The sequence below is a fragment of the Topomyia yanbarensis genome, chromosome 2 (genome assembly GCF_030247195.1).
Source record: "Topomyia yanbarensis strain Yona2022 chromosome 2, ASM3024719v1, whole genome shotgun sequence".
Lineage (NCBI taxonomy): Eukaryota > Metazoa > Arthropoda > Insecta > Diptera > Culicidae > Topomyia > Topomyia yanbarensis.
Window position 1 is genome coordinate 280,374,842 of NC_080671.1, and position 72,089 is coordinate 280,446,930.

The 72,089-nt window shown below is 39.1% G+C and overlaps 3 protein-coding genes across 6 annotated transcripts in view; 1 reads left to right on the plus strand and 2 right to left on the minus strand.

Annotated features, from left to right (window-relative positions):
• The window catches only part of LOC131678578 (receptor-mediated endocytosis protein 6 homolog), a 329,363-nt gene extending 323,387 nt beyond the window's left edge, over nucleotides 1–5,976 (minus strand). The window contains exon 1 of one of the 3 annotated variants that reach the window (XM_058958805.1): nucleotides 5,085–5,976. In XM_058958805.1, the coding sequence (XP_058814788.1) occupies nucleotides 5,085–5,231 (147 nt within the window). In that variant the 5' untranslated portion in view covers nucleotides 5,232–5,976. The remainder of the gene's footprint in view (nucleotides 1–5,084) is intronic. The other 2 variants (XM_058958806.1, XM_058958804.1) reach the window with 2 other exon arrangements.
• A 3,674-nt stretch (nucleotides 5,977–9,650) lies between these two features.
• Nucleotides 9,651–13,193, minus strand: LOC131678573 (receptor-mediated endocytosis protein 6 homolog). 2 transcript variants are annotated; one of them, XM_058958794.1, is made up of 3 exons: nucleotides 12,767–13,193; nucleotides 12,581–12,713; nucleotides 9,651–12,502 (listed from the first exon to the last, which is right to left on the minus strand). In XM_058958794.1, exons 1-3 carry the CDS (start codon nucleotides 12,911–12,913, stop codon nucleotides 9,717–9,719), a joined length of 3,066 nt encoding a protein of 1,021 aa, XP_058814777.1. In that variant the 5' UTR covers nucleotides 12,914–13,193; the 3' UTR covers nucleotides 9,651–9,716. The 2 variants fall into 2 exon arrangements, with proteins under 2 accessions (XP_058814777.1, XP_058814776.1); XM_058958793.1 differs by having other exon boundaries at nucleotides 9,653–12,713.
• A 31,041-nt stretch (nucleotides 13,194–44,234) lies between these two features.
• Nucleotides 44,235–47,357, plus strand: LOC131680383 (uncharacterized). Its single transcript, XM_058961100.1, has one exon. The coding sequence runs from the start codon at nucleotides 44,235–44,237 to the stop codon at nucleotides 47,355–47,357; it is 3,123 nt and encodes a 1,040-aa protein (XP_058817083.1).
• Nucleotides 47,358–72,089: the final 24,732 nt, after the last annotated feature.

Sequence of the window (72,089 nt, forward strand, 5' to 3'; positions counted from 1 at the left end):
TATTTTTCAATATTTAGAGCCATAGTACTCAAGGGAGAGCAAGGTGTTGAAAGGAGAAAGTTTAGAAAAGCGTGGAAGGATCATATATGCAAGCTTAGAGCTCACCGGCGACTTAACCCTTTGTCTGCTACCGTAGTGGTCAAGGTCTTTTGGCATTAGAAATGCGAATCACCTGAGTCTACGGCATGTCCGAACAAGCGTAAAGTAACTTGTTACTTCATGCTGTCGGAACCGACAAAAAGTTAAGTCACGGTAAACTTCCACACTAAGCATTTGCGACGTTGAAACTCATTGAATGAGCCAGTTTTGTTTGTTCCCTCACCAATTGCCTGCCTGAGTGATTTTATTTTATCGACTATTGTGACTGTCTCAGCGTGTGTGACAATATGGTCACATGTGTTGCTGATTTGCACGGTGTCGGCAGCTTTCACCCAACGCTGCAACGATGAATCCCCATCACGGTAAGTTCTATTTTTACCATTTTTTTGTTAACCATTTTTGTTAACGACCTATTGAGTTAATTTGTCAACAGTTTTTTCGGCATTTAATTAGCAAGGGACTGGAAGGTGAAGTATATTTTTCAATATTTAGAGCCATAGTACTCAAGGGAGAGCAAGGTGTTGAAAGGAGAAAGTTTAGAAAAGCGTGGAAGGATCATATATGCAAGCTTAGAGCTCACCGGCGACTTAACCCTTTGTCTGCTACCGTAGTGGTCAAGGTCTTTTGGCATTAGAAATGCGAATCACCTGAGTCTACGGCATGTCCGAACAAGCGTAAAGTAACTTGTTACTTCATGCTGTCGGAACCGACAAAAAGTTAAGTCACGGTAAACTTCCACACTAAGCATTTGCGACGTTGAAACTCATTGAATGAGCCAGTTTTGTTTGTTCCCTCACCAATTGCCTGCCTGAGTGATTTTATTTTATCGACTATTGTGACTGTCTCAGCGTGTGTGACAATATGGTCACATGTGTTGCTGATTTGCACGGTGTCGGCAGCTTTCACCCAACGCTGCAACGATGAATCCCCATCACGGTAAGTTCTATTTTTACCATTTTTTTGTTAACCATTTTTGTTAACGACCTATTGAGTTAATTTGTCAACAGTTTTTTCGGCATTTAATTAGCAAGGGACTGGAAGGTGAAGTATATTTTTCAATATTTAGAGCCATAGTACTCAAGGGAGAGCAAGGTGTTGAAAGGAGAAAGTTTAGAAAAGCGTGGAAGGATCATATATGCAAGCTTAGAGCTCACCGGCGACTTAACCCTTTGTCTGCTACCGTAGTGGTCAAGGTCTTTTGGCATTAGAAATGCGAATCACCTGAGTCTACGGCATGTCCGAACAAGCGTAAAGTAACTTGTTACTTCATGCTGTCGGAACCGACAAAAAGTTAAGTCACGGTAAACTTCCACACTAAGCATTTGCGACGTTGAAACTCATTGAATGAGCCAGTTTTGTTTGTTCCCTCACCAATTGCCTGCCTGAGTGATTTTATTTTATCGACTATTGTGACTGTCTCAGCGTGTGTGACAATATGGTCACATGTGTTGCTGATTTGCACGGTGTCGGCAGCTTTCACCCAACGCTGCAACGATGAATCCCCATCACGGTAAGTTCTATTTTTACCATTTTTTTGTTAACCATTTTTGTTAACGACCTATTGAGTTAATTTGTCAACAGTTTTTTCGGCATTTAATTAGCAATAGTCGATAAAATAAAATCACTCAGGCAGGCAATTGGTGAGGGAACAAACAAAACTGGCTCATTCAATGAGTTTCAACGTCGCAAATGCTTAGTGTGGAAGTTTACCGTGACTTAACTTTTTGTCGGTTCCGACAGCATGAAGTAACAAGTTACTTTACGCTTGTTCGGACATGCCGTAGACTCAGGTGATTCGCATTTCTAATGCCAAAAGACCTTGACCACTACGGTAGCAGACAAAGGGTTAAGTCGCCGGTGAGCTCTAAGCTTGCATATATGATCCTTCCACGCTTTTCTAAACTTTCTCCTTTCAACACCTTGCTCTCCCTTGAGTACTATGGCTCTAAATATTGAAAAATATACTTCACCTTCCAGTCCCTTGCTAATTAAATGCCGAAAAAACTGTTGACAAATTAACTCAATAGGTCGTTAACAAAAATGGTTAACAAAAAAATGGTAAAAATAGAACTTACCGTGATGGGGATTCATCGTTGCAGCGTTGGGTGAAAGCTGCCGACACCGTGCAAATCAGCAACACATGTGACCATATTGTCACACACGCTGAGACAGTCACAATAGTCGATAAAATAAAATCACTCAGGCAGGCAATTGGTGAGGGAACAAACAAAACTGGCTCATTCAATGAGTTTCAACGTCGCAAATGCTTAGTGTGGAAGTTTACCGTGACTTAACTTTTTGTCGGTTCCGACAGCATGAAGTAACAAGTTACTTTACGCTTGTTCGGACATGCCGTAGACTCAGGTGATTCGCATTTCTAATGCCAAAAGACCTTGACCACTACGGTAGCAGACAAAGGGTTAAGTCGCCGGTGAGCTCTAAGCTTGCATATATGATCCTTCCACGCTTTTCTAAACTTTCTCCTTTCAACACCTTGCTCTCCCTTGAGTACTATGGCTCTAAATATTGAAAAATATACTTCACCTTCCAGTCCCTTGCTAATTAAATGCCGAAAAAACTGTTGACAAATTAACTCAATAGGTCGTTAACAAAAATGGTTAACAAAAAAATGGTAAAAATAGAACTTACCGTGATGGGGATTCATCGTTGCAGCGTTGGGTGAAAGCTGCCGACACCGTGCAAATCAGCAACACATGTGACCATATTGTCACACACGCTGAGACAGTCACAATAGTCGATAAAATAAAATCACTCAGGCAGGCAATTGGTGAGGGAACAAACAAAACTGGCTCATTCAATGAGTTTCAACGTCGCAAATGCTTAGTGTGGAAGTTTACCGTGACTTAACTTTTTGTCGGTTCCGACAGCATGAAGTAACAAGTTACTTTACGCTTGTTCGGACATGCCGTAGACTCAGGTGATTCGCATTTCTAATGCCAAAAGACCTTGACCACTACGGTAGCAGACAAAGGGTTAAGTCGCCGGTGAGCTCTAAGCTTGCATATATGATCCTTCCACGCTTTTCTAAACTTTCTCCTTTCAACACCTTGCTCTCCCTTGAGTACTATGGCTCTAAATATTGAAAAATATACTTCACCTTCCAGTCCCTTGCTAATTAAATGCCGAAAAAACTGTTGACAAATTAACTCAATAGGTCGTTAACAAAAATGGTTAACAAAAAAATGGTAAAAATAGAACTTACCGTGATGGGGATTCATCGTTGCAGCGTTGGGTGAAAGCTGCCGACACCGTGCAAATCAGCAACACATGTGACCATATTGTCACACACGCTGAGACAGTCACAATAGTCGATAAAATAAAATCACTCAGGCAGGCAATTGGTGAGGGAACAAACAAAACTGGCTCATTCAATGAGTTTCAACGTCGCAAATGCTTAGTGTGGAAGTTTACCGTGACTTAACTTTTTGTCGGTTCCGACAGCATGAAGTAACAAGTTACTTTACGCTTGTTCGGACATGCCGTAGACTCAGGTGATTCGCATTTCTAATGCCAAAAGACCTTGACCACTACGGTAGCAGACAAAGGGTTAAGTCGCCGGTGAGCTCTAAGCTTGCATATATGATCCTTCCACGCTTTTCTAAACTTTCTCCTTTCAACACCTTGCTCTCCCTTGAGTACTATGGCTCTAAATATTGAAAAATATACTTCACCTTCCAGTCCCTTGCTAATTAAATGCCGAAAAAACTGTTGACAAATTAACTCAATAGGTCGTTAACAAAAATGGTTAACAAAAAAATGGTAAAAATAGAACTTACCGTGATGGGGATTCATCGTTGCAGCGTTGGGTGAAAGCTGCCGACACCGTGCAAATCAGCAACACATGTGACCATATTGTCACACACGCTGAGACAGTCACAATAGTCGATAAAATAAAATCACTCAGGCAGGCAATTGGTGAGGGAACAAACAAAACTGGCTCATTCAATGAGTTTCAACGTCGCAAATGCTTAGTGTGGAAGTTTACCGTGACTTAACTTTTTGTCGGTTCCGACAGCATGAAGTAACAAGTTACTTTACGCTTGTTCGGACATGCCGTAGACTCAGGTGATTCGCATTTCTAATGCCAAAAGACCTTGACCACTACGGTAGCAGACAAAGGGTTAAGTCGCCGGTGAGCTCTAAGCTTGCATATATGATCCTTCCACGCTTTTCTAAACTTTCTCCTTTCAACACCTTGCTCTCCCTTGAGTACTATGGCTCTAAATATTGAAAAATATACTTCACCTTCCAGTCCCTTGCTAATTAAATGCCGAAAAAACTGTTGACAAATTAACTCAATAGGTCGTTAACAAAAATGGTTAACAAAAAAATGGTAAAAATAGAACTTACCGTGATGGGGATTCATCGTTGCAGCGTTGGGTGAAAGCTGCCGACACCGTGCAAATCAGCAACACATGTGACCATATTGTCACACACGCTGAGACAGTCACAATAGTCGATAAAATAAAATCACTCAGGCAGGCAATTGGTGAGGGAACAAACAAAACTGGCTCATTCAATGAGTTTCAACGTCGCAAATGCTTAGTGTGGAAGTTTACCGTGACTTAACTTTTTGTCGGTTCCGACAGCATGAAGTAACAAGTTACTTTACGCTTGTTCGGACATGCCGTAGACTCAGGTGATTCGCATTTCTAATGCCAAAAGACCTTGACCACTACGGTAGCAGACAAAGGGTTAAGTCGCCGGTGAGCTCTAAGCTTGCATATATGATCCTTCCACGCTTTTCTAAACTTTCTCCTTTCAACACCTTGCTCTCCCTTGAGTACTATGGCTCTAAATATTGAAAAATATACTTCACCTTCCAGTCCCTTGCTAATTAAATGCCGAAAAAACTGTTGACAAATTAACTCAATAGGTCGTTAACAAAAATGGTTAACAAAAAAATGGTAAAAATAAAATAATGTGAATTTCAAGAATATTTCACTGTCATTTGAAATACCAACCTGTAGAGTTTTGCACATATTTCGCTCATATGTTTCATGTAAGTTGAGAACGTTTGTTTGTTCATTAGCTATAAACATATATTCACGCCTCAAAGTTCTTGCTAAATTCACCACGGCCCAGAAACTTTCAACGCCTTTTGATTCCATTTCAAACTAAGTTATTGTTTGTAGCACTAAACACTGGATTCGATTCGCAGTGCTCACTTGACATTCTTCTATCGTGCACCAGGGTTACCATATTCACAGTTTTTTTTGTAATGCGGTTGCTTTTTTTAAATTTTTGATGACAGATTCTTGTTTACAGATGACAGGTTTCTGAAATTTTGACTAAAATTTCACAGTTTCACAGATTTTTGAATATTTTATTATTTTTCACCGATTTTTTTTAAATTTAACACAGATTTTTACAGATTTTTTTTCGGTTTTAGTCATCACATGGATGGTAAAAAGATTGGTTTTGACTAAAGAGACTAGAATAACAAAGAGACGCAATCTTATTTCAGTGAAAACAATTCGACTAGCAACCAAGCTACGGTTTACAAGCAATACTGCAAATGTGCAAGCCTCACAAAACTTGTTTGTTGTTCTTCTGTTTGTTGCTTTTAGCCAAAATAAAACTCTACTGCGACTTCTGGAATCTGAGTTTCTCGACCAGTTAAAACATGGTTTTATCTAGAATGGAATTTCGCAGCAGCAAAACCACATAGAATAATTGTGATTTTTTTATTGCAGGTGGATCCACAACAAAAAGAGGTAACGTGGTCTTGTACGTGTGTTCCTGTCTTGTGAGTTTGCAGAAATCAAAAGAGCTTTGCTTTGTTTTGCTGATTCAGAACAATAACGGAATGACTTTCATTTTAAAGGTTTGCATCATTTGATATTCGTAACCTAGGGGCAGATCACTTTAGAAATGTATAACAAATTTGCATCAAATTAGAAAAAATGCATTTAATTTCCATTTTTGCATTTGTTTAACAAACGTCCTACGCTGATTCACTTTGTTCGATGTTTTGTTGAATGTAGGGCTAGTTTTTTGTAGGGTTTTGACATCTTACACGCAAAGCAAAATACATTGCACGCGACGCAAAATACATTACGAATTTCTACAGATCACTTGTGATCCATTTTTAAAAATCAGCGAAATTAAATGCATTTATTTCCATCAAAATAGAAATTCATAATGTATTTTGCGTTGCGTGCAATGTTTTTGTGTTGCCTGCAATGTGGTTTGCGTTGCGTGTAAGACGTCAAAACCCTACAGAAAAACTAGCCCTACATTTAATAAAACGTCGAACAAAGTGGATCAGCGTAGGACGTTTGTTAAACAAACTTTTCTGCGAGGGAGTGCCAAGCTGATGCAAAAATGGAAATTAAATGCATTTTTTTTTCTAATTTGATGCAAATTTGTTATACATTCTTAGAGTGATCTGACCCTAGGATCTGCCCCTAGTTCGTAACCCTCATGCTGAATTTCATTCTCCCATCAAACCATGCCATTTTCTCGTTTGCGTTTCTAAACACGATAGTATTTTAACAAACTTGGTTTGAGGATGTAGCTGTTATCTTTAAAACATTTAGTAATTTAAATGGATTGGATAACAATACTTCCAAAAACACAATTGACTTATTTGACGTCTAGGATACCAACACAATTGTAAACCCAGCAACCCCGAAGCAAGACAGAAGAGTGAGTGTATAGGCGTATAAGTGGACTGCCTCATGCCAAGACGGGAGGGTCGTAGCGTAGTATGTTGGGACTTAGCTATCGATGCCTAATGGCGTGGCAGAGGAGTGAAAGGGTGAGCATCCAAGTCAGTCTCACACGGCATGTTAAGGGTGAGCACAAAAGTCAGCCTCACATGGTATGGTAGAGGCTAGCACAAAAGTCAGCCTAGCAAGGAATGAAAAAGATGAGCACACAAGTCAGCCTCGCATGGGGTGTCAGAAGTGGGGTCTAAGAAAAATGTCCCACATGGGATGCCAGGGGCAGTGACAGAGGTACAATAGAGTGGCACGATCGAGAGTGAATCAGGTGATAGGGTGAGCACCCAAGTCAGCCTCACATGGTATGGGTGGGGCGAGCACAAAAGTAAGCCTAGCAAGGAATGAGTAAGGTGAGCACACAAGTCAGCCTCGCAAGGAACGAAAAAGGTGAGCACAAAAGTCAGCCTCATGTGGGAGTGTTAGAGAGTGAATCAAAGTGCGATTGAGAGAGCACTCAAGTAAGCCTCATACAGGAAGTATGAACGCGTGAGTGAGAGTGAATGAGTACATTTAGTACAGCCATCCCCCCAGAAGTAATACCGAGAGGTAGTTCCTGGGAGGAATGATGGCGGAGCCCAATGGAGTTTAGTCGGTATTAATGGCAGCGTCACCATTCGAGCCCGACACGCCAAATTTGGATATTTAATGAGAGTTTTCTCTTCAATCTTCTGAAGGGATCTACACTTGGCGGTTCGTTTATCCCGAATTGAGTTCTACAAGATGACCACACGAATGAACTCATAATGAATGACGTTCATGTTTGACAGTACTTGGTGGTTTGATTACTTTATCAATTGCGTGAGTTTGAGTGGAACGGGTTCCCATCTGTTACATTCAAACTCACGTAACTCCCATGTAAACAAACCACCGAGAATTGTCAAAGGAAGTTCATCCGGCTCATTTTGTGGGGTTAAGTCGGTTGGTGTAAAACCTAACAACCTCTCAAGGCTGATTTTTACTGTTGATATTTTGTCTACTTAAAAGGCTAGAAAAATGCCATCCCTGTTTTATTTTTATATAAATGCACAATAATATCCATGAATAAAAAACTTATGGAATTCATTCCAACATTGTGATGAATTTGATAAGAATGGAAATCATTTTTTCTACTATGTTTTCTCCTCATAAATGTCAGCAATTTTCATAAATGGGCACCTATGGCGTTCATTCGGACATATTCATAAATTTCATAAAACTGTCTTATGAAAATAATAAGAGATGGATTTGCAAAATTTCCCTTCCAAATCATAAGACAGACTTATAAAATCCATTTAAAATCCGTATGTCTGAAAGTTATTAACGTTTTTATGGAAATTCAATGTAAATTTTGCTCGGTGATTAACAGTCGAAAATTTACACCGAGAAAAATCGCTATATTGAATCTATTGATTTCACACATGATTTTTTGCACTTTGTTACAGCACATAAAAATTATCTGTCATTCATAAATATCATGAGAAATCTATTGAAATTCATTCGCTTTACATCGCCTTCACAGTAGTATGCCACTTAGAAAATTGATTCATAGCAAATTTCACATCTTTTTTCTGTAAATGTTAAGCATTGGACATTTTCGGTCTTGAATGCATAAACATCACAGCAGTATAAAAGAGTCGGAAATGAAAAATGTACAAACTCTGCTATTTACAAATTTTGACCTCAACTAAACAGTTTTTTGTTACAAACAAGCCAAATTTTTCTGCGTGTACCAAGAATGTGGACCAAAGACTTTTACCAGAGAGACATGCGATATTTTGACAGACATGTACCGGAAACAAAACAAACATGCTTCGAAGCGAAAACAATAGGGACACCAGCGACAATCCTAATTTAGTGTTCTGTATCTACTCTTCATATTTACCGTCACAATTCAAAGACCATCGTGAGATTGCACAGCACTGCCGCCTAGGCCCACCAGACGAACTGATTTCTTTCGGTTACCGATGTATCGTACTCTATTTTCTCAAAACAATCCGTTTTATGTATGCTGTCGTAATTTTAATAATGTAGCTGACAAATATGATTTTAACATTACTAAGACTACCTTTAAACATAGAATTAATATTAATTAAGGAACTGTCTGTGCGAGTAACTCGCAGACCAGTAAATAAATGAAATTAAATTACGACCTTCTTTGATATCGCCTTCTTTTTAGCATAAGCTGGTTTCTGGACCTTCGATTGATTAATAATGATTTCAAATAAAATTACATATACATGAGAATTAGTTTTTTTTTAAATTCATTAACATGATCAGCGAGCGAAGACAAGCTGTGAAGAAAACCAAACAAATATTTGAGTAGCAACATAGTTCTAAATGCAAATGTCCTCAAAGTACTTCAGATTTCAATAGTATAACAAATTGCCGAAAAAAAGTACATTCCTGGAAATAATATTCCGGAAAATAGTACATTCAGGCTAACGGTTTTTCGGGAAATGGCATTCCGGGAAATGGTATTCCGACATACAATCAGACATTTACTTTTCTATAGATAGATGGATGGATAGGTATAGCTTTTTCTTTCAAATATGCATTCACACATTTTTGAAAAATGTGTTTAGTCTCCGATCATTTACCATGAGTTACACACATCATTCATAATTGGAGACATTCTATTATACAACAGTATTAAAAAGAAAAAAAATATTATAGGTTTATCAAAAGATTTTCGAAATGATTTCGCCAAAATAGTTTCGTTTCCTACCACGTTGACTAAAATCGCGTTTCGCCCACCCTTAGTCACGAAATAGGTTTTCAATTTTAAATTTGCAATTTGTCAAATAACCCTCCCCCCCCATCCTCCCTCCTTCAATGCGATACACAATTAATGAATTGCCACTTAAAAAAAACTGTGTTACCCGAATGATATTAAAAAAATTGCTTTCTATGATAACTTCGTAGACGCACTTCCCCTATTGAAATACTAACTGTACTCACCATCGAAGTGCCAGTACTTATTGGATTCGTCGGTTGGTCCATTATATTATTGGATGACATTAATTGCGTTTCTCTATTCAAATAATCATCAGTAAAACTGAATGAATTGGAGAAATTACCTACATCAATCATTCCATTGCGCCTAGAATCGAATTTCGCATTGCGTTGTTCCGAAGACAGTCTTCGATGTTCCACGGTTATTTCATCGTCGACGTTAGTAAGATGATCCGTGTTACTCTGGTGAGTTGAACTGTTGCTTGAATAGCTATTTATACTATTATTGGTTGGTGAAAAGTCGAATTCAGCCGAATTTTCAAATGGATTCCCGGTAGTTCTATTACAAGGTCTAATCCTACCCATTAAATCTTCCAATTTTCTATGATCAATGCATTTGGCAGTGTTGTCATTTCTATCTTTACCTGCATGGCATTTTTGATAGCCCGTTTTTTCGATACAATGCATTTGAATGTTATTCTCGTTGGTATCGCTACTACTCAATCGTGCTTTGCTCTCCGAACCACTGTTAGAGTTATAACTGTCTGTTGAATTTTGTCGAGCTGACGGCTGCAGACAACGTGCATTATGTATATTTTCACTATTTGATGAAATGTTGCTCGCCGTAACAAGCTGGTTAGATGAATTCTGGCTAGTTTCCACTTGATATTGCTGAAATAAGACAGCATCAGACGAAGTACAACGTATGCCCGAAGCTTTTGTTAAATATAGCAAATTGTTCGTTGGCACTTCGCGCTCTCGAACCACTGAATCGGATTCAGAACGTGCGGTATGGTTTTGAACATCTTCCGTATCCATTATTGCATCCGTGCTCCACGCTGATTCAGATTGGGTTTCTGAATCAATACTAGTAATACGTAATTGACCAAACGAGCTCGCTAACGGATTCAAATTATGATCACCTGGTATGAGAGTTGTATGGATTAGAGGAGTTGAGAAATGTCTTTCGCTTGCTTCTATAGCTTCAGAATCTGATGCAAGAACATCCGTGCTCCATGTATCCGAAATAATTGAAATTGTTTCATCACCTTCAATCAGTTTCTTAATTTCAAATTTGCAAAATTTATCTTCGATATCCGAACGAGTTTTATTTGATATTTTCGACATCTGTGGTATAGCGAATTGCTGAACCTCTCCTCCTTCTGTTATTTGCGATGATGGAGTATCTCGCCCAGAAATGTTTGGCGTTCCTCTTCCAGATACGTTGGCTGATATCATATCCGATAAATTGTCATTATCATTTTGATCCGCTTCTTCCAACTCTAATGAGCTAGCTACTGAATGATTGCTATGAGCTTCACTAACTGCCTCTAAATTATCGGACGTGTTGCCTGACGCATCGTCATGAGGTAGTGAAAAAGATTTACGTTTATCGATGGTTAATTTTCTTGAATTATTTTGGGTACTTTTTTGCTCAATATAAGGTTGGCTTATGTCTTTATCTGAAATTTCAATAGATATGTTGTTTAGTAACTCTTCTTCGGTTAATATCTTTCCATTTTCAGTTGAAGTCAATGGGATCATAAATACAGTTTCAAAATCATTTTGATTGTTATTTTGGAGCGGATGATTGCTTATAGTTCTAGTCCTCTGCATACGCTCTCTGAGCTTGCTTTTAGATTTTTCATCGGTTTTCGGAGAAATTGAATCAGTTGAAAAATTCACATTTCCTGAAATTGATTCTGTAAAATCAGGTAACTGTTCCAACATTAGCATAATTTTTCGTCTTTCTTCTGACTTTATTTCCAAAGTATCTAGTTCAAGTGCAGTTGCAAGAAGATCAGTAATAGATGCCAGCTCATTAATGGTTGCTAGCACTACTTTATTTGTGATGTGGTGATCTATCGTTGCTCTGTATTCACAACTTCCAGAGAATTCTCCTTGCAGAAGTTGATTCATTAAATTACTAATACAATTCCTATCAAACTTTCGTAAAAAGCCCTGCAGTTGATCTTCTACGGAGTGGTAATCATTCAACGCTAATGTTTGAAGAATATGTCCAATTAACATAAGGTTATAACGAGTATTATCAGATATTGCAGCATCGATTATTCCGTATATATTGGGATTCACCATCGCTGGGCAAATGAAATTCGTAAATATCATATCAGTAAGAATTATATTGACCTCTTTTTTTGATATTTTAGCTCGCGTTAGAAAATGGTATATGGATTGTAACATCCAGCGTATCGTTGATGGCAGCAGACACCAGTTTTCGCTTAACGATTTTAAAAATCGTGATACGTGTGAGAATAACCGATCTATCATTTTTTGTTTATGACTTTGCAAGTTATCTAAGTATTCGCTGGATGCTTCTTCTCCAAAAAAATTTACATTTTCTATTGTACTTTGTGCATAAATAATTTTTTGTGGATCTATTTCTAGCTTCCATTCGTCTTGCATAAGAACAGTCATGATTGGTTCAAACAAAACAGTTTTCAAAAATAATTTTGCTGCAAATGAAGTTTCGTGGTACCTTTGAAACAACCGAGTGAACGCAGATGACCCTGCACATAGCAGTCTTCGAGGATTGTCGCTTACAACGATTTGTGTTTCAATTAGTACTTGAAGTAACTTGATTATCATCTTTGCATCTCTTGAATGAATTGCGCTTCCATACAATCCGTTCACAATGAATCCTATGACAATATCTATCTGGCTTACTGGAGTATCCCGGGACTCCGCTAATGATATACAATGCGCTAAAATATGCGGTGAATCGTGTAAAAATACTATAAAATCAGTGATGTTCGACGTATCAAGGTATTTGATAGTGTTACTTTGACGAACATCTAAGAATTGTACGTTTTCCAACTTATTCGTTTGTTGGCATGATAATGACGGTCCAAATTCTGGATTCGCTGTGATGAGATTATTTATTATTTGTCGTCGATTCGCACAAATCCAAGCAATCTACAAAATAATGTGAATTTCAAGAATATTTCACTGTCATTTGAAATACCAACCTGTAGAGTTTTGCACATATTTCGCTCATATGTTTCATGTAAGTTAAGAACGTTTGTTTGTTCATTAGCTATAAACATATATTCACGCCTCAAAGTTCTTGCTAAATTCACCACGGCCCAGAAACTTTCAACGCCTTTTGATTCCATTTCAAACTAAGTTATTGTTTGTAGCACTAAACACTGGATTCGATTCGCAGTGCTCACTTGACATTCTTCTATCGTGCACCAGGGTTACCATATTCACAGTTTTTTTTTTGTAATGCGGTTGCTTTTTTTAAATTTTTGATGACAGATTCTTGTTTACAGATGACAGGTTTCTGGAATTTTGACTAAAATTTCACAGTTTCACAGGTTTTTGAAAATTTTGTTATTTTTCACCGATTTTTTTTAAATTTAACACAGATCACAGATTTTTTTTCAGTTTTAGTCATCGCATGGATGGTAAAAAGATTGGTTTTGACTAAAGAGACTAGAATAACAAAGAGACGCAATCTTATTTCAGTGAAAACAATTCGACTAGCAACCAAGCTACGGTTTACAAGCAATACTGCAAATGTGCAAGCCTCACAAAACATGTTTGTTGTTCTTCTGTTTGTTGCTTTTAGCCAAAATAAAACTCTACTGCGACTTCTGGAATCTGAGTTTCTCGACCAGCTAAAACATGGTTTTATCTAGAATGGAATTTCGCAGCAGCAAAACCACATTAGAACAAGAACAATTGTGATTTTTTTTTATTGCAGGTGGATCCACAACAAAAAGAGGTAACGTGGTCTTGTACGTGTGTTCCTGTCTTGTGAGTTTGCAGAAATCAAAAGAGCTTTGCTTTGTTTTGCTGAATCAGAACAATAATGGAATGACTTTCATTTTAAAGGTTTGCATCATTTGATATTCGTAACCTAGGGGCAGATCACTTTAGAAATGTATAACAAATTTGCATCAAATTAGAAAAAATGCATTTAATTTCCATTTTTGCATTTGTTTAACAAACTTCCTACGCCTAGGGGCAGATCACTTGTGATGCATTTTTAAAAATCAGCGAAATTAAATGCATTTATTTCCATCAAAATAGAAATTCATAATGTATTTTGCGTTGCGTGCAATGTTTTTGTGTTGCCTGCAATGTGGTTTGCGTTGCGTGTAAGACGTCAAAACCCTACAGAAAAACTAGCCCTACATTTAATAAAACGTCGAACAAAGTGGATCAGCGTAGGACGTTTGTTAAACAAACTTTTCTGCGAGGGAGTGCCAAGCTGATGCAAAAAATGGAAATTAAATGCATTTTTTCTAATTTGATGCAAATTTGTTATACATTCTTAGAGTGATCTGACCCTAGGATCTGCCCCTAGTTCGTAACCCTCATGCTGAATTTCATTCTCCCATCAAACCATGCCATTTTCTCGTTTGCGTTTCTAAACACGATAGTATTTTAACAAACTTGGTTTGAGGATGTAACTGTTATCTTTAAAACATTTAGTAATTTTAATGGATTGGATAACAATACTTCCAAAAACACAATTGACTTATTTGACGTCTAGGATACCAACACAATTTTAATGTGTATGGACAACATACATATAACGCGATGTTTTGAATTCGCCATCTGATTTAACCTCATTTGGCAAAAATTCCACCCAATTTAACCTCAATCTCGCACTAACACAACTGCACATGGACTAGTCAATGCCACACAATGCTAACCATTTACGATTGACAACTCTCTTGTTCGTTTGGAATGACATTGACAGTTAAATTGGAATTCCAAACGAAACTCTCTCTTTGTTATTCTAGTCTCTTTAGTTTTGACCAAAACAGATTTCAATATGGCATCCCTATCGTGCACTTTTCACTAATCCCACATTAACACGGCAGATGGCTAGCTAACGGGAGGCGAGATGCCCCACCTGCCAACACTAATCGCCTCAGCCTCCTGCCCTGTCAAAAAAATTAAAGTGTTGTGTACAGGACACGACCACGGTGACATTAAAAATTCCATATTGAGAGCTGTGATGAGGAAGCCCACGCCCGCCGATGAAAAAAATACACATTCTCCATGAAATATGAAATTTCATTTTCCATTTAAATTTTCAATAATGTACTAATGAACTTAAGTAAACAATCTTAAGGTTAAGTATTTCTTGATCGATTAGTGTTTGAATAAATGAAATTATTTGATAAATTACATTGTTATACAACGTTCGCACTACCAGTTAAAACGGGTGACATTTTTCTTGTTGCTAATTGTTATAACGTGTTATAACTCTGTAGTGTAAACATTGTATTATTAAATCAATTCTGCAGCGTTTTATGTTATATAGGTGTTTTATGTGGTAATAGGACTGACATAATTATATCTTCAGTACAGCGGTTTGTTTCATAATTTAAAACAGATTTATTTTAAAATTTAAATTAGTATACCCAACCGTTCTATTTGTTGTATACTTTAAAACGCAATTAGAACTGTATTTTAAATACATAGGGTAGGACAGATACTCTGACTGGTTAAACTGGGAAAACAATTTTAAGTCCAGTAACGCTTAAGACATGGCTTAAATTTGAATCGAAAAAGAACACCCGCTTAAACTGCTGCTGGGACGGTAAGTTCTGTTTTAAAATATTCCGTTGTGTGCAGTACGAAACAAAAGTGTTTGAAATTAGAAAACAAAAAGTTCTGCTGGGAATGTGATTGTTTCCGATGCAATTACACTCAGATTTTTCACGCAGGGGATACAGGCCGTGTAAATGAAAACCGCGTAAATTTAAAAAAAAACGCGTTAATGAAAACCGCGTAAATTTCAAAATCCGCGTAAAAAAACCTGAGTGTACTCTCCTATATAAAATACTAAGCTGCTGAACAGTGCAATAACTACAGAAGCACGTTGTCAGATGCCTTACTCATAAAAAACATATAACCGAAATATGAAACATGAAAACCAATAGGCTCTTTACCCTACGCAGCTACAAAGCGTCGTAAACATGGATTAACAAGTTACAACGCACACATAAAAATAAATATATTTTTTTCAAACGCAACACTCTTAAGCAGCACACACCGTATTGAATTAAATCCAAACCACCCCACCCACCCACTTTGCAAATCATTCTGTGACACCGTGCTGGTACCCGAAAAATCCGCACACGGCCACCGCTGCCGAAAATGCATAGCGTCTACCGCTTAGTGTAGTGCCCAGACGCTGCAGCCATGATCTCACCCGTTCGACATAAGAACAAAAACTGATTCAAACGGGTACGCGTCACCTCTATTTATAAACTAACCGTATATGGTTTAGTCACTTAGGTGCGAGTGTGTGCGAATGCCAACGTTGCCGAAAATCGATAGCGCTTATTGCATCGCCCGGAGACGATGTTGCTCGTATGGGATATTGGCAACAACTGATTTAAACGGACATGCGTCGCTTCTATTTATGACTTTTCGTGTTTGATTGAGCGACTAAGCTGCCCTCTCTTGACGGCTGTGTCTGAGAAATCTGCCTCGCGAATGGTAATTTTCCCGTTTTTCGTGAACTTTTTAATTTTACCAATTTTTAAAAGTCTACTTTAATTGGGGAGCTATTAAATTATTACCAATATTTAAGTTAGGTGTTTCTGAATCGGTTGGTGTATGAATGATTAAAATCCATCTAGTAATATCGGAGTTATAAGCGTGCAAACCTTACATAGTTTGGTTACATGGGAGATAGTTTAGATTTTAGAATCACACCTAGCCCCAGATAGTGGAGTAAGACATTTTTAATGTCAAAATAAGCGGACGAACATGGTCAGGCGATTTAAAAAGTTTGAAGTTTGACTCAACTCGCATGTGCTAATTGCCACTCGGAACAAATGCTATTTGCGAATGCGATTTAAAGGCAATTTTAATACTTCGACAAATTTTCTGGCGGCTGAAATGGACTTGGTTGTTTTTCGCGTTTTTCAAACATGGCGGTTCATGTTTGGTTTAAGCTTAAAATTGTTTTTTGAACAATTGGTGTGTTTTCACTTGTACTTTGTTTGTCTAGTGCACTTCATTTAGCCAACGAATGTGGGAAATTGTGGAATCGTGTGTATGTATAGTAGAACAAGATCTCTGACCTAAAGTCTTAATGAACGTCAGATTGTGATAAGTTTTGAAGTGCAATTCCAATTTCACCATTAATTCTTCCTATAATTTGGTGGTGATTACCTAGTATACTGGTGGGTATATGTGAGTAGATAATAAATCCGAAAATAAGCATTATTTTTAATTTTCATATTAGGCAATTGAGGACGATTAAATGGCGCGTTTTGTGGGCGATTTAAGGGCGGGTTGGGCGGCAAAAAAATGACGGCGGCAAATCGCCCAAATGTTGCATTTGAAATAGCCCCCTAATTGCCAGCAAATTGCTGGCAAATTGAAGGGCAATTAGCGCATCCGAGTTGGCAAATAGCCCCCCGTTAGCCAGCAACTTGCCTTTTTTGACTGGGTGGCAACCCTATACCATCATATGGAGTTCGACAGCGACCAAGATATACGGGGCATTATAGCTATAAAGCCCCAAACAACCCGGTCAACGCTTGCTACCAGACGACTGCCTCCCGGCTGCTAGCGGGCGAAACATGGCTGGCAGACAGTCTGGTGTATGGCTGCCTCGTGGCTGCCAGACGTACACCTCAATCGATACAACCGTTTCTACCATAATTTCGCCTATCGGTTTTGTGGAAGGCATGGCTGCCAGCCGTCTGCTCTACTTCTAGCAGCCAGAGTGACCACAACCGCTAGTGAACCGGTTTTTGGTGCTTCTTCTTCTTCTTAGTTTCAATTTATTGTTTTGTTTGCCACATTTAGTTTTCGTAGAAAAAGAAAAGAAAAATATAATTGATGTTTTATTAGATGCTATTGGATTGAGTCATCTTATTGATTTGGCCCTTAAGGACCCGATACCACCAGGATAGATGACTATTAACGTTTAGGTTTGGCAAAACCAAACGTTGGACACGGTGTATTGAAGGGAATGGAATTGAAGAGACGATCTCTTAAAAGCAATCGACGTAATTCGGGTGCTTCTGGAATTAAAACATTTTAGTAGAAATGGAATGCTTACCTATGTATAAAAAAACTACTTCCAAAATCAAACTGGAAAATCTTCCAACCGGTCAATACGCAATGGTGGAGAAAAAAACAGTAACCGCGAGCACGTTCGAAGCGGGCGAATTTTACTTGTCATTTTCTAATCTGACATCCAAGTGGAAACGTCACTGAATCGAGCCTGGTAGCCGTGAGGTAGCCATGAGGCAGGCTTATTGTTCAGGCAGCCTTTCCGGAATGAGGGAAAGAATTATGATCGGCACTATACACGATATTCAAGCATTCCACACAACGTTTTGCATCTTGTGCGATGATTCAATAGCATATTATTCAGAAAATCAACATTTAGTATCTAATTACAGCTTTTAATCATTCAATTATTGGCATCACTGTTTGCTATATTCCGGTCGTCAGTAAAGCTGATAGTTTTTTTTGATTTTTTAGTGTTTTACACTCGCGATTATTTTTATTCTCGTTTTATCTGTATATCGTTTTATTCGGTAGTACGTGTGCATTGAAATTTCGAGACTTCAAGCACGATTATATCTACCGGTGTGATTCGTGAAAGTGATTGTTTTTGGTTGTGATTTTTGTTTTCACTTGACATTATCACTGCACAGACGTTACGCTCAATTTTTTCGCCAGAAGCGACATCTGCTGGTGGGTAGTTGAGTTGTCGCACGTTGCGTGCAAGTTCGCTTCCATTGACGCACGTTACCCGTTAGCGTTTTCCTACGCATATTGCATACCCGCTAGGCGTTATTTCTACATCAACAGCATGGCTTGTAAGAACTTCTCGAAAGTGGTTAATGATTCTGATCGAATCACATGTCGTGGATACTGCGGAAATTCGTTCCACATGATATGCGTCAAGATGGATTATGATGTTCGAGACGTCCTGGGAACCCACCCACGGAATCTATTCTGGATGTGCGACGGCTGTGCAGACTTATTCTCGAATGATAATTTCCGTAGAATGGCTTCGCGTTGTTGCGACATAGTGCCTGACAACAATTCTCTGAAATCTATAAAGAACGACATAGCTGATTTGAAAGATGTCGTCAAAGCTCTCTCGGTTAAAGTTGACTCAAAACCGCTATCCCCAACTATAACGCCTTGGAATCGAATTGCTGAATATAATCCAGGTTCAAACACGCCTAAGCGCAAACGGGAAGATGATTCGCTCAAAACAAAAATTCCAAATATTCGTGGATCCAAAGCTGCGTTTGAAACAATAAAAACAATTTCACCACCTGAGGAGCTGTTATGGGTTTACTTGTCAGCATTCGATCCCAGCACGACGGATGATGAAGTTTCTACCCTTGTGAAAGATTGTCTGGGGGAGAATCTGCAACCGAGAATAGTTCGTCTAGTTCCTAAGGACAAGGATCTCTCAACTTTGAGCTTCATTACTTTCAAAGTTAGCGTTAGCAAATCATACAGGGATAAGGCTCTGTCCAAAGACTCTTGGCCGGAGAACATCTACTTTCGTGAATTTGTGACCAATTCAAAAATCCAACGACCTATCATCAGGATTACGGCGGAGAAGAATCCATCTGGTGGTGAACAGTAGCGCCAAGCTGTTCCGGATAAACTCATCTGTCCAGCTTCTTGTATCCCGGCGAGCGATTTAGGTTTACCTGGCGAATCGGCGACTTCTTCTGTGTCACGTAAAGCCAAGAAGGGTATATGTCCTTCCGAAGCAATACAAGATGCTGCACGCCCTCAATGTAAATTTCACTTACAGTCTGCTGATGAACACAACTCTACCGCCGCTGTGAATCTTCAATGTCAAAAACAAAATTTGGATCCCATCGTAACGAGCTCGTCTCTTCATAGCACATTCGGCTCTACAACGATCACAGAAGGACTAAGCACTCTATGCTATGCTGGTATGACTCATCGCACCCTGGGACGCACTGCAGCTAGCACTATGGAAGCCCTAGATCCCCCTGCCAAAGTCGAGCCATTGCAGCCAGCGTTCACCAGTCGTCCCGGTCCTGTGTGCAGGAGTGGTGAAGGGGTCTTCCAAATCGATACCAACGGCAAGTACGAACCTGATTTTGTTAATGCAAGAATTGATCAGCTCCTCGCTTCCAGTCAATCGCGGCATTCAAACCTACAAATATATTACCAGAATGCCGGTGGTATGAATTCAGTAATCGAAGATTATTTGGTAGCAAGTTCGGATGAATGCTTCGACATAATCGCCCTCACAGAGACGTGGCTTAGCGATAGCACTCTGTCAGTGCAAGTATTTGGTGCCAACTACGATGTTTTCCGAACTGATCGCAGCTCACGTAACAGTCTCACGGCTACCGGCGGCGGGGTACTTGTGGCTATCCATCGTCGATTGAAAGCGCAACTGATTGACGATACTCTGTGGGGGGTCTGTGTCGAGCAGGTGTGGGTGCGAATCAAACTGGCTGGCTACGCACTTTTTCTTTGCGTGGTTTATCTTCCACCGGACCGCACTCGCGATTCGACATTGATTGATTCACATACTGAGTCACTGGAACGGATTTCCGCTCAAGCAAGCCCGGTTGATAAGATCCTGATTGTTGGTGATTTCAATTTCTCTGGATTAAAATGGCGCTCTGCTTCTGACGGATTTATGTTCGCTGATCCCGAATTGTCATTTTTTCATGCTGGTATCACCAGTTTGCTTGACTGCTACAGTCTAAATCTGCTGCGCCAAACGAATAATGTGGTGAACGAGAACAACACAATCCTTGATCTCTGTTTTTCGAGCAAATCTGACTACGCGCCAAAAGTTACCGCAGCACCGTTCCCCCTGGTAAAGACTGTTAGACATCACCCTCCCCTGCATATATTGCTTGAAGCGATTCGAGTGAAGCATGACTACAATGCTTCTGACACCGTCAGCTATAATTTTAGAAAAGCCAACTATAATAGCATTATTGACTTCCTGTTGAATATCCACTGGACTGAAATTCTCGACAATGATGATGTCAACGTTGCAGTGCAGACCTTCTCCAATGTTATGAGCTATGCTATCGATCGCTATGTACCCAAAAGAAGTGGCCTTCAATCTAAGCACCCAGCGTGGCACACTGCCGAGCTGAGACGGTTAAAAGCGACTAAAAGAGCCGCTCTGAAGAAGTACTCCAAGTTTGGGGGCTACGTGCTGCGACAACACTACGTTCATGTTAACCAAGTCTATAAAAAGACATCGAAGCGTTGCCATGCCGATTACTTGCGAAACGTGCAACGTAAGTTGAAGTCCGAACCTAAAACATTCTGGAAGCATGTAAACGAGCAAAGAAAGGAATCCGGGTTGCCTTCAACGATGAGCTATGGAGGACGTATGAGCTCTAGTTTACAGGAGATCTGCCAACTATTCTCTGAAAAGTTCGCGAGTGTTTTCTCCAACGAGAAGCTGATACCGACCCAGGCTTCACGCGCGGCTCTCAATGTACCTCAATCATACCAGTCTTTGAACTCTATCAATATCGACAATAATATGGTACAACTGGCGATTAGCAAAATGAGGGCTTCAACCTCGGCAGGCCCAGATGGTATACCAACTATTATTCTAAAAAAATGCTCTGCCGGTCTAATTGAACCTCTTTGTCATCTGTTTCAATTGTCGCTATCAACCGGAGTATTTCCTGAACTCTGGAAATCCTCCTTCATGTTTCCAGTTCACAAAAAAGGTGATAAAAAGGTAGTTGACAATTACCATGGTATTACAACGCTAAGCGCAGTTCCTAAGCTGTTTGAAATGGCTGTGTTGGAACCCATCTCCAGCCACTGCAAACAGTATATCTCCGAGACTCAGCATGGATTTATGCCGAAACGTTCAACATCTACGAATCTTCTGTCGTTCACAACATATGTTACAGATGCTATGTCGGACGGCCTTCAAACTGACGTTATCTACACGGATCTTTCAGCTGCTTTTGACAAGATAAATCACGCTATTGCAGTGGCAAAATTGGATAGACTCGGCTTTGGTACTAATATTCTCCGTTGGATGCAATCGTATCTCAGTGATCGTCGTCTAGCAGTCAAGATAGGTGATTGTGTATCCGAAGAGTTCTTTGCTTCATCTGGTATTCCGCAAGGCAGCCATCTCGGTCCATTGATTTTTCTTCTGTATTTCAACGACGTTAACTTTTGTTTAGTAGGACCACGGTTGTCTTTCGCCGACGACCTCAAGTTATACCATAGAATACGGAATACTGATGATGCAGCTTTCCTTCAACGCCAACTGGAAACCTTTGCGGAATGGTGCGGGATCAACCGAATGACCCTAAACCCAAAGAAATGTACGGTCATTACGTTCTCGAGGAAAAAAACGCCCATTCGACTCAATTACTGTCTAGCTGAATCCACAATTGACAGAGCGAATTGCGTCAAAGATCTCGGAGTTTTTCTCGATGAACAACTGACGTTTCAACAGCATATCAGCTATATTGTCGCAAAGGCATCACGCTGTTTGGGGTTCATAATGAGAATATCTAAGCACTTTTCAGATATTTACTGCTTGAAATCTCTCTACTGCTCACTCGTTCGATCAACTCTGGAATATTGTTCAGTTGTGTGGAACCCTCATTATCTCAACGGTGTCCATCGAATTGAGACAGTACAGCGCAGATTTGTTCGGTTTGCCCTTCGTCGATTGCCTTGGAGCAACCCTCACCAGCTGCCAAGTTATGAAAGCCAGGGTTTGCTTATTGGACTCGATACATTGCAAGTGCGACGGGATCTATTCCGTGCTAAGACGATTTCGGATATTTTGCAAGATCGAATTGACTGCCCCGAGCTTCTCAGTTCGATAAATATGAACGTTCGCCCTCGCGCCCTTCGCAATAATTTATTCCTCCGATTACCTCTTCGCCGGACTAACTATGGAGTAAACGGTGCCATCATTGGTTTGCAGCGGACCTTCAACAGAGTTTCATCCGAGTTCGATCTTCACATTCCACGTAGCAGATTACATGTTGACTTTTTAAATAGATTAAGAAATTATCATTAGGACCACACTGTGTCTGTTGATATTAATTAATTATAAATAAATAAATTCAATTCAAATTTAATGTTTTGATTTTCATGGCAGTGATGCTGGCTGACGTAGTCCTTGACAGGGGGCTGAATCGCCTCAATAGATGCAGGCAAGTGACGGGTGAACGAAACCCAGATTCTGCTCAGGCATGTTGGCTAATGAAATTTTGATTTCGTCCGCCATGGCTAGTAAACGGCGGGCAAACATTGTTATAGCGCAGCTCGCTTTTGGGACTTCTATAGCCGTAAGCACAAAGCCGTACTAACTGTTTTTAAACCGGACTAACTTTTAAACCGGCCTAAAATATTTGGTAAGCTTTAATCAAACGATTCTGTCATTTATATGGCTGCGTTCTGATCTGCGTTACACGTCAATGTTAAAAAACAACAAATTCAAGTTAAAGAAAATGAGTAAATTCATTCCGATATTTTCTTGCAGTAAAATAGCTTTTCTTCGTCAAATATCTCGTTCCATAGGGTTTGAGAACAATTCTGTCAACTTGTTGCCGATATATTTCTGAACATAGAACTTTAACGTGTTGGATAGTTGAAAGTTGGCCGATGATGTACAGTACTTTGTAGTGACATAATAGGCACAAAAGAAAATAAATTGATATACATGTGCATGTTTTTATTCAGTTTGAATAGGCGCTCGTCGAGTTAGAGGTGGCTGAATCATCGGTTGTAATTGGTGCCATGATAGTTATTTCTCGACAAAAATATGATTACTGGTTAAAACCCAACTGTCAAAATTCTCTTTGAAAGGAAATTCCGGACAAACCGTCGCTGGATAAACACAGTTCATAGCAGTTAATGGAAGAGAACATTTTTTGTTTACTGCCAACATCTGTGATTGGAGAGTAACGGTTTGTCCGGAATTTCCTTTCAAAGAGAATTTTGACAGTTGGCTTTTAAGCCGGAATTATATGTTTGTCGAGATTTCAAACTTTGATTAAAAAATTAGTTAAAATATTTCAATTTGAATTTAAAATGAACTGTGAGTGTCATTCTAATTGAACATGATACCTATCGACGTGGGGAGAACATTTATTTTCGTTTCAAGTGAATTTTCACAAGTTTGAAATAAAGATCAATTATCAATGAAGGCCTGCGAATTAAAATTTTACACGTTTTTCAGCGAGGTTTAAATAAAAAGTAAACAAAGATCAAACAAAAAATTAAACTTTGACAGAATGATCATTTATATTCACGAGCGTTATATTTATTTTTTTGCGCTGTGGCAGCCAGAATATAAATATATTTCTATAATGCATCAATGCAAATTGGAACGATTTTATTTGCTAACAAAATTTCTATGATTTTATGAATAAAATAATAAGTACATTAAAACATAAATGAGAGTTTAAAAGATCCTAGCAATATATTTTTTCCAACACCCCTGTAACTATTTGTGGCAAACTAACTTATGATCATTACAACCTGGGAGGGAGAAACAGACTCAATAAATGTGAATGTCATAGCCAGCCAGAACGAAACTGTCACTCCGAGCCACAAAAAAGTGTTCATCGAGGAAATGAGAGTATTGTTATCATATGCTTGCTTGAAAATGTTTCCGAACGATGAATTTCCTTGATTTTTTGTCTAGATTGGGTGTAGCAGTAAATATCATTAAAGTTTTTTTGTGATTTTAATGCCATTTTGAAATTAGCCAGATAGATTTTTCGGTAATCCGTGCTGCCACAATCAAATAAATTGTATTTCTATGTATTCAATGATGAATAAGAATTTAGATGCGTTCAAAAGTTTCGAGCATCGTTTTAAGACAATATTGCGATCTTGCTATAATGTAAAATAAACGCTAATTTTATATGAAATTTCAAATAATATTTACATTTTAAGCTCAATGAACTACGCCTAAAATATATTTTATGCTTGTTATAAAACCAGTTATGGAAATGTGACGACGCTGTAAATGTTCTCTACTCCAAGAAATGGGAATATGGAATCAAAAAATATGCTGTGACGTGCAAGTTTTTTGGTAATTCAAAAATACTTTTTGGTTTAAAATAATTTATATCATCTTTCTATTTAAAACATGTCATAAAAGCTATTTTCATATCTATAGTAAAGACAAGTAATAATGGTGTAAATCGTGCGAAGAAAGTTTTAAAAATTTGTGACTGATTTAACAATTTTAGAATGAGTGACACCTTGCTAGTCAGATTTGATGGTTCTCCAGTTTAAAGTTTCTTTTGAGAGTATACTGCGAAAATGAAAATCATCAACGGCTTAGATGCATGCTAATAAATATAAACAAAGTTTCGAAAAAAAATTAGCAAGTTACTTCGACGTGAAGTTTGACATCGACATAATATTTTTAATGTTCGGGTGCTCATGCAGCTTAATCTGATGATCAGAATCATGAAAAAATTCCATTTCTATTAGTTAAAATCTTACACTTCGAAAGTTATTTGCAAAATAACCTTGGCTAAATTTGACAGTTCGACGGTTAAAATTGTTTGATGATGTAAAAAGAAAGGTGGAAACAGTTTTCTGTACTTTATTTAGGATGGCAATATTTTTCAGTAGTAAATAAAGGGGAAATATAAAAACGAAAACATGTTATATCAAACGTTTTGTCGTTTATTTCATTATATGGATATTTACGTTCCAAGGCTGCAGCCGTACCTATATATATATATATATATATATATATATATATATATATATATATATATATATATATATATATATATATATATATATATATATATATATATATATATATATATATATATATATATATATATATATATATATATATATATATATATATATATATATATATATATATATATATATATATATATATATATATATATATATATATATATATATATATATATCTACCTATCAAATACCTATGCATTGGTCAACATTTCACAAATCAGATAAACATGCCTCTACCGGCGAGTTTCCTTATTCAAGGATTCTGTTAGTTAAATTTTTATAAAATTAAATTTTATTTTTCAGATTGAATTTAATGTTGTATCGGTTTTTAATATTCAGTTTAAGCAATTTTTTAGGAAACCGTGGTAGAATGAAGGAGAAGAACGGCACAAAAATCCTATTTTAAAAGTATAAGATTAGACACATTGTTCCGAAATTTGTCCCATTTCACTCGAGTACTGGAAGCAAACTGTCGGCTGACTTTATCTTCAAATCAATGTGAAGCACCCGGGAAAAAAACTTTCACTGATTTTATACTGTCCCAAGATCCTTTCCATCACACGATTGAAGTCATGTGCCGGTAACACGCTTGCATCAATGACACGCAAAAAGAAATTTGCTCATTTATGCGTCGCCCACCTTGATTGATTTTGGCTGTCGAAAGTTTTCTTGCTTCTTGACAAGTGCTATTATTTACACTTCGTGCGTAGTGTCTGTTTCTCCCTCCCAGATTACAACAACTGACAGAATCTTATACCTGTTTAATTATTTTTATAGAGTCAATTAATATTTTAATATGACGTATTCCATATTCATGTCGTATTCTTTTCTGATTCGAGGTTCAAGCAATGTTTTGGAATAATGTACCGGTTGTTCAGAACTATAGATGCATATGCCAAAAATCGAAATAAATATATTGATCACCGTTGTGCTCACAATAAATTTCAAAATATTTTGTGTTCAGATGTTTTATGTGATTTTATTCTTATTGGAACATTGCACATATTTAAAATCAATTATTTACTCTTAACTTAGAGTATTTGTGGAGCTAATTTCTAAGCTGTTAACCACGAGTGTAGGAAAATTCATAAAATATTGCATTTTACGATCTATATCCAATTGTCATTTGTTTGGATCTATCCCCTAAAACAATACTTTTCTTCCGTTATTTACTTTTTTTGATGTGTGATACAATAGATATATGGGCAATCATTCGTGAAAATATGTTCTCGATTTATATTAACGAATTAAATGGTCCCACTTATTCTCTTAGCGATAATCAAAAAGAAAAGAATCAAAACAATTCCTTTTGTAGTTCTGCTTCTAATTCACAAAAACAACTTTGATCTGAATTGATTAAATTGATCTCAATTTATCCAAACGTGCTCTACTGTAACCCTTTGATGTGCAATTGGAATCAAGCGTGTAGAGAGAAGGAAAGAACGAGGAAATAAAAAAATGCGGGTAGATAAACACGGTAAAAAAACTTTACCCATTTTAAGTATTCAAATTGCCCATTTTCAGAAGTTATTCGAGCTGTCAAAAAATGGGTATTTTTTTGCTTCTAACAATGGGTGCTTTTTATTCATTTCACAACTACTCGATGAGATAATGTCATATCCATACTGATCTTAATAATGAGTGAAAAGTCATTAAGAATTATTTTAAGCGAGTTTACCTGCAAACTAAGGTTCGTAGCGGAACCTGCAAATTACCGGCCTGCATCTGAGTACATGGCGGAAACGGAACATTTCGGCAATGCTCGTAAAAACGGCTGTTTAAACTACTGAGGATGTTGCAAATATGCGCAAGTTTGGAATTTTTAGAGCAGTCAACAGATCCAGCCACCAAAAATATATCCAGTTGACAGTTTTATTTTGTTAAGTAGTTAAGGAGACAATAATGTGAAATGAATGTTATTTTATGTTTTTTTAATTCAGAAATAATTCTATTGACAGTATTTTTCATTCTGGCGCGATTTTCATGAATGGATATTTTTCACGCGTTTTGTTGTAACAGTTCTGCGAAAAATAAAAGGTAAAGCATACCCAAGTTAACGTACAAGAGCTGTATTCATTTATGGATACGAACTCTTTACCCACTTAATGGGTTATTCCACTTTTATTGAAAATGCGTAGTTTTCGACGCATTGATTGGTATTTTATTTTATTAGTGTAGTTCGACAGTGCTTGTCTTTCCTACCTGATAAACTGGCTTATTTATTGCCATCTTTATTGCGAGCAAAGGGAGTCATATTTATCCAGAAGAAAGCCGAAGAGAGGATTGAAAATAACGAAATGTGTGCAGGAGAAGCATGACAAATTTTTGCATATTTTTGTCTTCTTCCGGTAACATGATGCTGCCATTTGCATTGTTGCGTTCTGATCAGCAATACACGGCTATGTTAAAAAACTGTACAATAAAGTTAATTTAAAATTCACTGTTAATGCCATTTAATAGTCTGATTATTTCGAGAATGTTTTTATTGCTCAATAAAATGGTGAATGGACATCTTGTTGAATGGGATTTATAAGTATTGTATCAAATAAAATAATTTTTTCGAGCAATTTCATCACAAGATGGTGGCTCTGCAGCATTTTCACCTCATGCGCGTTTTTTGGAAGGGGTCCATGGTCGGAAATCTATCTCCCGTGATTTTTTACCTAGCGCCAAAAACAAAAGTTTTTCTGATTCCTTATGTCAATAGCGATGTACGTAGGATTTCTTCGATATTTTGATTTTAAGCGAAATGGCGCAGTTTTGAGTGATAAAACGTAGAAAATGTCATAAAAATCTACACAAAATCGTCAATCAATAAAAAGGTAAACAATAAAAAATTTAATCCTGCATACGTGACTGGAGAAATCAATTTTGAATATACTGTGAAAATTTCAAAGCGACCAAAAATCATTTGTTCGAGTTACATTTCCGGCCAGTGGTTTCGAGAAAAACGCGGGTAAGGTTTGCAGTACACATGGGTTATACATAAGAAGCGTTGCGGCAAAATTGAAAATTTCTCGACAAACGTATGATTACGGCGTGAAAGCCAACTGTCAAAATTCTCTTTGAAAGGAAATTCCGGACAAACCGTTACTGGCTGAATACAGTTCACATCAGTTAATGAAAGAGAAAACTTTTCTCTTACGTTTACTACCAACGTTTGTGCTTGGTGAGTAACGGTCTGTCCAGAATTTCCTCTCAAAGTGAATTTTGACAGTTGGCTTATACGCCGCAATCATATGTTTGTCGAGATTTGTATATTTTTGAATTGTTTTCGTTCTCCATGTTTTGGGATATCATTTTTTACATCCTAAAGCACATTTTAGACTAATAAATAGAAAATCGATTGTTTTAAAATCTTACAGTGGAGTAACCGCTTAAACAATTTATTATTTAAGATCCATAATTGACTAAAACGTTATTTTGCTAATAATGGTGCATACTATCGAGAACGTTATAGAGTTGTATTGTTAGGCGCTAGCCACTCCAAGGGCTTGAAGAGCTTCTCTAACATTACACTTAGTAGTCAGTTCAGCCAAATCTGACTGTTCCAAATTAAATCAAAAGCTTTTAGAAAAAGAGTGGAAGCTTACAGTTCTGCAACACATGAAAAATGCCATAAAAATTATTTATTTCCTTCAGATAATTATGTCGTCCAAGGAATGGAAATCTGAAATTTTAGCCTGGTGGGGCTTATTATACCATTCTACCCAACTAGTCTACTAATCATGCATATAGAATTTGGCAGACCTACTTTGCTAAAAATGAAGTAATTCAAATTATCAGCACGACTACCCAATCAAGCCTGAAATACCAAAAGTCCAGTAATTTTAATTAATAAAAATTATAATTAGTTATTTCCTATAGTCTGCCATCTGTCTGATAATGACAATTATAAATTTACAAATTGAACCTGATACTGGATGCAGACAAAATTTCTTGGACCAATCGTTCTGAATTTTGCACAGTTCTTCTTCTTCTTCGCATCATTGCCCAGGCAACTACAAGAGCTTTTTGCAAACTGCTAAATATTATTACTTTACAATAACATGTTAATCGTTGTTTTAGCAATAATCGGACTTTGGTTTCAAAGTACTACGAAAAAATCGAAAATCGACCAAAAAATAAAAGCTCCCTTAATTACTTGTGAAATGCTGTGAAAAACAACTGTGCAAATGTCTCAACGTTTGTCCAGTACATTTTGAGTTATGGTGTATACCGCAAAACAAGATTTCGATGTGGCGCCTGACTGAAAAGACAAAGAATCTTTGCATCGAAAAAAAAATAAATTATCCAATTTTTTGCCGATAATACCTTACACAACCTCCCTTAAGTTCCGACACGATTTAAGCGATTTTTCCGTATTCAACTTTTTGCGTAATTTTGCCAAGTTATCTGTCTAGTCTCAGCTTTCACAGCTCTTTCGTACCCTGTGCATATCTGTTCTATCATAAAGAATTAAACGAAAATTTGTACTACAGCGGAAATGCACATCGTTCAAGATATGCTAGAAAATTACAATACAAACCAGCTCCGATAACATTTAAATAACGATCAAAATGATAATATTTGTAACAGTTTGCCGTCATATTTAAAAGTGTTACTTAGGCCATATGGCATGGCTTCATTTACAATTTTTTATTCAATCTTAGTTTTGAACTCTTTCGAAAGCAGTAAAAATATAAATAAACTTCCACTTGCTTATGGTGTTCTTTGAGAGAAGATGCAACTAGAAAAGGGAACAAATTGTGATTATATATTCTTTTCCTCATGTTAAAATAACTAAAAAAATGTGAGCAAATTAAACTTCACTCATTTTGATAACCATAGGTAAACTAACGAACGAAAATAATTTTCATCTCTGAATCCAATTATAAAATTTCGTTCGACAGTTTGTTTCAATATGATTCGACTTCTGCTAACCTACAATATAACTCTTCGATGTGGCATTTTGAAATGAGCGTGTAGCACTTTCTAGATATAGGACGATAAAGAATATTTAAAAAAATGCATTTAAAATTCGATTACACCTGTTTTTCGTACGGGATAAAACTTGCTTACTTGCCCTCATATGATTTTTGTGCAACATGGGCCATAATATTGCACATAAAGTTCGAAAAGTTGATTCAAATTATTGAGATGTATGCAAGAGGAACATGGCGGCCTCTTACACTGTTTTCATTTGGCTTCAGGATGCAGCCATTTCTGTAATGACAGGTACTAACGTCTTAGGTTTGACTAAACTCGGGCCTAAAATCAAAGATAGTACCGTGTGGCGGTACCAACTAGATTCAAGCTTACCGCTACTAGAGCGTTTTTTCATTACATCATATCTAACAAAAACGTCAAACGGAAAAAATCGCGTGCAAAAATTTCCTTGCAACTTTCAAATTTATTTAACAATTAAAGCACACAGAAAGCTATTAATTCTACTATCGCTTCTGCATTTACTCATTGCAGGATCGTATAAGCATATTACATGTTTTTCGCGAAGATAATAGGGAGATAATTGATAACTATCATTTTATTACATTAAAATTTTTGCCTATCACTTTTGCTATTATGCTCTTTTAAATGTGGTCTTGGCAACACAGTTTGTAGATGGAACATTTTACTGTGACGTGTAGAGAGACGGGCTTGTAGTTGTGATATATTTCATGTGCTGTATTGCAACCGAGAGTGTAGACATGAGGTTTGGCATTGGAAAAACATACTAACTACAGTCGACTTGGAGAAACATCACAACACAAAACATCACATCTACAAAATATTAGCAAAGCCTTGGTATACTATATGTGACATTTTGACTTAAGATTAAATTAATATAAAGAGTTATCATTTTTCTCTATTATTTGTGGACGATAAAGAGTCAATGCTTAGCTTTTATTTGGCATAATAAACTCAGTTTGTTTACATTTGTTAGATATTACGTTTTGAATAAACGGTATAGACTCGTCGACGGTTGACACTTAGTCGGTTTCGCGATTTTTTCGGAACTTGTCTTTTCTCGGGATATAGTTTTTTTTTCAAATTTTTGTTATTTTTTCACGGCTTGGTTTGATCGCGGGTGAAATGACTTTATAAGAAAATCGGAATATACGGTTTTCTATTGGAGGTGGACAGCAGTGAATTTCGGTAGCGTTTCCTCCTATTCTCGGTAAAGAGGATTGTAGTGCAAGTGATTTACGGCTCAAGCGAAATCTCCACAATCAAAAATGTCTAAAAAAGAAAAGTTGCTGTTGTGCAACATAGTGATTTCGAGCATACACGCAGGAAAATTTAACCCATTTAAAGCCAAAAAATGTGTTATTGAATCCAATATTTTTTTGTTTAGCACTTTAACCAACAAAATTGTTATGAAAATATTTTTTTATTTTTTTTAAAAACGTTTTTAGTTTCAATAATTTTCTTTTAGTTTCAATAAAAAAAAATTAGAAAAGAACAATAAATTGTTTCGTTGATGCAATAAATAAATTTTATTTAATTCAATAAATAAATTTATTGTTTCCCGACCAATAATTTTATTTATTTAATTTAATTCAAATTATTATTGAACCTACAAATCTTTTTTCTGCGTGTAGTATACTATCTTCACAAAATGGTAGCAGCGGATATTGATAGTAGAGCCAAGCTTATTCAGATGCGAAGAAGTTTCATTGCGGATTGCGTGTTGAAAAAAAGTAGTCGGTAATCACTTGCTAGTTCACGGAGTGCTGCAAACTAAATTGTATCCACAGTTTATTGCATTCGTTTGTCATTTGCTTTGCTCTCAAATATTCACCTTCAGGCATTGAATTTATGGCTCATATAAGTAAATGCGTCCGGATAATTTGCTACTGCGACAATAAAAACTCACATTTTCACACAAAAAGTTATTGGAACTCACATAACTTCTCCGAATAAATACAACGTCTTATTTCACTGGATAAATAAAACCGCCGGAGAATGAGCGAATGAGTATCACGGTATCCTTTTAGCGCTCGCTGCTTTGTTGTCGCTATTCCAAAACACGATAAAACAAGTCTATTGTACTTCTACGCCGCTTTTCTTTTAAATTAAGTGTATATGCGTCAAGCATTTGTTGATTTCCACGAAATTAAAATATTATCACCTTCTCCAGTGAGACGGAAAAAATCAAACAAATTTTATCCGGAAAATTATTCTCACTCTATTTGTGGAGATGGAGAATTTAGCAAATCAACTTATTATTGAAATTTTAGTTGATCCGACTTCCGGTTCAGGAGTTACAGGTTGAAGAGTACGGTCACACAGCAAATTCCCGTGTAAACTGGTAACACCATGATGTCCGAATGATGTAGTACATATTCAAATAGGTTCAACATTACTTGGATTTGCGGGTCTAGATCACTTATAACCAATCAGAGTAGCTTTGACCACATTGGTCACCTATGACGGTTCTTGAAGCCCCCGGGGACCTCGCCAAGTTCCTAAGCTAATATCACCCCTAATTTCTAGCACACTCTTAACCGATCTTTTCAAACTTGTTTTCAAATTGAATACATAATACTTCCATTGACTGCCATTGAATTTCATTGAGCCCTGAATTTTGTTTCCGGAGTTACAGCTTGGTTATTCCGGTTACATAGGAATTTATCATATAAACTGGTACAATCGTAATACCTCATAGTTTAAAAATCTATTAAAATGTACATCAAAATCGCATGACCTAGATTCTTGAATATATTGTCCACTATCGATAATTCCGGAAGTTCCGGGCTCCGAACCTGATTTCACTAACCTATTCTGAAATGGAAGGCATAATATGAAGTTGGCTGTTGCTCCCCCCCATCTACCCTCTCACACCCCTCCCCATTTCTCTTACCACTCCCTCCTCTCGTTTTGACCAACCTCACACCCGCATTCCCTTCACCCACCCATATACCAAATATGTTAGGTTGTTCACAACGCATCCTCCCTTACCACTAATTGTGCCCTACTCCCCCACCAACCCGCATTTCAAAATATGTTAAAGTGAAGACAACATTGAACTCGCACTGATTAAGATAATTATTATATTTTACATCAGGTTCGTGGTAGTCGTGCACTCATATATACTTACCAAGTGTAATAAAAATATAGTAGACATTTCCTCAATGTTATACTGAACGTAACCAGCTATTAAATCATAGTTTTGATAAATGATAAATAGTATTTCTGTATTTCTACCTTTCTGAATTATTTCATTTCTGTTATTATATTTTTGTACTTTTGTATTTGCCTATTTTTTAATTTTGGATCTTCAAAATTTAATTTTTTAAATTGTGAATGTTTGAACTTTCAAATTATTGAATTTTTGAATCTTTGAAATTCCTAAATTTTAAAATTCATCAATTTTTAAAATATTTAATTTTTGATTCTAGCTTTTTGAATTCCTAAATATTTTAATTTATAAATTTTTGAATATCTGAATATTTCATATTTTCGCTTCTTGATTTTTTTATTTATTGATCCTTTGAATCTTTGCATTTATGAATTTATGCATTTTTGTATTTTTGTATTGTTATATTTTCGTGTTCTTGTATTTGTGAATTTTTGTATTATTGCAGCGTTAAATTTTTGATTTTTGAATTCATGAATGGTTGAAAAATCGAATTTTTGAAATTTGTAGTGCGCGAATTTTGAATTCCTTGAATTTTTAAATTCATGAATTTCCGCGTTTTTTAATTTTTTGTGCTTTTGAATTCTTGAATATTTTTATTTTTAAATTTGAATATTTTGTTTTTTTTTCGCATTTTGATCTTTTGAGTTATTGAATTTTTGAATTTTGGTTTTCTTTGTTTGTTTGTAGTGACGTAATAGGTAAGTTTAAACAGGATGGGTATTGGTTAGGTCACGAAGCGCTAATATAATTGTCAGAAATTTTCCGAATGAAAATTAAAGTAATAGGACAGAACGGGAATGTAAACTTAATAGAGGGAAATTACGAACAAAATGGAATTTTGAGCGTTTTTTATACAGGTGCAGTTACCCAGAATCATTATGATAGCATTTTGATAAACGACTCTGACCAAAATAATACTGAAAACAACGGTCGGATAGTGGCGTAGTAAGAAAATTTTACGGGGGGGGGGGGGGGGGTATTTGAATTTTTTTATATATATGAAAAAATGTTCAAAAACATTCTGAGCAGGAAAAAAATGTTCAAAAACCAACAACTCAGGGAACGGGTTTGGGTAATCAAGGTAGGAAAGCTAGCTGTTGGTATAGAATAAATGCTCTTTCCCTACGAAGACAATCTGGGCGGCAAACTTCAGACTGTCTAATTTACTGAGCCCTTCAGTTCCCTTGTGCCATTTAATACCACATCCTCGTTGAGCTTCCGACTGGTTCGCGAACTACTCGGTCTAGTCATCAACGATAGATCTAGTCTACTCCAACGAAAAGTTCCCCGGCGAGCGAAGTTCGAGCCAACTAGCCAGGTGCTGCGGTCAATTCGGCGATTCCGGTAGAGTAGGGCATCTGGTTTGCTGGAGCCCCGGCGCGACTGGTGGTGTATCGTCGCGGTCTACGCGGTCTCGTTCCCGGCGGTGAATCTGACTGTAAGCTGACAGAGAGGTCCCAGACGAAAGAAGTTCTCCCGATACCGATTCTTATTTGGTTTCAGTACCAAAACTTCTTGAGCCCTTTGACTCCGTAACCGGTGCCATTTAGCACCGCAACTCCTTTAAGCCATTTAGTTCTCTTCTTGGGCCATTTAGCACTACTTCCTTGATGGTCCATTCAGTCCTCGACTTGTTCGTGAACAACTCGGTCTAGTCCCCGACGATGGACCTGGCCTACTCCGACAGAGAATTCCCCGGCGAGAGAAATTCTCCCGAGCTCGAGCTAATCAGCTAGGTGCCGAGGTCAGTTCGGCGATTCTGGTGAAGCAGGGTATCCGATGCACTGGTGCGCCGATGACCCGCGATTAGTGGTGTCTCGTCGCTGTCTACTCAGTCTAGTCCCCAACGGTGAATCTAGCTTACGCTAACGGAGTGTTCCCTGGCGAAAACAGTTTTCCCAATATCGATTCTTCTTTGGTTTTCGCTATTTTTCTATCGGAACAACCGGTGGGGTGCAGTGGTCGATCTGGCGAATCCGCATGGAGCGTGACGTCCGCTATCAATATGTTATCTTCAATTTGTTAGGAAACAAGATTTGAAATTTCAATATGCACTCGGAAAATATATTTTTCTTCGCGGACTTCCAGCAATGACTTCGCGGCCCCCTAGGGTCCCGCGGACCCCAGGTTGAGAATCACTGATCTTCATCATATCTCTGTTTACTGCGTTCCACGTCTCTACGTCGCTTGTCATTCTGTTGGCTACATTATCCGGGTTGATGTCCGATCCTCCCGTTTTAAGTAGCTCCCTGCACGTCACTTCAAACCTCGGACATTCAAAGACTCTCCTCGGACATTCAAAGACTTCAAACCTCGGATATTCAAAGACGCTCCAGGCATAGTGTTGACGTTGCGTACCCACACCGATGAAGATACTCCTTAAGCAGCCGTGGCTCGGTAGGAGCTGTTTCAGGTGGAAGGTCATCTCTCCGTGGTTTCTATTGACCCACGTCGACAGGTTTGGATGAGCCGGTAGGTTCACTTTCCTTTCTCCGTATTATCCCATTTCTGCTGCTACGTCACCATCCAATTGATTCTCATCATCTTTCTCACGTTTCTTACGTTTCATTGATTGTAGCACTTGATATCCTCCGACAGGGTGATGCAGATGGGAATCATCTCGGCGTCAAGGCATACTGCCTCCGGTACGCAATCGCAACTCGTACGACCAGCAGTCGAAGCGTCCTGTTCAGCTTTTCGCGATTTCACTTGGTTTTCAGCGCCGTACCCCAAGCAGGAGCCCCATATCGCAGTAACGATGACGAAACACTAGATAAAGACACGACATTTCGCATGTGTAATCAACGTGGTTGTTTAAGCTCAATCCGTCGTCAATTATCACTCCCAATTGCTTCAGTGCACGCTTCGATGCATTCACATGCCCTTCGATGGTCCAACAACAAATCCGTCTTGTAGTGAGCTATTTGCAGCTTGACCCGTTCATCCAGCTCTCGATCGCATCTATTATCTCCGTCACTGACACCTCCATTTCTTCAAGTGTTTCGCTGTTATTGACACATCGTCAACGAAACCAACGATTTTCACTTTCCTGGGCAGCCGCAGTGTTAAGACCCCACACTGATAGAATATATTCGTAAATCGCTAGGAATTAATTTCGTACATACAACTATCATGAAATATACGAATTTTTGTACATATGATGAATCGTTTGTAGATCTGTCGAAACACTTTTATTTCGTTGGCTTATTACGAAACAGCTTCATTCAGCAAACGAGTCGTTCGCTGTTATATACGAATATCTTTATAATATTTACGAGCACCATTCGTCAAACCGTCCACGTCAAAAGAGCAATATGGTGCCTTTGTTGCTGTTCGTCAGATAATAGTTTTAGTAGTCGTATCCGTGTCCGCTGGTTGCAGGAAGATTTCCTGAACCTCTTTCCCTTCCAGCTGATTCAGAATCTGGAGCAGTACAGAATCAGTTGAGCCGTCGCGAACTGCTCGTTGATTTTGCATGAATAGTTTTGAGTTTTTCTCTGCCGGAGCAATATCGGTGCTGTCAAACATCGATCCTAAAAGATCGAATGAGACCAACTAAATTTTTTGTAATATACATAAACGTTTATTAAAATAAACGAAACATTTCGTTTCTTTCACAAAAAATAATGTCGATAACTTTCGTGCAATGTAAACTAAATAAGTAAAATTTACGAAAACTTTCGTTCATCAAGCGGCCATTTCTTCGTACCACAATAAAATCGATTTGGCCACATCGATTTTTTAAATAAAAAAACAATGTTGTCAAACACCGATCCCAAAAGATCGACTGAAAACAATAAGAGGCTAATAAACACGAAAACTTTTCTAAGATAAACGAAAAGATTTTGTGCGGTCGTACGATGTTTGTACGATGTCGGTGACCAGGTAGTTGAATCGTGATTCGGGAAGAGACCCTCAACGATTATCTTTAGCTTACCCGGGCATATTTCAGCTGGTGTCGACGGACCCTCGTCTGCGTCATGACGACTCAGTACGCGTCCCCCAGGGATTAGCGTTTATTTCTCAGCACAGCTACTTATGGCAATTGGATTGTTAAGCTTGATCTCCCGTTTTAAAGAGTCCCTACCTTCTAGATACGTCGCTTGCGCTCCTCTCTCACTCTCCGATCTTGCGCTCTGAGCCCGCCTTCTGGCTCTAAGACAAGAAGCGTGTAGCGTACTGAGTTACTCATTTAACCAGTAAACTGCACGCCGTCTACTGCATGGCCATAGTTTTCGTGACATTGTAACTTCACAAGCGGTCACAATCCATCTTGTTAACCGTCAGCCGTATCAACGTACTTGATTCCGTTGTTCGCCGAAGTAACTCAACAAAGAGGTTTTCGTTAAAGGCTTTCGTCTTCCACTTTAGCTTGCCGCCCGTCCTTCTTCGTGCTGCAACAGGGTTCCATTGGCCGATGCGGTAGCGAATCGCCTGGTGGTCTCTATGGGGAAACTTCTCTCACACTCTCCAGTCCATGTTCGCCGTCAGTCAAGGACTACAGAATGTGGCGAAGTTTCTCTTGGTACCGATATCCGTTTCGTGAACCATTAAGCTCCTATCTCCTCGCTTCGCCGCGATCTACTCGTTATTGTCCTCGGCGGTTGAGCTAGCCTCCACAACGTGCCGACAGGTAGGTGTCGAGTCTGCAGCCAATTTTCACTACAAGGAAATATTTTCACAAGATAACCTTTGCAAATGAAACTTTGAGAATTTCATTTAAAATATTAGTCATATTTTTGTTTAACATATTCAATTTTTTCAAATTTCTCCAAAATATTTCGGGGGGGGGGGGGGGGGGGGTTGCTTGTATTGTTTCGTAATTTATAATTTTCTAGCAAGTCTTGAACGATTTGCATTTCCGCTGTAGTACAAATTTACGTATAATTCTTTATGATAGAACAGATATGCACAGGGAATGAAAGAGCTGTGAAAGCTGAGACTAGTCAGATGACTTGGCAAAATGATGCAAAAAGTTGAATACGGAAAAATCGCTTAAATCGTGTCGGAACTTAAGAGGGGTTGTGTAAGGTGTTATCGGCAAAAAATTGGATACTTTAATTCTTTTTTCGATGCAAAGATTCTTTGTCTTTTCAGTCAGGCGCCACATCGAAATCTTGTTTTGCGGTATACACCATAACTCAAAATCTACTGGACAAACGTTGAGACATTTGCACAGTTGTTTTTCACAGCATTTCACAAGTAATTAAGGGAGCTTTTATTTTTTGGTCGATTTTCGATTTTTTCGTAGTACTTTGAAACCAAAGTCCGATTATTGCTAAAACAAAAATTAACATGTTATTGTAAAATAATAATATTTAGCAGTTTGCAAAAAGCTCTTGTAGTTGCCTGGGAAATTATGTGAAGAAGAATTGTGCAAAATTCAGAACGATTGGTCCAAGAAATTTTGTCTGCATCCAGTATCAGGTTCAATTTGTAAATTTATAATTGTCAATTCATTATCAGAGATAGGGTTTGTCGCGGTTGCGGTAATTACCGCAACCGCGCAGTATTTACCGCACCCGCACCGCAAAATCTACGGTGCGGTGAGACACTTTTTCCCGCAGATGCGGTGCGGGAAAGAGCTTTTACCGCGCGGTTTTACCGCAACTGCACCGCAAAAAAATGATAAAGTGATAATTTTGATTATTCTAAATTGATAAACAGACTGCTATAATGAAAGAAAATCTAGCTGAGTCCGTAACATTTTGACGCTATTATTTTCACGACATATTTTGGACTAGTTATTTTATGCTTCTAAGTAAAACTTCACAAACTAACCATTTCAAATACATAAAATGCAAGATCCAAATAGAGACAAAATTATTAGATCATTTAAAAACAATAAATGTTTACTCTTAAATCTAATTTAAAAGCGAATCACTTCTCTCGATTTCTGTTTTTTTTTATCTTAAATACGTTTATTTAGGCCCAAATGCTGTAGCTTAACGAGGCCGATAATTCATTTTTTTTTAATTACATGTCACATGTTAGTGGGGGAAGGGAAAGCCGTATTTAGGGGCGGCTTGCTCCCCTCTTATGTAAGTAAAGGAAAAAGGTAGGAAGTGGGATACATATTGTGTAATTGACATCGTCGTTTGCTGATTGATCATTGTGGCGGATATGCACACTTTGTTGTAGTTCCCAGTCTAAGTATAACAAACTACCACTTTTACATTCGGGCAGCTCGCCATCAAGATTGTAGTTAGCAATTCCGCATGCAGGATTTGGATCGATAGAGTCTTCTAACTGTTCTGTCTTCCTGTTAAAGACACACGTAGAGTATCCCTGTTGACCACTAATTTATAGCTTAAAACTTATGATTGATTCGGCCGGCCTAAAATATCGTACGCAACTGGCACTGTGCTCCTAACCGTTATCTTCGACCCAGTAAACGGTGAAGTATGGTTGAGCTTCTAGGTGCAAACTTTTTGCTCTGATCCTCCTATGCTTGTCTTTTCCACCCAACTCCCACTGAGATACGCTCTAGACTACATAGGACAGAATCACGATCACTCACGTTATACAATTTGGCTCTCTCAGTGCACATGAGAGAGAAATTTATTTGGAGTGACCCTGCTGAAATGCTAACTTTCTCCCTTCCTTTCTCTGTTAACGAACCAATCCGCGTGGTCTCATACGTATACTTAGAGCTATGTGATAACGCAACGAGACATGTGTTTACGGTTTAAGATGCTCGGCTGGCCAGGTACCCAAATTTTTACCGTCGCAATCTTCAAGCTCATAGGAACTTGACCCATGCTTAGCGACTACGCGACAAGGTAGGTACATTGGTGCCAGCTTCGCATTATAATATTCCCCCGCGTTTGATTGTTTGAAATTTTTTCGATAAATTTGTTGTCCAACTTTGAACCCTTCGGGTCTGGATCGCTTGCGAAGGTTATATCGACGGGAGCTGGTTTCATATGCTTTCAATAGGTTCTTCTTGACAATGTCGTATATTTCGTCACTTATTGGTTTGTGTGAATCTGCACGTTGTTCCGGTAAGTAATCTTCTTTTTTCCGCCTCCGTAGGTGGTCTTCGCCGGAAGTGGCGATTTCGTAGTGTCGCGTGACGAAGAATGGCGATAATCCGGTAGCCGAGTGTACCGTGTTGTAAAATACGTGCTCGATATCCACTATGTAGGTATCCCATCAACGTTGATCCTTCTGACAGTAGGTCCTTATCGCCGCGTTGATAGACCGGTTTAAGCGTTCCACTGGATTTCCTTGGCTGTGGTGCCTGGAAGTGGTCCAATGTTTCACGTCAAACCGATTTAACAAGGCCTTAAATTCCTTCGAAAGGAACGTCGTAGCGTTGTCGGTTAAAACTATTTCTGGTATAGAATTTCGAAGAAACCAACTGTTAAATACTTAACTTATAATTAAACTCTAAATTTCAAGGTAAACTTAAATTCTACTAAAGCTAAACATGCAATACATAATCTTATTACTAACGGCTTAGATCCACCCTACGTAAATATAAAAATACATAGCTGGATCCAATCCAACAGAACAATACCCTATTGTGATCGCTTTGCTACCCGCCGGCCACGCTTATCAAATGTGCAAATGATTAGTCGAATTAAATCAATTGAACAGAACACTTCATATCTCGTCATTGCTCCGAAACGAGTTCATTTTTCCCACGTGTTGGGTATCGTTTTACAAACCTTCCGCCGCGAACCGTGTCGTAAAAATTTCTTAGTGTCGTCTCGAACATGGTCCTTCGAACCGGATTGTTCGTCGACGCGATTTTCACCGTAGTAGCACAGTGCTAAGTGATTGTCGTATAACCACGTGGCTGAAAATAGCGCCGATAACAATCCACTGAGTGAAAAGACGAAATTTAAACTGGCTTTGCGGACGTGAATGTTGGTGCAAATACTGTATTCCGCACGGCGGTGAGGTAATCTCACACTGGAAGGGTGAATTTGAACACCAGAAAGGTGAAACAAACGACGGTGGTGCCCGCACCGTGACAAAAAAGTGCTGTAAGCTGAAGAAACAGTGCAGTGCAAGAAAGCTGGTCAGAAAGCCACCGCTCATATTGTGTACCGTTCCTGTAGCTGTTCCTGTACAACCACGCTTGCTGCAGATTTTCTCAACGTTGTCGCCCGCCTGCAGCAATCGGGGCCGTCTTTATTCAACGCACTCAAAACTCAGGTGGGTCCTTTCCATATTGTTAAGAAAGCAGATTTGAACGAGTCTTTTGCGACGAAAGCATGTCGACCGAGGAAAAAAAACCGTTAGAGGTACCCGAAAGGGTTGCATTTGCCCAAAGGCGAGTAGAAAATGCGCGAAGGTCAATGAAAAAGATAGGTGAATTTGTCAAGTCCTATAGTTCGGAAAAAGACTCGGGGCAGGTTCCAGTTAGGCTGGCTAGGTTGGAAGAAATATTTGCGGAATTTCGGGACGCCATTTTGATTGTTCAGTCGTTTTCGTCGGCTGCTTCTGCAAAACCATACGACGAACTAATGGATGATGTCGAGGAACGTTATTGTGCTTACAAGTCCGTCTTATCCATGTACTTGCAGAAGCAGGCTGTGTCAAATCCAACAAAAACGTGTGAATCGGCAGTTTCAATTAGTCACATTAAATTCCCGGATCTAAAGCTGCCTGAATATAGCGGTAAATTTGAGGAATGGCAGGCTTTCCATGATTCTTTTGAAGCTGCAGTACACTCCTGTGCACAGTTGAGCCCGATACAAAAGTTTCATTACCTAAGAGGGTGTTTGAGGGGGGAAGCTTTACGTGTGATTGATACAATTGCGATTTCCAACGACAATTACTCGCTCGCTTGGAAGACCTTGATCACGCGTTATAATAACAAACGGTTTCTTATTAAATGCCACCTTAAGGCTTTCTTTGATATGCCTGCGATGCGTCGTGAGTCTTCCGAGTCGCTTTTGTCACTGGTTGATGGTTTTGAGCGCAACATTTCCATCTTGAAGCGTCTCGGTGAACCAGCAGAGCGTTGGAGTTCGATCCTTGTGTATCAGTTGAGCCTGCGTTTGGACAATCGTACTTTGCGTGAATGGGAACATTATTCATCCAGAGAACCAGTGCGCGATGATGGAGTAGTGAACGATGGAATGCCTCTTTACATCGATATGATACAGTTTCTCCAAGACTATGCTAGAGTTCTTCAGTCCATTGCACCTCAACCCTCGGCCTTAGTTTGCTCTCGACCGTCAGAATCGAAACCGAAACCAAACACCTCGGCTTATCTCGCGGTAGAACCCACCGGGCGCACATGCCTAAACTGTGGTCAAGGTCACTTCCTCGGGAATTGTGGGCAGTTTAGAAAAATGTCACCGCATGAACGTCTTGATTTTGCAAAAACCCATCGCTTGTGTTTGAATTGTTTGAAGACAGCATCACACAGTTGTAAGAGCTGCCCGTCGTCCAATTGTCGGAAATGCGATCGGAAGCATAATACACTCCTCCATTTACCACCACTCGATAACTCTTCGGCACAACAACAATCACCGAATGCTCTTGCTTCAAATCAACAACAAGCACAGTCGGCACAGTCTCATCCACCGTTCGTTCCTAGCCAGACCTCGCCTGCCCCATCCTTGTCGGCACAACAATTGTCGGTTCCGATCAGCAATCATCGATCAGGTCCGACACCCTCCGTTCATTTTGCAAGTTCTGCCGTTTTGTCGAAACCCAAAATGAGCCCACCTGAGGTTTTGACGGCCCGATCACAGCTACCCAATGAAATAGTGCTTCTCTGGACAGCTATTGTCAATTTCGAGGATTGCAACGGTACAGCGAGTCAGGCTCGCATTCTTCTCGACTGCGGTTCACAGTGTAATTTCATGACGGAAGCCTTATACCACAAGCTCAAGCTTGCGCCTGTCGTATGCCCCACTGAGGTGGCTGGGATTGGTTCTAGTATCACTCGAGTCGAGCGTTCTGTTGCAGCTTTCGTATCGTCTCGATGTTCGTCGTACCGTAAGCAAATGTCGTTCCTCGTTCTACCGTCTATAACCAGGATGCTACCGTCTCGTCCAGTGGACATCACCAGCTGGGAGCTCCCGCGCCATGTGCGGCTTGCGGACCCCACTTTCAACACTCCTGGTGTCGTTGATGCGATCGTTGGTAATGATTGTTTCGCTGATATTCTGCGGTTCGGGAAAATCGATTTTGGTGAGAAGCTACCCGTGCTACAGAAAACAGCCTTCGGATGGATAGTGTCTGGAAGATGCCAAGGTATAAACAAGGAGACACCATTTGTTTCATATCACCTCAGCCGCCTTGATAATCTTGAAGCTTTGGTAGAAAGGTTTTGGGAGCTTGAATCGTGCTCGTCAGGAAACAACTGGTCTCCATCGGAACGTGACTGCGAACAACACTTCAGAAAAAACGTATCACGCGACTCCCAAGGCAGATACGTCGTGAAGTTACCAAAGAAGGAGGAATTGCTGCCACAGCTGCAGGACAACCGCCTCAACGCTCAACGTCGTTTCTTGTCGCTAGAGCACAAACTCGATTCAAATAATGAGCTCAAACACCTTTATCATGAGTTCATTCATGAATATATTTCGCTAGGACACATGCTGGAGGTCCCTCTGGCGGAAATTGGACAATCGCCGCAGTACTTCCTACCGCACCATGCTGTGTTACGACCGGATAGCTCTACGACCAAGTTGCGAACTGTATTCGATGCCTCATGCAAATCTCAATCCGGAATTTCTCTCAACGATGTGCTTTTAGCGGGACCGACGATTCAAGATTCACTGATATCGATCGTTATGCGATTCCGGATGCATGCCTATGTCGTTAGTGCAGATATCGCGAAAATGTACCGTCAAATTTTGGTACACCCGAACGATCAAGCCCTGCAAAGAATATACTGGCGAGACAGCAAGGATTTGCCACTGAAAATGTTCCAGCTCCGAACGGTGACCTACGGGACGAATAGCGCATCGTTTCTCGCCACCCGTGTTTTACAGCAACTTGCAGAAGACGAAGAAGTGAATTTCCCACTTGCTGCTCCAGTAGTCCGCAAGGACTTTTATATGGACGATTTGCTCACTGGATCGAACGACCTCATTACTCTGAAAAACGTGTGCGTTCAAGTTATCGCTATGCTCGACTCTGCTGGGTTTCCTCTTCGTAAGTTCTCGTCAAATTCTCAGGAAATTATTGATCTCGTTCCCGAAGCACTCCGAGAAACAAAACCCTCACTCGAGTTTGACAGCCACTCATCAATAAATACACTCGGACTGATTTGGGAACCGTCGACTGACTTTCTCAGCTATAAAATTCCTGATTGGCCGCCAGTAGAAGCGTACACGAAACGCACCGTTCTTTCTCGGATGTCGAGTCTGTTTGATCCGCTTGGCCTGCTTAGTCCAATTGTCGTGAAGGCCAAGATTTTCATGCAGACGTTGTGGAAGACAACATTGTCCTGGGACACCAGGCTGCCCAGCACTTATCGACAAGCCTGGGAAGAAGTGCAGAATCAGATTCCCCAATTAAAGGATCTACGAATACCTCGTCATGTTCTTTCACTCCGGAAACCTCAAGCAGTCGAAATGCATGGATTTAGCGACGCATCGGAACAGGCATATGGAGCCTGTGTCTATATCCGCTCCATTGCCGAGGACGGCTATTGCACAGTTCGTCTTGTCGCGGCAAAGTCACGAATAGCTCCGTTGGAGGTCAAGTCCATCGCCCGCCTCGAACTCTGCGCAGCTCTTCTTTTAGCCAATCTCGTGCACTTGGTTGCAGAAACTATCAACTACCAAGGCAAGGTGTTGCTTTGGACTGATTCGTCGATTGTGCTGCACTGGCTTGCTTCAACACCCTCGTCATGGCAAACATTTGTGGCGAACCGTGTTGCGGAAATACAACGTCTCACCACCAACGCATTTTGGAAGCACGTTCCCAGTTGTGACAACCCCGCTGATCTAATCTCTCGTGGAATGAACGTGAATGACTTCTACAACAGTTACTTGTGGTGGAACGGCCCTCCCTGGATAGCAACCATCAATCAACCTTGGCCAGAATCCATCCAAATTCCCGCGCGACATTCGCTTTCCGAAGAAGTTTTGGAAGTTCGGAAGCAGGTTTTTCATGTAGCGATGGCCAATGGCGATCTCGTGAAACGCTATTCGTCCTACACGCAACTATTGCGGATCGGATCACTCTGTCGACGGTTCGCCAACAATAGTTCTACAAGTAAGGGTTCTCACTTCGGACCGATCTCCAACCTTGAAATGCGTGAAACCATGATGTCACTCGTGCGGGCGATTCAAAGTGAGTTCTTTGCGAAGGAAATAGTGGCTCTCTCCGCAGGCCAACATGTACCTAAATCTTCTAGCCTGCGGTTTCTTCATCCAAGCATCCAGAATGGCCTGATTCGAGTCGGTGGCCGATTAGAACACGCCGAAATCGACTCCGACAGAAAACATCCGTTGGTGCTTCCCGAAAGGCATCCGTTCACGTTACTTGTCGCCGAGTCAATCCACCGACGAACCATGCACGGGGGACCACAACTTACTTTGGCAATTATGAAGCACGAATTTTGGCCTTTGCGTGGTCGAAACTTGGTGCGCCGTGTGGTTCATAGCTGCGTTACTTGCGCTAAGGCCAAGCCCAGGATCATCGAGCAGCTTATGGGTCAGCTGCCACCAGAGAGGGTCAACCGAGCATATCCCTTTCAGTACGTTGGAGTGGACTTTGCAGGGCCAGTCTATCTTAAACCAGCCACTCGTAAAGGAGCGCCTATAAAGGCATATGTTGCGGTGTTCGTCTGCTTAGCGGTCAAGGCAGCGCATCTTGAGCTAGTGTCGGACCTCACATCGGCCGCCTTCATCGCGGCACTCCGTCGCTTCATCGCGCGCAGAGGGTTACCGAGCACCATCTTCTGTGACAATGCGACGAATTTCACTGCTGCCCAACGCGAACTTAAAGAGCTTCGCCAGTTGTTTCTGTCACAGCAACACAGGGATGCTGTACTACTCGAAGCCAGCACCCATGCAATCACCTTTCACTTCATACCTCCACAAGCTCCGACGTTCGGTGGTTTATGGGAAGCCTGCGTCAAATCCTTCAAGCATCATCTTCGCAGAGTAGTTGGGAACAGTCATCTCTCGTTTGAAGCTTTCTCTACAGTTCTCGCGCAGATCGAGGCTTGCCTTAATTCACGGCCAATTACACCAATGTCTGCCGATCCGAACGATGTGGAAGCACTTACTCCTGGACACTTCCTTGTCGGGCGTCCGCTTTTGGCAGTCCCAGAACCCGATTTAGACCACATCCCCGAAAATCGGCTCGATCTTTGGCAGAAAATGCAGCGCCTTACTCAACATTTCTGGAAGCGATGGCACAACGAGTACCTGTCTACATTGCAGCTCCGTTACAAGTGGTCCACGGTGAATCAAAATTTGCTGACAGGATCGATCGTATTAGTACGTGATGACAACCTCCCTGTCGGAAAATGGTCGATGGGAAGAGTGCTTGCTGTTCACTTCGGCGATGACGACTTAGTCCGAGTTGCTACTGTGAAGGTTCCTGGGGTTGCCAAACCCATAACACGTCCAATTACTAAGCTTTGCTATCTGCCCATCGAGGTCGATCCAGCAACCATCGAACCAGATTCGTCGTCAACGCACAACCGGGACGTGCCTTCCGCAGTGTCGGAAACTCAATCAGCTGGAGCTGGTCGATAGTTGGATGTAACTACTGTGTTTAAAATCTAATGAAATGTTATATTGAAATTACCTTTCAAGGTGGCCGGCATGTTAAATACTTAACTTATAATTAAACTCTAAATTTCAAGGTAAACTTAAATTCTACTAAAGCTAAACATGCAATACATAATCTTATTACTAACGGCTTAGATCCACCCTACGTAAATATAAAAATACATAGCTGGATCCAATCCAACAGAACAATACCCTATTGTGATCGCTTTGCTACCCGCCGGCCACGCTTATCAAATGTGCAAATGATTAGTCGAATTAAATCAATTGAACAGAACACTTCATATCTCGTCATTGCTCCGAAACGAGTTCATTTTTCCCACGTGTTGGGTATCGTTTTACAAACCTTCCGCCGCGAACCGTGTCGTAAAAATTTCTTAGTGTCGTCTCGAACACCAACCTTCGCGAAGAGTCTTGCAAAGGCTACCTGATTCGATCCGTCGCATAGGGTGTATCTGACACCACTTGCTGAACAAGTCTTGAATAACCAAAATATACATGAATCCCGTCCGACTTTTTGGTAACGGACCCACATAGTCCATAGCAATTATTTGCCAGGGGTGATCGGCTAGTTTTTGCTTCCCCATCATCGGTATCATGGGAACTACTGCTGGTTTGCTCTCTTTGCAAACTGTGCACTTCTGGATGAACTTTCGAGTTTCAGACGCCATATGGGGCCAATAATAACGCAACTGCAATCGGGATAGAGTCTTCTCGACGCCCAGATGAAAGCATCCTTCATGCTCTTCCTCAATTATCCTCCTGCGATTTTCCGGCGGTGGTACCATTTTCCATTCGAACCGAACGTTGTTTGGTTCCTCGTCGACCGGAACGTATTTCCATAACTGACCGTCCTCCAACCTGAAGTCCGAGAAGCGTGCAGGTTCTTCCCGAATCTGTTGGAGCAATTTCTCGTATGAAGCGAGGCAGGTTCTGACTGTAGTGATTGCACAGATGCTTCTTGAAAGCGCATCAGGAACAATATTGTCCGTACCTCTCCGATGAACGATCGTCATATCCAAATGTTGGAGGTCCAGGCTCCAACGACTGAGTCTAGATGAGGGCCGCCACTTGTTGTTGCGAATATATTGTAGCGCAGATGCATCGGTTACAACGGTAAAATGACTACCCTCTATATAACCCCTGAATTTTTCTATCGACAATAGCACAGCAAGAGCCTCTTTCTCAGTGGCCGAATAATTTTGCTGGGCCGAGTTTAATTTCTGCGAAAAGAAGCTGATGACCTTTTCCGACCCATCTTGTAATTGGGTGAGAACACCTGCTACGGCACGATCACTCGCATCGGTTTGCAGAACAAACTCCTGTTCAAAATCAGGGTTTGACAAAATCGGTGCAGTTATCAATCGTTCCTTAATTTCTTTAAAGGCGGCGTCAGCTTCCTTGGTCCATCGAACCACTTTCGGTTTACCGGTTAGCAGGTCAGAAACAGGCGCAGTGATTGCGCTAAAGTCGGAAATAAAGCGACAATAATAATTTATCATCCCAAGGAAACGACGAACCTATCGGACAGTTTTAGGGGCTTCGAAATCTAAAATACCCTGGACTTTTGATGGATCGGGTCTCAGACCGTCACAAGATAATAAGTATCCGAGAAATGGAACTTGAGATCTACAGAATAGCGACTTAGTAATATTAATCGAAAGATTGGCATCTCTCAATCTCTTGGCGACTTCCTCCAAAAGTCGAATATGTTCCCCAAAGCTATCACTGGCAACAATTATGTCATCCAGGTACACGAACACATTAGGTTCTAACGCTCCTCCCCCCAAAATCTTGTCCATGAGCCGAGACAATGTGGCCGGGCTATTGGTAAGACCAAAGGGAAGGCGCGTATACTGAAACATGCCTCGAACTTGGATGCAGTGGCTTGGAGTTTGAACATAACGGTATCTGGAGAAACGCATCTTTAAGATCGATGGTGCTAAGGTAACGAGTTTTCCCCAGACGTCCCAGTATTCTCCCAACATGGGCAAGTGGATACGCATCCCGTTTCGTTCGCGCGTTCAGTTTGCGCGCATCGAGACACAACCGAATCGATCCATTCGGTTTTTTAATCGGGACCGCATTGAGCGCCCAGTCTGACATTGACTCTTCAATTATTCCCAAAGAGAGTAACCGATCTATCTCTTCGTTGAGCGCTTTATGGATGGAAGGTGAATAGGGGAAGGGGTTCACTCGGATGGGTGGAGAGTCTTTAAATTCGGCTTTAAGTTCTATAGAGTGTTGGGTCAGCGAGGTAACCTCGAGCTGATCGAACATAGCTGGCTTAAAAAATTTTTGACATTAAAAATGTCTTACTCCACTATCTGGGGCTAGGTGTCATTCTAAAATCTAAACTATCTCCCATGTAACGAAACTATGTAAGGTTTGCACGCTTATAACTCCGATATTACTAGATGGATTTTAATCATTCATACACCAACCGATTCAGAAACACCTAACTTAAATATTGGTAATAATTTAATATCTCCCCAATAAAAGTAGACTTTTGGAAATTGGTAAAATTAAAAAGTTCACGAAAAACGGGAAAATTACCATTCGTGAGGCAGATTTCTCAGACACAGCCGTCAAGAGAGGGCAGCTTAGTTGCTCAATGAAACACGAAAAGTCATAAATAGAAGCAACGCATGTCCGTTTAAATCAGTTGTTGCTCTTATCCCACACGAGCAACGTCGTCTCCGGGCGATGCAATAAGCGCTATCGATTTTCGGTAACGTTGGCATTTGCACACACTCGCACCTAAGTAACTAAACCATATACGGTTAGTTTATAAATAGAGGTGACGTGTACCAGTTTTTGTTCTTATGTCGAACGGGTAAGATCATGGCTGCAGCGTCTGGGCACTACAATAAGCGGTAGACGCTATGCATTTTCGGCAGCGGTGGCCGTGTGCGGATTTGTCGGGTACCAACATGGTGTCACAGAATGATTTGCAAAGTGGGTGGGCGGGGTGGTTTGGATTTAATTCAATACGGTGTGTGCTGCTTAAGAGTGTTGCGTTTGAAAAAAATATATTTATTTTTATGCATGCGTGTGCGTTGTAACTTGTTAATCCATGTTTACGGCGCTTTGTAGCTGCGTAGGGTAAAGAGCCAATTGGTTTTCATGTTTCATATTTCGGTTATATGTTTTTTATCAGTAAGGCATCTGACAACGTGTTTCTGTAGTTATTGCACTGTTCAGCAGCGTAGTATTTTATATAGGAGAGTACACTCAGTTTTTTGACGCGGATTTTGAAATTTACGCGGTTTTCATTAACGCGTTTTTTTTTTAAATTTACTCGGTTTTCATTTACACGGCCTGTATCCCCTGCGTGAAAAATCTGAGTGTAATTGCATCGGAAACAATCACATTCCCAGCAGAACTTTTTGTTTTCTAATTTCAAACACTTTTGTTTCGTACTGCACACAACGGAATATTTTAAAACAGAACTTACCGTTTCAGCAGCAGTTGAAGCGGGTGTTCTTTTTCCATTCAAATTCAAGCCATGTCTTAAGCGTTAATGGACTTAAAATTGTTTTCCCAGTTTAACCAGTCAGAATATCTGTCCTACCCTATGTATTTAAAACACAGTTCTAATTGCGTTTTAAGGTATACAACAAATACGGTTGGGTATACTAATTTAAATTTTAAAATAAATCTGTTTTAAATTATGAAACAAACCGCTGTACTGAAGATATAATTATGTCAGTCCTATTACCACATAAAACACCTATATAACATAAAACGCTGCAGAATTGGTTTAATAATACAATGTTTACACTACAGAGTTATAACACGTTTTAATAATTAGCAACAAGAAAAAAGTCACCAAGATAGCATAAAAACCCGTTTTAACTGGTAGTGCGAACATTGTATAACAATGTAATTTATCAAATAATTTCATTTTTTCCACCACTAATCGATCAAGAAATACTTACACTTAAGATTGTTTACTTAAGTTCATTAGTACATTATTTAAAATTTAAATGGAAAATGAAATTTCATATTTCATGGAGAATCTGTATATTTCCGTTGACGGGCGTGGGTTTCCTCATCACAGCTCTCAATATGGAACTTTTCTTTTGAATATATTTTCTGGACAGACCAGCCTATGTTTACTAGATGGATCAGCCAAATAATGCCAATCACCTAGTGAGATACTTGATTAATTAATAGATTACCGTTAAAAGACCTTCAATAAATTATATTTTAATGGGGAGGGTATATAGCAAATTGTAACATATGAAAACAGGCGAGTGAACAAGAACGTGTGTCGATATGTGTGATAGATAAAAAAGCTATATTTTTAATGTCACCGTGGTCGTGTCCTGTACACAACCCTTTGATTTTTTTATTCTGTCAATTTCATTTTGCTGCTCGGAGCTAAGCTCGACGAAACAGGACGAAGTATATTCGGGGGATTCCTCTGCATTTATTTGAAGAATGCGAGTTTCATTCATGGAAATGTGAATTTTGAATGCCTTAAAAAAATCCATACCGGCAACACATTCGATTGGAAGATCGTCTACAATAGTCGTTTCCAGAACCTTTGTTTTGTCGTTAAAACAAAACGGCAGATAAACGCTACCCATAACCTGAAGTTGGTCTCCTGAAGCACTAGTAAGACATAGGTTGGATGGATGAATTCTAGTATTCGGGTTTCTCCAAATACGGGAGGTTTGGGTAGAAATCAAAGTCTTTTGACTTCCACTGTCTAGCAGAGTTTTGATTGAGTTATTATAAATGGTAGGTTGAATATAAGGACGATCATCGGAAATGACAGATAATACATACTTTTCCGATGATTCCTGTCCTTCGTAATAGTCGCAGTCGGATATAGGCTCATACCCTAATGTGAAAAGTGTGGTTGTTATTTGGTCGTGGGAATCAATTTCGCTGTCATCTGACCCAGATTCGACAACTACTTGGATGGGCCGGCCTCCCGTCGGCGTTGTTCGTTTTTTGAACAAAAAGGGCATTTATGAGTAGGAAAACCCGTAAACCCACATGCTTGACAATGAACCTTATAGGGTTGCGTACATTTCTCGGTCGTGTGCTGCTGACTGCGACAATTGAAACATACGAACTTATCGCTCAATGGTACATGAGTGCGGATTTGCGCTTCTATTCCTCCTCCTTCGTTTTGTTTGGATGGGCCCGGTTGGGGACTTGGAATCTCCCTCTTATTGTTTTCTTGCTTCGGTCGATCAGTCTGCTTGGAGCTATCTTCTTTGTCCCGCTCCTCTCGATTGAACGGTCGCTTGCTGTTTTTATTCGCAAAATTGCCTCCTTTGTTTTGGTGCTCTTGGCGGTTTTGATTTTCGCGGTTGTTGGGTCCTCTATTTCCATGGAGGGGGTTCGGTCCTCTCCCTCCCCGTTGGTTTGGGTTTCCTCCATTTGATGAATGGTCGGAGGCTTCTACCGCGTGAGCTTGAGCCTGGTTATAAGGTTTGGAGAACAGATATGTATTGGTAGCGTCAATTTCTTGTCCCGCCCGTTCCAGCGCGTGAAGATCATGTATTTCCCATCCAATAAGTGCACGCTTGTATTCCGGTTTAAGATTTCTGCGCACTGTTTGAGCTATTTCTTGTTCCGATACCGGCTTGGTCAGGCTTTTGAATTTCTTCTCTACATCGAGGAAAAATTCTAGAAAACTTTCGTTTTTCTGCTGTCTACGTTGATATATTTCGAGCAGCACGAAATGATCCAAATCAGGGTGCCGGAAAGTGGTTTTCAGACTCTCAATTAGCTGTGAATAAGTAGTAAACCGATGCTTGTTGCTGGTAAACCACATTTTTGCTTTACCGGTTAGCAAATTACCAAATGATCTTAACAGTTCTGGTTCGGAAATTTGTTCCGCTGTGGTCCAATCATTAACTTCCCATAAGAAGTCATTTAATCCTATTCCACGATCTTCGCCAGCGTACTTCATGGGCCATTTTACCACTGGAATAGTCTTCACACGATTTGGGAGGGAATTGAAGTGGTAATCTCGAAAAGGATTTAAGCTAGGGGTTGTTACTGGCGGAATATTTCTACGAAGGTCCATACCGAGTATATCTGCTGTGGGTGGTTCCACCCTTGAAGAACTAACTCTCGAATATGGTGGGTTAGAGGTACGGTTTTCATGTGGGTTCTGTGAAAAAAGTGTAGGGGACTGTGATTGAATATTAAGGTTGACATTTTGTGTAGAAGGGATTTCATATGGGTTCGGGTGAATAGAAGAAGACTCTGAGTGAAACGGGTTTAGGGGGATTTGATAATGCGGATTGGAATAATGTATGAATTCATTTGGGTCTGACCACTGTGAAGATACAGGATGAAGGCTGGGAGGGTCGTGCGACAATGGAATATTAGTGGCATCTGTTCGGTACGATGTATATACTGGTGGATCGTTGATAGTCTCGTACCTAATGTAACCTGTGGATCGAACAACGTTCGTCACATCACTAAGCGACGGCATATGCGGTCGCCCTGTATAAACACCACTTGTTAAATTCACTGGCTCATTTTATAAATCTCGTAATGTATCAAAACGCACTTGTCGTGATTGGTGGACACAAGATGACACTTGATAACGGGGAGTCGACCATATGGGTGGTAATGGTCCCCACGTCGCATACGAAACCGTTGTTGCACTTGTCACTACTGTTGAATGCGAAGCTGACACCGACGCCTGCCCGATGGCTAAATTACTTATGCCTATTATTGATTCTACTTCTTGATTAATCTGTGTGTTAGAAAAGGTATTATCCTGATTTGGAATGAAGTTCGGTATATTATTTGAGGGCTGATGTAGAACTGCAGACACCTCATTCGCTAACGATTGTTCTGTTGAATCACTAGACATGACAGGCACATCAGATGCCAATGAAATTAAGTCAGTTGCATTATTATTAGTTTGCGCTTGGGCGGTGAGACTTGCAGCTCCTTCTATAATGGGGAAAGAAGGTGTAGCAGGAGGCGGAGGAATTGTCTCTCGAGTCTCGAAATATTCTAAATAGGTTTGAATAACTTTAGAGAAAATCCAATTTGCATCATTTGCCCACTCTCGTGTTCCAAAAGTTTTCCTGAATAATTTTAGTCGATTGTATAAATGCAGTAATCCAGTCTTGGACCTATCTTTCGCTAAATCATCCGACCCCACCTCATTCCAAACTCTTTCCAATCTACTGCGACAGATGAGAATTTCTGTCCTCGAGTCACGTTTGTACACGTAAACTCGCCTTAAACCCTCTATTTCTTCCCGAAGTGAATTTTGTAATTTTCGGCGATTTACACTCATACCACGATCTTTATCTTTCAGCTGGTTTCTAATTTCCAACTCGAAAAAAACCTCTTCTTCTGTAAGAAAAGATAATGACATTTGCTCTAGATACGCTTTGTCTAAATTCGCCATGGCGCCCCTTGCAATCTCAAACTATATAACAGAATGTACAAAATCGTCCTCGCGTGTCGCCCTGATCTGCACAATTAACAAGCTGAAAGTGTGGATCGAATGATCAAAATATGACTCGACCGAACGATGAAGGACAAAAGAACACGGAATCGATACAATTTCTGTGTGTGTTATATGAAGCAACATGCGGTCAAATTTCACTCTATGGTTATTTACTACCTACGCACGTGATCCGCACTATATTCGAATCTATCGATCAAGGGCACCGCATGAAAAATTGCCACAACCAATATCAAATGGAGCAGTTGGGAATAAAAAAGTGTTTGAACTGAGAGTTGATTTTTTTCTCGATCTAATTTTTATTCGTCAAACATCTTTCAAAATTTCCCCCACGTCCAATGAAAAAAAATTAACTCTCGATACAATCGCTAGCCAATTATTTTCGCTGGATCGCCAGAATGTAAGTTAGGGTTCGCTTACCTATGAGCATGCAGACTCACCTTTGACTCTCTCGAGGGCTGTCTAAACTAGCTCTTTAGAGAGGTTAACTGCCATTGGACGTGGACCGCTATTCTCTCCGAGCACGCAATCACGCTCGGGCACTCACGGTACTCTTCTTCGGTGAATTCCGGGGTGGCTTTAGGGACGGGTTCACTAATCGCACCACGGCCACAGTGGTGTTTTTGACGGCCACACCACGATTTTCCGACACTCGCGAGGTCATCAACGGACGGTGGGTTCGCTTAAGTTGGCACTATTTCACACGCGCGCGCACACAAAGTTATTTCCGAGCTCGGGATGGTGGAATTACGAGGGAACACTTTTTTTTTGATCCGATACTGAACGATTTCCCGGTCACTATATTCCGATTTCACCGTGAGCTTGATCGCAGGGATGGCGTTAGATGGCTTTTGTTCACTAAGAGGAACTCGATTTGATACGTGGCTTCGATTTTCTGGACACACTTGACGCTCATTTACCAGTACGTGTTGCTTGATCAAAAGGTGAAGCCAAAGAGAGCGAATCTATCCCGCAAGCTGATCTCCAGCCCCCAATATGATAAACTGCGATCTTTTGTGAGCTTTGTGTGTTTTCCGGATTTGGTAGCTGATGATCGCACTCGGACGGTTTGGTAGCGGTAGTGTTTGAATTGGCAGTTAATTTTATTAAACAATTCTACACCTAACTCCTATCAAACAAACTCAAACAGAAATTTATATTTTTTATTTATTAATTTTAATTATGGGACAGGGTGACATGTTACAATACAGGGATAGGTTGGAGGGATTCTACTGTGAATGAGAGAGGGGAAAATGTATTAAACTTGGACATCAATAGTTTTCAAAAATATATAGATAAGAAAAATATAGGGGTGGTCACGGCTTGCTAGGACGTCCCAGACTGGCACATAGGGTGATCTACCTCGGGCCCGAAGGGAATCTATTAGTTGGGACCTGGCAACACAGTACTCTGCGCACAGCCAAACAACATGCTCGATGTCGTGATAGCCGTTCTCACAAACACAATGATTACTTTCAGCAAGCCCTATACGACGGAGATACGTGTCAAACGAGTAATGGTTGGACATGATCCTTGACATCGTACGAATAAAGTCCCGGTTCACATCCAACCCCTTAAACCAAGCATTCGTTGATACCTTCGGGATAATGGAATGTAGCCACCGTCCCAAATGCCCATTGCTCCATGAGGTTTGCCAACTATCGAGCATCCTCTGACGAGAGATACTGAAAAATTCGTTGAAGCAAATTGGTCTTTCGTAAGTGTCGCCTTCTAATGCGCCCACCTTGGCTGAAGAGTCCGCCTTCTCATTGCCCGCAATAGAACAATGTGACGGGACCCAAACCAAGGTAATCTGGTAAAAATTTTCAGATGAAGCACTCAGATATTCCCGTATTTTCCCCAGGAAATACGGTGAGTGCTTTCCAGGCTTCGCCGCACGGATGGCCTCAACGGAGCTGAGACTATCCGAAACGATGAAGTAATGGTCTGAGGGCAGGGTGTCAATGATCCCGAGAGTATACTGAATGGCAGCTAATTCTGCGACGTACATTGAAGCAGGATCATTGAGTTTGAATGCGGCAGCAAGATTTTTGTTGAAGATACCGAAGCCTGTGGACCCGTCGAGAATTGATCCGTCAGTGTAGAACATTTTGGCGCAGTCGATTTGATGGTATTTATTATAGAAAATATGTGGGACCACTTGTGGGCGAATATGATCCGGAATTCCACAAATCTCTTCCTTCATGGATGTATCGAAAAATACAGTTGGATCAGAAGTATTTAAGAGATGAGCACGGTTAACGTTATACGTAGATGAATTGATGTTCTGTGCCATGTAATCGAAGTACAAGGACATGAATCGGGTCTGAGAATTATGCTCGACAAGCCTTTCGCAATTTGCAATCACCAATGGGTTCAGAATATCGCATCGAATGAGCAATCGATATGAGAGGTCCCAGAATCGATTTTTCAGCGGAAGAACGCCCGCCAGCACTTCGAGACTCATCGTATGGGTCGAGTGCATGCAACCCAAGGCAATACGCAAGCAACGATATTGGATTCGCTCCAGTTTGATGAAGTGTATGTTCGCAGCGGAGCGAAAAAAGAAACATTTTTTCGACCCAATTATCGAGGCGAAACAAGATCATTTTTTCGAATAACTTCCGGATACAGGACAGCATTGCAATCGGACGATACGAATTGTGGTCGGAGGCTGGTTTTCCTGGTTTTTGGATGGCGATGACCCTCACCTGTCTCCAGTCATGTGGGACAATGTTACCCTCAAGAAACCTATTAAATAAATTCAACAAGCGTCTTTTGGCAGAGTCTGGCAGATTCTTCAACAAGCTGAATTTGATTCTATCTGGCCCCGGGAATTTATTGTTACATGATAAGAGAGCAAGTGAGAACTCCACCATCGCAAACGGTGTTTCGTTCGCGGTATTGTAAGGCGGCGCGGCGCGGTAGATTTTCTGTGCCGGGCGGAATCCGGACAAACCTTCTTGGCGAAATCGAATATCCAACGGTTTGAATATTCCACGCTCTCGTTAGTACTGTTTCGGTTTCGCATACGTCGGGCCGTGCCCCAAAGAGTGCTCATCGATGTTTCTCTCGTTAACCCGTCGACAAACCGGCGCCAGTAACTGCGTTTCTTAGCTTTCATTAAATTTTTTATTCGCTTTTCTAATATCGCGTACACTCGATAACTAGCAACTAACCCGTCGTTCCGGAAGGTTTTATACGCGGCAGCTTTCTCCGCGTACACGTCTGAGCACTCTTTGTCCCACCACGGGTTGGGAGAACGTTTTTGGGTGTTCACGTCGGGTACTCGTTTCGTCTGAGTTTGAATCGCGCTATCGAGAATCGAGTTGGACAAAAACTTATATTCTTCCTCCGGGGGAAGTACCTGTGTTGAATCGATAGTTTTGGATATCTCAGCAGCGTAGCTCTTCCAATCAATGTTTCGTGTGAGGTCATAGGGAACATTGATTGGTGCCGATGGTCTTGAACCAGTGGTGATTGCAATTACAATTGGTAAGTGGTCACTACCGTGGGGATCAGATATTACCTTCCACTTGAAATCTAACCGTAGTGATGTCGAGCATAAAGATATGTCCAGTGCACTTGCTTGCGCAGGTGGTCTAGGAATCCGTGTCATTTCCCCTGTGTTCAGAATTGTCATATTGAAGTTGTCACAAAGGTCTTGAATTGTCGAAGATCAATTATCGTCGTATAGACAGCCCCACCCCGTACCGTGAGAGTTAAAGTCTCCAAGAAGCAGGCGGGGCGAGGGAAGGTGTTCAATCACGTTGGAGAATCTTCGATATCCCATCATGGCCCTAGGAGGAATGTAAATAGAAGCAATGCAAAGATCTTTGCCTTTGATTGTTGTTTGACAAGCGACAACTTCAATGCCTGGCGTCGAAGGGAGGTTGATTCGATTGAAGGAGTAGCACTTTTTGATCCCTAAAAGTACCCCTCCATATGAGTCTTCTCGATCCAAGCGGATAATGTTAAAATCGTGGAAGTTGAGGTTTATATTAGAAGTTAGCCATGTTTCACATAGGGAAAATGCATCACAATGATTGTAATTTAGCAAGTGTTTTAATGAATCAATTTTGGGGATAATACTTCTGCAGTTCCACTGTAAAACAGTGATCAGATCCCTGATTCCGTCTAATAAGTTAGCCATCGAAGGATGCGATCGCTGTAAGGAGGGGCCATTGTTCAGTCAACTGTTTTAAAAATGTGCTTACTGTTGGTAGAATAGCAACCAGCAAGCTTTTCATAGGATCGGTAATGTTGAAAGCTGTGAATATCCAGTCCACAATGTCAGAAAATTTAAGAAATCCCGTTTTAGGTTGAGTTTCTGACTGTAAAGTTGGAGCACTTGGGATTTTTGGTGCCCCGGGGAGTGCTGAGAACTCCTGGTTGTATCTCAATTTCCCAAAACCAGGAGGTATTATCTTCGGATTTGTAACAGCACTTTCAGTTGATGAATTATTTTTATTTTGTACCCTTGTTTGGGACAACCTAGGACCCTTACGGGGAAGTTCAGGTGAGTTTTGATTAGGTCTTTTCCTAGGGTTTCCAAGCGGAGCAAAAGAATGCCCCTCGCAAGGGTCGTTAGAGGCGTTATCGTCAGTTGGCAAGAGAGCGAATGGGTTTTCGGAGATAAGTGGAACAGCTCTTTTAAGCATTTCTGCGTAAGAGCGTCTGGAGCGATCTTTGGCGGATCGCTTCAGTTTATCCGCGCGAAGTTTGTACGTTGGGCATGTCAAAAGTGCATGCGGATTCTCCCCACAGTAAAAACACTTCTCAGGGGGCCTACTGCAAGTATCATCCGCATGGCGTTCCCCACATTTACCGCACCGTTGCTTGTTGCTACAGTAGGTGGCCGTGTGACCTAGCTGCTTGCAATTGGAACAATTCATGACCCGCGGTACAAACAGGCGTGCAGGTAGACGAGCTCCTCCCACTTCAACGTAGCTCGGAAGTGCAGATCCGGCGAAGGTTACGCGAAACGAGTCTGATGGATAGTAATTGCCATCTTCGATGGACTTTGAGTGCAATTGCTTGCACTCCAAAATCTTAACTGATTGAAGGTTAGGGTTCTTAAAGCGGGCAGCCCCATCATTCATCAGATCATCGACAGTTAGACCCGCATCACTTACCACACCGTCGATCTCCACATCACGAGAAGGGATGTAGACGCGATACTCCAGCGTAAAGAGGCTATTGCTAACGATATCATTGGCCTGTTTCAAATCAGTAACGACTACGCGCAGTTTATCTGACTGAACCTTTTTAATCTCGGTTACGTTTTATCAGCTCCCGTGCAACAGTTACGCTGTCTAACGGTTTATTTTTGGGCCGAAAGTATACCACCCAAGGACCAGCGGATCCATCCTGGTAAACCTTGACTCGGGGGGGGGGGGGTCTGTGAGATTTTGGGGGAAGGTGGGGGAAGTGGATCGACCATAACATCATCTGTCTCAGTATCAGATATACGTTCTTCTTCCCCATAATATTCGTCTTCGGGGGGTGATCCTTCTCTTTGTTCCATTTTGTTGCGGGAGCAACACGCTCGACCGCACTATTTAATTTAAATTAAAATAAAAAATCAAAAACAATAATAAAAAAAAACGATAAGAAAAGTAAAAAAACGAAACACTTCACCAGTTGGTTCTTGACGAGCTGGTAGGTGAATTGATCCTTCGTTTGTTTTATCCGTCACCCGCGTGACCTACACACAGTAGAGAGCTGATATAGCTCGTCTAAACAAAGCCGTCTTTCAGGCAAGAAAACTGTTTAGTAACGCACTTCACTGCACTACCTTCACCGATATCGCAGGTAATAATTATCACTCGCGGGACTGTTTATTAGTAATGCTTTACTGCAGCCTCTGCCACAGCAAGCACCTTCGTACTACCGAAAAAACTAAACCACACCGGAGAGAACAAAAAGCACTTGTTTCTCGGTACAAAGTTCGGTTACGAATGATCTCGATTTCTGTTGGAAATCGTGGAATTATGAATCGTTTTCGATATCAATTTGGTAAACACGTGATCTCCGGATAGATTTTATTTATTGTCGTCAAACAAGAGTAGACCGTTTTGTTACAACGATAAAATATAGTATACACTTAAAACATAAAATACTAATAACTAAACTAGACACTATCTGGTTCACATAGCACTACTTTAGGATGTTCTTTATAAGCGAATAGAATTGAAATATTTTTTTAATTTGCTTTTTGTCATTGTTAAGTCAATAGCTTCGCAGTGCTTGTTGTAAGTTGCCATCATCTGATTTAATGGTCCAAACTTGGCATAATCAAACGTGATCACCCTAGTGAGAAATATTGGTGTTTACCAAATTTTCCTCCTTAGGGTGAAATATAGCATAGTGCTTTCGCATAGGCCTGCTAAGCCAAGACAAGTTTCGGCTTCACTGTGTCTCATCAGCATAAACAGAACTTCTGCTCGGACGGGACATCATGTTTGATCAGTCGTTCGATTGAAACACAAAGTGTGTTTTAGTTTTAATGGATTTGCGTCAAGCCGGCGCTAATCTATTCCGACAAAAAGTTAGTGTCGGTTTCTGATGAGGCGAAACCGAAACGCAACTGTGTAAGAAATAAGGATTTGTGCCCTCAAGTGCAAAGACTGGTTTTACCAACAAATTTTCACTATAATGAGAAATTTTGGTGTTTACCAAATTTTCCTCCTTAGGGTGAAATATAGCATAATGCTACATAACTTTTTTTCGCGTACTTCCATTCAAATTTACTATAATTTTCTACCAAATTAGGTTCTAATATTTTTCAGTCAAGACTATTTTGTAGCTTTTTTGAAACTTTTGTTGCCAAATACCACATAGTTTGACTCCCGTTCACTTCAATTGAAGTTTTTGCCATTGGCTCTTTGGCAAAATATTAGAGGAAAATATATTAAATGCTAGAACTTTCGAACTAGCATTTAGAAAATTACACTTCATTCATTTTTAAAGGGAGCAATCTTAGTTTTTGAATGATAATACATCTGTTTCTTGAAGAATGCGGAAGTTAGAGTTTTGGGATATTTTGTCCGTAAAACCCCCTATTTTTAAAAATCATTTCTGCTGTATGCTACAAATCATACATTTTTTGCAATTTTTCTAATGTTCAATAATTCTGTGCCGGTTTAGACCGGACTCCTGATTAGATGTAATGTATAGACATTTTTTTTTTTCGTCAGATATGGCGTCGTTCTTATTAATGAAATACAATATGTTTTTATTTCACTGTATTGGAATATATACGCTACTATATAGAAGTACTGGTATTTCGACTTTAATTTTTTTTGGTGAAATTCCGTTAAAAGGAAAGGTGGTCTACTACGTAAATGCTAAAATCATCCATTTCATTTTCATATGTCAAAAACACTGAAAATATGAAAATTTAAAGAAAAAAATATGCAACTTCATTTCTTATTACATTTTTATTCCACATTTTTCAATTAACTGAAGGGTTGCTAAAATAAAAGTTTTCCTATTACTGCAGTAGAACGTTTTTGAATGTATAATGTTTGCCTTAAAATGTACGGAATTTTATTAATAGAAAATGCAAAAGTTGATTTTTTCATAAACATTACATTCTGAGGTGTCTCTTAAAGTTAAATTTCTTGTGAATAAGAAAAACATTTTATTATATATGGTTACACAAATGTACAATTTTTCAACACTGTTTTTAAAAATATAAAAATTTTACCGCATTACCGCGCGGTGCGGTGCGGTAAATAAAGTGCGGTGCGGTAAGCGGTGCGGTTTTATTATTTTTTGCGGTTGCGGTGCGGACAATCCATTTACCGCCCACATCCGCACCGCGACGAACCCTAATCAGAGAGATAGCAGACTATAGGAAGTAACTAATTATAATTTTTAGTAATTAAAATTACTGGACTTTTGGTATTTCAGGCATGTTTGGATAATCGTGCTGATAATTTGAATTACTTCATTTCCAGCAAAGTAGGTCTACCAAATTCTATATGCATGATTAGTAGACTAGTTGGGTAGGATGGTGTAATAAGCCCCACCAGGCTAAAATTTCAGATTTCCATTCCATGGATGACATAATTATCTGAAGCAAATAAATAATTCTTATGGCATTTTTCATGTGTTGCAGAACAGCAACTGATACAAACTTTTCAAAAGAAGTAAGCTTCCACTCTTTTTCTATAAGCATTTGATTTAATTTGGAACAGTCAGATTTGGCTGAACTGACAAACTACTAAGTGTAATGTTAGAGAAGCTCTTCAAGCCCTTGGAGTGGCTAGCGCCTAACAATACAACTCTATAACGTTCTCGATAGTATGCACCATTATTAGCAAAATAACGTTTTAGTCAATTATGGATCTTAAATAATAAATTGTTTAAGCGGTTCCTCCACTGTAGAATTTTAAAGCAATCGATTTTTTATTTATTAGTCTAAAATGTGCTTTAGGATGTAAAAAATGATCTCCCAAAACATGGAGAACGAAAACAATTCAAAAATATAATTTTCAATTTTGCCGCAACGCTTCTTATATATAACCCATGTGTATTGCAAACTTTAACCGCGTTTTTCTCGAAACCACTGGCCGGAAATGTAACTCGAGCAAATGATTTTTGGTCGCTTTGAAATTTTCATAGTATATTCAAAATTGATTTTTCTAGTCACGTACGCAGGATTAAATTTTTTACTGCTTACCTTTTTATTGATTAACGATTTTGTGTAGATTTTTATGATATTCTCTACGTTTTACATTTCTTACAAAACAAATGTATAGGATTCGCTCAAACTTTGAAAACTTTTTCCGAGGCCCGGAGGGCCGAGTTTCATATACCAATCGACTCAGCTCGACAAATTGAGACAATGTCTGCATGTGTGTGTATGTATGTATGTACAAAATGTCATGTAATTATCTCAGCAATGGCTGAACCGATCTTAATGAAACTAGTTTCAAATGAAAGGCCTAACGTTGCCATTTGACACTATTATTTTTGTTTTTTGATATGTTGTTTACTTTCTGAGATATAGGTCATTTTGTCAAAACATTGCAGGTTTTTAGCAAATAACTTTCAAACAAAGCAACGTTGTCCAACAAACATAATTAGAAACCTTGTAAAAATACCTTTCTATCAAGCTATATATTGTCAAAATCCGCTCACGAGCGACGGAGATATTAAACATTTTGTATTTGTATTCCTCGCTCACCAATTTTCACTAATTAAAAAGGAGACCGTTTCATATAGAGTATAGCTTTACTGGTGTTTTAGGGGCAAAACTAAACCGATTTTAAACATCAGGGTATGAAAACACATCTACGTGATTCAAGGAATTCGATTTAGAAAACATTTTGTGAATTACCTATATAATAATTGAACTATTTCTCAAAAATCAATATGAAAGTTCACTACAAAAACAAAATAATGCGTTCATAGTGATTTTTTTTCTAGAGTTCATGTATTTATCCCTTGGATTAGGCGTTGCGTTCAATCGTGAAGTAAATATTGGATGGTATATAACTATACAGATCATCAAGTAATTCACCTAGTAGTGAGTTAAGACTTCTCATACAATTATACTCGTGGCATCACCGAAAGAAACTGTATTTTTGAATCCCAAAACTCTAGCAAAAATTTAGCTCTTTGCAAAATTTAGATTATATTGGTTATGGCGCAAAAATTACTACTTACATTATTTATAATAAGGATGTAAGGAATCAATATATCGCATAATATACCTATAAAAATAAGGTCTGGCATGGCCTCACATGCTCTCCCCATATCTATCTCACTCTCTCTTTCACTCTCTCTCTTTCTTCATGTTGGTAACAACTGTCACGACTCACATCTATCTTGCTATTTCTCTATCCATTTCTAAGTTGTGTGATAAGATTCTCTGTTAATCTTTATTAATATTCAAGCTAATTTCATGTGTGCGATGTAATTGTGAAGGTTTGAGAAAACAAAACTATTTTTTGTCTGTTACCCTATTATTTTTTTGCATTTTAGTGTACAAGAGACTCGCGGAAACAAGTTTAATAATACATCCTACATGTCAAATAAAATATTTGTAGTCCGAGAAAATTTGCAAAATATTTGCCTTATGGGAAAACTATGACTATTTTCAAGGTGGAATTGGTATTTCGAAACGTTGCACTATGGCTAGACAGGTGACCATCGAAAACTACATCAACTCAAATTTATTTCTGTTTCATTCAAGGCTTGTATAAACACTATAATAAAGGAAATTCATAGCTATCTCAGAAAAATATGTGGCATAACTGGGAGGTGGGACATTCCACGTGCGATATTTCAACTCTTCGTATCTCTATTGAATGTTGAATAAAACATATGCTCAAATATGTCATGTGAAAACTGAGAACACCTTTTTGTGATGATATTATTGAAAATGCACATACTTTATATTGGTATGAGCTTTCATGAAAAATAACGGATCAAAGCCCAAAAATATCCACGAATTAGATCCGGGAAAAGAAGTCTCCTAAAGTCCCCACTCTCAATGGGGGATGCAAGTACAAGGTGTCTTCTAACTTATCCTCGTCCATATCTGCTCTATACTGAGTACACTTCAATTGAAGTTTCAATGGAAGTCACAATTAGTAGTGAGGCATTGGATAATTCAGCACACGTTTCGTTCGAGTTTTCCATATTGTACAAGTAAATTAGCGAGGATTACAATCAGAGTTTATGCATTGGACAGATAGTTGATCTGACTACATTTTTGCCATCCTGACAGTTTGAACCATTTCTTTTTCACAGTATTGGATTGTACAGGGCTTATTTATCCATATTTCCTGAACGAGAATTCCGAACGAAACAATATGCAAGCTATAAGGATGACTGGAAAGAGACTGCATTATAATCAACTGAATGCAAGCCTTTTATGCTATCGACATAGCCTAGACACTTCACACTATTTATTTTAATTCAAATGAAAACTTTGAAATATCTACTTGTCTCTTTTACAAATCGCATTCTCCATCTTTTGCTCTCTGTTCAAAGGGCTTTCGTGAGATTTTGTCTACTTTCCGAATCTGTAATAAGTTTTGATGTAGGCGTTAATTTGATAAAGTTATGACATATTTGTCGAATGATGATTCGTCAAATCGTTGTAAACGTCACGAAAGAATGTGTCATGTGACCTTGTCTCACTTTACTATATTCAACTGCGCGTTAAATTACTGGACCAGCAAATTCTATTCTGCACAATATTTTTCGGGAATATATGACCAAAAAGTAAACTTTGATTTCGCAAAGCAAATTGAACGTTCCAGGTTCCTGATAACTAATTAAGGTCTATCAATAATGTTGAAACACTAAATAATCTTAAAACGACGCCGTCAAGTAAAGAAGCGTAAAAACGAAGAGACTAAAACAAAAAAAAGGATAGAAGCCCTAGAAATCCCATTGTATATTAATTAGCCTTTCCTCGGAAGATACAATTTTCAAAATCATTTCATAACTTTCTGATGTAATGGTTCTCAAATTCGTACAATCTGGATTATCTATTTTCTTATTTTATTCAAAAATGTTTTTTAACTTTAACTTTAAATGATCATTGCATTTTTTTCCCATACGTTTATTTGACACGGCATTTGCAAAAGCTTTTTACGCCAGTTTCTTTTTTTACATAGCACGTTACAAAAATCCTTAAGACTAATTTTAACTATACTAGTACTTTGTCTAAAACTAACACTGAAATCACTTTATTGTTTGCTTTTTTTTCTTACATTGTTGTATTTCATACTGATCTAGTATTTTCGGGTGTATTTATTTACTTTTTTTTCTGTTATTGTCTAAATTTAAAAACTAAATATTCTAGGACACTTTAATTGGTGAATGATTAGCCTTGGATGAGAGTATGAGTAGATGAATTTAATTAAATTTTGACAGGCGCTGTTTTTAGAAAATGATAGATAAGTTCCATGTATAAAGGATCGCGATACGCCAGGATGTCTCTAACAGGAACATGGATTGGTCTTCCTCGGACTTGTAAAGAATCTACTAATTGTGATCTGGCTTCACGATATTCAGTGCAGGACCAAACAACATGCCCAATGTCATGGTAACCTTCTCCACAAGCACAATGATTACCCTCAGCGAGCCCAATACGACGGAGATGCGCATCCAAAGTATAATGATTGGACATGAGCCTAGACATCACACGGATGAAGTCCCGACTTACATCCAATCCTTTGAACCATGCCTTCGTTGATACTTTAGGGATAATTGAGTGTAGCCATCGTCCCATATCTCCATTGTCCCAAGATGTTTGCCAACTAGCAAGTGTCCTCTGTCGAGAAGCGCTATAAAATTCATTGTAAGCGATGGGTCTTTCATATATTTCACCATCTAGTGCACCAATCTTGGCTAAATTATCAGCTTTCTCATTGCCCGCAATAGAGCAATGGGCGGGGAGCCACACCTCATTGCATTTTAATTAATTGTTTCATTCAGCATCTTTTTATTAATTTTGTTAATCAGCGTTCACTTAATATACTTTATTCGTTTTATCATTTGGATTCACTCTGATCAGTTTATTCATTTCGTGCATTTTAGTCATATCATTCATTTCACTTATTTTATTCCCTGTTTTCATTCATTTCATTCATTTCATACATTTTGTTTAAAATGAAGAACATTTTATTAACCTGACTATTTTTTCAGTTTTATTCATTTCATCCAAATAATGCTTCTGACACAATTTATTTTTTCTATTAATTTATAACTTTACAACATCGATTAATTTATCATTTCAATCAATGCATTTTCTTCTTTTTTATTTATTTTGTCAATTCACTTCATTTTATTTATTTGGTTCGTTTGTTTCATTTATTCATTTAATTTATTCGTTATACATTTTAGTTTCTTAGTTCATTCCATTCATTTTATTCATTTGAACCCTTAAATTAAATTGATTCATTTAATTCTTTTGATTCATTTGCTTCACTTGATTCATTTGATTAATTTGATTCATTTTATTCATTTAATTCATTTTGTTCATATCTTTAATTTTATTCATTTTAGGTTCAGTCATTCCATTTATTTATTTCATTCAATTTGTTAGTTTGAGTCAATTCATTCTATTAATCTTATACTTATTTCTAAATATAGTCTAAATTTTCATTAATTAAGCTAATATAATTTGATTCGTGTATTTGATAATTTTGATTTACTACTTCGCATGAGTTCTGCAAACTAATGAATGATCCAACAGTGATATGTGTAAGAAATGTCTCATCTCACTGCTAGGTGGATTAAATCGGTTTTTTCACTCAAAACTGCGCCATTTCGCTTAAATCGAAAGAATGCTACGTACATCACTATTGACATAAGGAATCAGAAAAACTTTAGTTTTTGGCGCTAGGTCAAAAATCACGGGAGATGGATTTCCGACCGTGGACCCCTTCCCAAAAACGCGCATGATGTGAAAATCCTGCAGAGCCGCCATTTTGTGATGAAATTGCTCGAAAAAATTATTTTATTTGATACAATACTTATGTTATAAATCCCATTTAACAAGATGTCCATTCACCATTTTATTGAGCAATAAAAAAATTCTCGAAATAATCAGACTATTAAATGGCATAAACAGTGAGTTTTAAATTAACTTTATTGCACAGTTTTTTAACATAACCGTGTATTGCTGATAAAAACACAGCAATGCAAATGGCAGCATCATGTTACCGGAAGAAGACAAAAATATGCAAAAATTTGTCATGCTTCTCTTGCATACATTTCGTTATTTTCAATCCTCGTTTCGGCTTTTTTCTGGTTAAATATTGCTCTCTTTGCTCGCAATAAAGATGGCAATAAATAAGCCAGTTTATCAGGTAGGAAAGACAAGCACTGTCGAACTACACTAATAAAATAAAATACCAATTAATGCGTAGAAAACTACGCATTTTCAATAAAAGTGGAATAACCAATTAAGTGGGTAAAGAGTTCGTATCCATAAATGAATACAGCTTTTGTACGTCAACCTGGGTATGTTTTACCCTTTATTTTTCGCAGAACTGTTACAACAAAACGCGAGAAAAATATCCATTCATGAAAATCGCGCCAGAATGAAAAATACTGCCAATAGAATTATTTCTGAATTAAAAAAACATAAAATAACATTCATTTTACATTATTGTCTCCTTAACTACCTAACAAAATAAAACCGCCAACTGGATATATTTTTAATGGCTGGATCTTTTGGCTGCTCTAAAAATGCCAAACACATATTTGCAACATCCTCAGTAGTTTAAACAGCCGTTTTTTATGAGCAGTGCCGAAATGTTCCGTTTCCGCCACGTACTCAGATGCAGGCCCGTAATTTGCAGCTTCCGCTACGAACCTTAGTTTGCAGGTTAACTCGCTTAAAATTATTCTTAATGACTTTTCACTTATTATTAAGATCAGTATATCCATTGACATTATCTCATCGAGTAGTTGTGAAATGAATGAAAAGCACCCATTGTTATAAGCAATAAAATACCCATTTTTTGACAGCTCGAATAACTTCCGGAAATGGGCAATTTGAATACATAAAATGGGAAAAGTTTTTTTACCGTGTTTATTTACCGCATTTTTTTTATTTCCTCGTTCTTTCCTTCTCTCTACACGCTTGATTCCATTTACACATCAAAGGGTTACAGTAGAGCACGTTTGGATAAATTGAGATCTATTCAATCAATTCAGATCAAAGTTGTTTTTGTGAATTAGAAACAGAGCTACAATAAGAACTGTTTTGATTCTTTTAGTTTTGCATCGCTAAGAGAATAAGCGGGACCATTTAATTCGTTAATATAAATCGATAACATATTTGCACGAATGATTGCCCATATATCTATTGTATCACACATCAAAGAAAGTAAATAATGGAAGAAAATTATTGTTTTTAGGGGATAGATCCAAACAAATGACAATTGGATAAAGATCGTAAAATGCAATATTTTATGAATTTACTTACACTGGTCGTTAGAAAATTGAATCAGAATGTTATCAGCTTAGAAATTAGCTCCACAAATACCCTAAGCTAAGAGTAAATAATTGATTTTAAATATGTGCAATGTTCCAATAAGAATAAAATCACATAAAACTTCTGAATACAAAATGTTTTGAAATTTATTGTGAACACAACGGTGATCAATATATTTATTTCGATTTTTGGCATAAATCGTTCCAATTTGCATTGATGCATTATAGAAATACATCTATATTCTGTCTGCCACAGCGCAAAAAAAAAATAAATATAACGCTCGTGAATATAAATGATCATTCTATCAAAGTTTAATTTTCTGACTGATCTTTGTTTACTTTTTATTTAAACCTCGCTGAAAAACGTGTATAATTTTAATTCGCAGACCTTCATTGCTAATTGAACTTTATTCCAAACTTGTGAAAATTCACTTGAAACGAAAATAAATGTTCTCCCCCACGTCGATAGGTATCATGTTCAATTAGAATGACACTAACTGTTCATTTTAAATTCAAATTGAAATATGTTAACCAATTTTTTAATTAAAGTATGAAATCTCGACAAACGTATAATATAAGCCAACTGTCAAAATTCTTTTTGAAAGGGAATTCCGGACAAACCGTTACTCGCCAATCACAGATGTTGGCAGTAAACAAAAGAGAATTTTTTTTTCTTCCATTAACTGCTATGAACTGTGTTTATCCAACGACGGTTTGTCCGGAATTTCCTTTCAAAGAGAATTTTGACAGTTGGGTTTTAACCAATAATCATATTTTTGTCGAGAAATAACTATCATGGCACCAATAGACCTTTCTCGTCAAAAAATTTTATATGATAGGATGCTTCCTTTTTTATCCCCAATTCGTTACTGCTGATTGCCACGATGATTTGGTACCTCTAACTATTGAAAAAATCAAAAATAGTGCAAGCTGCTCATTTAACCCCATATTCTGAATACCTATCTTGCCTTGTTTCCCCGTATTTTTACACCATTTGGATGAATTTCCTGTGGGGAATACTAATAGGATGCCAGATCTGCATATATATTAGTAAATCTGCAGATTTTGCATTTTCACTGCAGATGTTTTGCAGATTACAAATATTTAGCAGAACAAATCCTATGCCAGCCAATTTGTACACAAGCCTTCAACATTTTTGATCATTTAAAATATATACATACATACTACATTTCTATGTTAAATTTATTGAAGATTTTTGTAGCAATCTGCAGACTTTTATATTTTCACTGCAGGCTATTGTTTAAATAGACCTGGCATCACTGATGCTGAAATGATTCATTCATATACCTGTCAAAAACATAGAGCATTGCATGAAAATGTATAACCTCACTTTTCTGACAGTTCAGTGTGCTTGTTTACCTAAGACTTGTTTACATGGACTTTTAAAATTTACATTACTTGAATACTTTCGATGCTCTTTGAAAAACTATCAACTCAAGAGGGATGAGGATTGGAACAATGAGAACCTGGTGCTACATTATGCAACCAATTCGAATCGACCTTTTCACACAAGCTTGAATACAATAAACCTTTCGTTTCGAGATGCGTAATGTCACCCCATACATACATTGACCAATCGGCGCTGGATGCAAAACCCGGTGGCATATGCTGAATCGTAAGATCAAGCATTGGGCTATAAAACGATTGCTTTCTGGATGATGGATAAGGATTTGTACACATTTGTTTGTTTGCTCGTGGGTTAAGTCCTAACAAGATGATCCGATTTATTATTCGTTTTTAGGTGGTGAAGTTTACCTGAACTTTATAGGTAACGAATTCGGTCGATGATAAGTTGTTGAAATGATCGTTCAATGTCCATACCGAAAAACGTTTCCATTGGTCAGAATGCCTACCAGCGTATGATAGCTGCAAACATGAGGACAACAAGGTTATCGCTTTGGAATGGAACAATTATTTATTATTCGTGTTCAAGTTCCATTACAGCAAAAGTTTCGTCGATTGACGATTATCGCATTGTCGTTGATTTAGCCGGCAAATGCAAAACAGTGCTCGGCACTGACGATAAGGAGTAAGAAGGATTGGATAGGAGTGATAAGAATGCAGAGCATTATACATTCTGGAAGAATATCAGCACAGAGAACAGACGTCCATCTTCAGCATTCAACTTGTGTAAAATCTCTAACGGTTTCGAAGGTAGTTGGGATATCCAAACCAGGTGCGCTACTGTCGTCATGTTTTTTGTGGCTGAGTTCGACAGAATTGACAGCGGTTATTTCTCTACC

What these genes read in the sequence shown, in the direction of transcription:
- LOC131678573 (XM_058958793.1), bottom strand. Translation starts at nt 12,913, where the DNA reads ATGGAATCAAAAGGCGTTGAAAGTTTCTGGGCCGTGGTGAATTTAGCA. An exon ending in ATATGTGCAAAACTCTACAG is followed by an intron (nt 12,714 to 12,766) that starts GTTGGTATTTCA and finishes ATTATTTTGTAG; the next exon opens with ATTGCTTGGATTTGTGCGAA.
- LOC131680383 (XM_058961100.1), top strand. Translation starts at nt 44,235, where the DNA reads ATGCTGGAGGTCCCTCTGGCGGAAATTGGACAATCGCCGCAGTACTTC.